Source organism: Daucus carota, chromosome 7 (assembly GCF_001625215.2).
Source record: "Daucus carota subsp. sativus chromosome 7, DH1 v3.0, whole genome shotgun sequence".
NCBI lineage: Eukaryota > Viridiplantae > Streptophyta > Magnoliopsida > Apiales > Apiaceae > Daucus > Daucus carota.
The window spans coordinates 1,796,069-1,866,739 of NC_030387.2; the positions used below are offsets into that span (position 1 = coordinate 1,796,069).

Genomic DNA, 70,671 nt, shown 5'->3' on the forward strand with positions numbered 1-70,671 from the left:
CAGCTGGTGTATGTCGGATTTCAAGATATTATTGATTTAAGAATTTATGTATTCTATAGGAAAATTATGAATGATACCATTGTGTATTTATTAAACTGAGTGGTACCATTTATAAGTCAAAAACACAAGATGGTACCATTTAGAGAAGCCACGAAATAGTTACATTTAGAGAAGCCAATTACACAATAGTACCATTCATAATTTCCCTATTCTATATGTTAAGCGATCTATGAAACAAAACAATTATTTGTTTAGCTCATTTTTAATTTCACAATCAGGTTGTAATTGACATTTCAAGGTTAGCCCTGACTGGATTTTATTGTTTAATGAATTCTTAGTTTTTCATAAAAAAAAATATTGTGTAACTATTACATATTCGACTCACCTCCAAAATTATAATAATTATATCTAATAGTATTTTGGTAAAATCACTTTCCCATCATTTTTTTTCCAGACTTTCCCATCATTTCTAATATAACTAATTATTATTATATAATATTTTAACTAACCGAATTTTCTAGTAGCATTGGGATTTGGGAGATGCTCAGATAGTATAATCGTATCGAAGTTCAAAGAATATAGACCCGACCCGGCAATAATCGTAGATATACCCAAATTCAAAAGAAACCCTAATTTCTACCCTCCCTCTCTCGCTCGCTCTCTCTCCATACATTAATTAACCTAGCTTCTGTATCTCTCTGCGCCGGAAAGACTAAAATTCACTGACCCAATTCCCCGTCACAATCAGAACCAATCACAAAGGATTGATCTTTTCAAGCTCTGGTATCCCCCTTTTCTTTGTTATTGTACTTGCTCATAATATGTACGTGTATAAAGGCTAGCTTGCTACTATAATATACTTATTTCAAGATGATTGTCTCATTTTATTATTTGTTTTTCGAATATGTTGATTATGATTGATCCTGCTTTTCGTAATTTTTTCCTAAAATTTAGGCATCACATAATCTTGTTAATGAAACTTTTGATGCGTATTCAAATAAGTGCAAGGCCATACATAAATTTGCTAATGGTATGCCTTGAGAGTTGAGATTTTATAACTTAATTACTCTTTGTGTAATCTCGTTATGGAGTGAATGTCATATGATAGCAAGTGAATTTGTAAATTTTTGGGGACTTTGTAAGATTCAAACTGCCATAATAAGTCTTAAAAAATATAGAGAGACGACAATGTAGAAATCGTGATACTCTACTACTGTACTAGTTGAATTTTAGTATTAAAAAAAAAATGTTATTTAGACAAAATTTTCAGTTGGGTTATTGAAAAAACGATTGAACTGTAAAATTTTGAGGCACGGTAATATAAAGAAGTTTATGGTGGTCAATTGGCTATGTCACTTTGCAATATCTGAGTGAATTGGATAACTAATAATTCAGGTTGAATGGAGGAATCAGAAAAGAGAAGAGAAAGACTGAAAGCAATGCGAATGGAAGCTGCTCAGAGTGGTGCAGATAATGAAGTTGGGAATTCTTCTCAGACACAAGGCCTCCCCAATCCATTGCTTCAAACAGCTGTGACTAACCAAGAATCATGTCCTCAGAGGTTTGGTTACTACACAGACCCAATGGCAGCGTTTTCAGGGAATAAGAGGAGCAAGGTCAGCCAGAATATTACACAGGAACATCTTACACCTTCAAGTAATAACATATTTTCTGGGTGATTTTTTCGTTCATGCTTTAATTTTCACGTAATTGACTTTGCACACGTATAAACTAGTCATCATTTGTCTTTTTAAATTTACGTGTCAAAATTTATAATTTCTCTATATATCCTCAAAAAATATTGGTGATGAAGTGAATGTATTGTGAGAATGCTACCTTTTTGACACTAGGAGTTCAGCTACTAAGTATATATACTATATACTATATATGTTTTTTCACTGTACGTGTGAGATGAGATTATGAGAAATTTACTTCATTGCTTTGCCAGTACAAGAGATTACTCCTCGGCCCCTTCCAAGTCAAGGTATGTATCAACAACAGGAATCTGTCTGGAGTCCAACGGGAATGGTTCGTCCTTCTAGCATGCAGCCTGGAACACCTCGTGGTGCCTGGAATGGACCTGGTCCCACATATGGGTACAACATTCCACCTAGTTCACCTATCAGGGCAAATTTTCCCAACACTATGGGTTCTGGCTCTGGACAGGGTAGCAGGCCTATTAATTATACACATCAGGGTCAAGGGCAATGGTCAGCCAACAGTCCTAGGCCCGGCCCATGGTTGGCCAACAGTCCTAGCCCGATTTCAGAGCAGGGTGTCAGGCCTGGAGTGGGGGAGTATCAAGGCGGACCTGGTTTCAATCCTATAGAGGGTAGAGGTTCAGTACGTGGAGGCAACCCTGGCTTTGGACAGGGAGGTAGAGGTAGCTATGATTCCAGCGGACAAGGCAGAGGGTACTGGTCCAATAATAGCCCAAACCCTAGTCAAGTACGTGGAAGCAATCCTGGCTTTGGTCAGGGATTTAGACCTAATTATAATCCCGCACAAGGCAGAGGGGACTGGTCCAGAAACAGTCACAATCCCGGTACAGGTTATAGGCCTAAATTAGGAAGAGGTGGTGGTCAATGGTCAGGTAACAATGCCAGCCCTGGTCCAGCACGGAGTGGGGGAAGAGGTGGCAGAGGAAGAGGCTCTCATGATAATGTCTCAGCAGAGCTCAGACCAGATTTATATTACAACAAGTCAATGGTCGAAGATCCATGGAAGTTCTTGACACCTATCATCTGGATAACAGAAAAATCTCCTTCAAAGACTTGCACATCATCGAAATCCTGGCTTCCGAAATCAATCAGCATGCAAGGAGCAAAAGCTTCAACAGCTTCTACTGAATCTAATAAGTCTCAACCAAGTCTGGCCGAGTACCTTGCTGCTTCATTTAATGATGCTGTCAAAAATGATGAATCTATGATATAACTAAGCAGCTGTTACGAGAAATTTTTCCATTTATACCTGTTGGTTTATGCTTCTGGAATTACGTTACTCTGAGAAGTTTTATACATTTTACAGGAGTATCTGAGGTTATGATTGCTGCAAGTCTGGCATTATCACATCTTCTGCGAGTATATTTAATGTTGCTCAGATAATTTCAGAGACGATGAAGATTGATATTAGGCAAGGAGAGGCATGATCAGGATTTCAGATAAATGTAGTTCGGAAATATGCACATGTATCCAAATTTATGTTGAACAGAGAAATATTTCCTAATAATTTCCTGATTTTTCACTTTCCTTGTTATCATTTTCTAGCCCTTCTAGTTGGAATTTTCAACATTCAACATACTCAAAGGGTTCTCCGAAATCATTAGAATACCATTGCAACACTTTGACATACTGAAAATTTTAAGGTGTTTCTTAGATTTAAACTATACCTTTCTTCTGTTTCTTTTGACAATTTATGCTTATATGTCTTACAAGTAAGTATTTGTTTTAACTTTTAATACTTCTTGGGATGAGCGAAAGTAGAACCCGGGGTTACCCTTTGTCCCACTCCGAACCACCCTACATAAAGTGCGAGATATACGCAAACGTTGAGGATGAAATGTCAGTAGACATTACTCAACCGGAGGATATATATGTCAAGGTGTTGAAAACTTGCTTAACCAGATATGAGCAGGAAAACATAAAGTTGTCACATGTTAGTGACAAAGGACAGGGCCCAAATATTAATAGTGGCAAGTGAATCTTATCAAAGTTGCCTACTTTACTTTTGCCCATATATATGCATTGTCAAATCTACTTGATATCATATCATTATATTCATGTTCTCCACCCCCATTATTCTTCAACTATGATTTAGGGGTGGCCTGCCTTCCAAGCATTAGGAGCAATTTAGAGGTCGTTTGATTCATGATCAATGAGTTCAGTTAACAAAGATCGGAACACTAAATCTGTTAACAAAGATCGGAACATCAAATCCTTATGTTGGCTTTTGATATAGTAATGTTGTGTCTTGGTGTTTGGTACAATAATTTTGTTGTATTAAATGAAAACCTTCACCTCACGACTAGATTACGTGCTTTTCAGGATAGTCATTCATCTTCGCCGATTCTCCCGTTTGGTGGTATTATGGAATGAGAACCTCAACCTCGCGAGTAAACTATTCATTGATCCTCGGGATACTCATTCCTATTCGCCCGTTCTCCCATTCCTTGATCCTCGGGATACTCATTCCTATTCGCTCGTTCTCCCATTCTAATTCCCGCCTGCCATCGGTTGACAAATACCACAAACACAACTTTGTTCGAAGTAAGCCAAGTTATATTGTAGCATGTGGCCTGGCTACTAGCTATTTCCATCAAAGACCGGGCCATAAGAACTAAGGAAAGACATTACAAGACAATTCGACATGTTTTTCTTACCTAAGGTGTTTAAAACCATAGTAGGTGACCTTGCATTTCATTATTATTTTGACACAAAAGCTCTGCATTATGAAACATGTTCAACTTTACTTTTGGGGTCTACATACATGCAACACTGAACTTATTATATACAGCAGATTTTCCAATTTATGTACCTGCAAGATGTCAAAATAAAAATTCTATGGAAACATATATCAAAACAATAGTTGTCAACAGACAATTTACTGCAATAGAATATATCTTGGGAAAAAAAAAATCAAGGACAAGGCTAGAAGAGTTGCGAGAATCTTTATAACCAGACTCAGCCTCGAGCAGGTGCCAATGTGTGCATTCCTCAGGTATCCAAAATAACGACACCAATTCTTTGCAGTGCTTGCCCACGAAAAGATCGCCAACCCACCAACTAACTAATGAATACATATACCACATAACAAATGTTTTAGAACTAAAGGAAAACTAATATGGAGTCCTGCCCTAAATACTCCCCATCACGATCCCAGCAGCTAGCTATAAAACACGTAGTTGGCTGCTATGGCTTACAGATTTGATGAGAATTGAAGAAAACAGACATATTAATAATGAACACTTGTCTGTATCGTTTATAAGCATCATATTATTCTTCCCCAGTTGGTGGAACCCCGATCACTGTAAAATGAGCATGAGCTATATAGTTTCTACCCTCTGTACAATTGTTTTCCAGAACAAGAACAGTCACCTGTGTGTTGAAGTTTGTGGCAGTGGATATGCCATGGGACCCATGTTCACAGGGGCACCAGGAACAAGTTGTCCTGAAGGGGCTATCATACTATAGCCCATGTGTGCTGGTTGGGATAGATTCACCGGTGTCCCTGCTACCAGAGACCCTCCTACTGGCTGCCCGATAGTTGTTCCACCATACATGACTCCAGGGGCAACTAATTGAGGAGTTTGTTTGATTGGCTTGCCAGATGAACCTCCTGCAGAAGAACCATTGGTTTGACCAGTGATAGGTGTTGGGGAAACTGGCATTTCACCATTATTGACATTAGTAATATCGTGAATGCTCGATCGTCTCCTGTCCTTGTTCATTGAGTTTAAACGAATAAAGTACTTCTGTGCATGGCTCGCGACTTGTGTAGGAGTTCTAGTTACCACAAAGTTTCGAGAAATACTTCTCCAGTCACCTTTACCATATTTCTCCAAACCAAGAAGAAATAATCTGTTTGGCATTAAGCAAAAAAAATATTAAATTTGTGAAATATTTAGCTTCCCAAGGAGCCAAATATAGATTATAGAAATCTTTATGCAGCATGAGGTCACTAAAGTCAAGAAAAACGACGTACACCCTTAATGACTACTAGCATATATCTTATACATGAAGACTGAGCCATGCTATTACGTCGAGACCCATTACGATGCAAGCAAAAGCTAAAGATAGAGAACCTTTAGTGATAAAAGCATCTGAGTATTTGACGGTTTATTTGGTGAAGTGTGAAACTGAAATATTGTATTTGTACATAGACTTTATACAAGAGAAAAAATATGGGTATGGGTGGCTATCACTCAAAACATAAATATGAAATTAACTATCGGTTGAGAATGTAGGGTAGCCTTATCAAGTTGGAAATAATAGAGCAGCTAGCTTATATTCTAATAGCAGAAACTAGCAGTTATTACACAAGTAACACGACGTATAAGTAACTCATAGAAAGCTAAATAATGGATTCAGCACTTTCGAGACATCAATGCTGCGACACATTAAGCTATGAAGCACCTGTTGATGATTATGGACCCAGTACTCCACATATTACCACAAACGCAAAGTTAAGTCCACGGAATTCAAGTTAGCCAGCATTATAACAGTTAAAGTTCTATTTTCCTTAAAGCAATAACCAAATATGAACGTTGGACCGACTTACTTGATAAATAGGGTCTTTCTTATATTACAAGCCAGTTTGGGTTTTTACATATGTATCGCTTGTCACAGTGCTGTGGAGACCTGGCATTCTCCATAAATGACAACTCATAGCTAGGTCAGAGCCAAAGAAAAGGAGCAGCTATCTTTTTAAGGCTCAATAACATATATCTATCGGGAAGCATATACTCAATGTGGAGTACAGCAAAGGGATGCTATGTGATACAATTTTGAACAAGAAAGAGCGTCAAAAGATAATCGAGTACAGAAAAGGATGAAACCAATAATCTTCAACACCAAATTCGAAGAGAAAGCAACCATGCAAGTGGTAGCTGACTAAAGAGCGATCATGGAAGCATGTGTACAGAACGTCGAAAAAAGGATCACCAGTTCACAAAAAAGTACAGCAATTTCTAAAATCACAGAAGTTTTACAGGAAACATTTAAGCACGTGTAATGGATACATTATCTACTAAAACATGAAAAGCAAATAATATCTAATCCTAAGATTCTAGACTAATTTCTCAACTGAATAATCCAGATTTTTTTTAAAAAAACACACTTCATGCAGATCGGAGTACTAGTACTATTTGATACAATTAAATCCGGAACTTTAGGTTCGTTGGTTGGTCGGTCTTTCTTTTTGGTTTTTAGTCCTTCAATTTCTATTTGACAATAAATTAATATTTTTTAATATCCAACTTACTACTGGCAGTCTAAGGCTTATATCCCGGCAACAACATACTAAAATCAAACATTTATATAATTACTAATTAGTTCTAAATAAATATCATATCATCATTAGCGTAAATATATTTTTCAAATATTAGCACATCTCTAACAAAAATTTTGTTATTAAGATAAAATTTTAAAATTAACCTGTGCATCAGACGAAATATAAGCTAGTCTTTAATATCAGTGTTAAAAAAAAGATCCTCGCCAATTAAGCAGAGAGTGCTCATAAGTTGTTTGATAAGTCCAAAAGCAAACTTTCTGCTCGAAGATTTACATAAAATTTGTGCTCAAAGAAAGATTTTGAACAAAATCAGTAGACCAATGACATCACTAGTTCCGAAGACAATAACCATAGACATAGTGACAAAATTCTTCTCTACAACTATAAGCCAACTTGTATAAAGCTCACACATTGCGACCAACCACAGGCATCAAATGCATAGTACATTTATACTCAATGTTAAGTATACCAGAATCCACAAATTTCTGAAGCAAAGAGCAGCAAGCAAGATAGAACTACATAACAGAGTTCTATACAAACCAATATAGAACCACATTAAGAATTTTAAACAATTAAGTAATGATAATTTACCTGTGCTCTTCCTCTGTCCAGGCTATCCCTTTGCGGCGCTCCTGTTCAGACTTTAAAGCTTTACCATTATGATTAGATTCACTGTTAAAATTCCCAAAACTTCCACCTTTCTTTCCAGTTCCTTCATTGCCAGCTTGGCCTATTGAGCCACTTGAGGAGGAATTGTATCGAGGCAGTGGCACACATCCAGACTCAATCCGATTAACATCATCTACTAGGAGCTCATAGTGGTCTCTCACCTCTTCTAAAGATTTCCCAGGGACATCAGCTGCAATTTTCTCCCATCGGTCCGATAAATCCTCGGAATAAGTTGCCAACGCATTCTCGAACATTATATCCTGCTCCCTGCTCCATATGGAGCTATCGCCTGATTCATTGCCACTCATCTATCTACTCAGAACTTTATTTTTTCCTCACCAGAAAGAGATAAAATAGCAATACAAATTTCACAGATTACTATTAGTATAATTTGGAAGAACCCATCTCCAGTATGGAATTCTCTAAGAATAACAATTGGATATGAGATCTGAATTCATAAAAAAGGTATAAGAGACAAGTTGAAGTAGTGTGATATATTGGGGAATAGGTGTGTCAGAACATATAGGTAAGCAAGATTTAAAACAAACAGACCCCAAAAAGAGCCAAATGGTCTGAACTGTGAGACCACCTCCAATAAATATCATCACAGAGTCATGAGAAGATTAAGGGAACAGTTCATTCCAAGCATGACAAGAATCTGAAAATCATAAAAACAATAGAGTAATCAATGTTAGATTGCGACAATTGAATATAATATACGTATAAATATGTAAAAGGGAGGTAGAGAAAATATAAAAATAATGGTGACGGTGAATTCAATACAATGATAACTAGGGTTTTAAATTATGAGATGTGAAAGAAAACAAAACACAACCAAACAAACAAAGAAGCTAAAACTCAAAACTCCAAAATCAGCATTTTGAAAAAAAAAAAAAAAAAAGGAAAAAACGAAAGAAAGAGAAACCAAAGGAAAAGGTATTCATTCTTCCACCGATCCCAACAAAACACTAATAACCAAAAGGCCTCCCTGATAACAACATTTTTCACAGTGAAGGCCCACTACAAGATACCCACCATTTTACAGCTTAAAAACTTGCCTTTCACAGATTGTAAATTGATACTGCAGCTTGCTTATAGTAAAAATACCAATCTGAATCATTCAATCATGTAACAAACAGCCAATAACGAAGTGACCTAAAATTTTGAAACTTGTGAAGAAATTCACATAAACCACAAGAGTTCAAGAGGGGAAGGTGTTCAATTTAATAACAACAATTGAGATATTATATGTACACATACACACACAAGCATCAACTCAAACATACCCTTTTGTGTAATTAAACAACTTCAGGGTTTAACCCATGATTGTAACATATGACTTAATGATTTCACAAGAACTAAACAAAAGACTGAAACACTGAAATGTTACCTAGTACTAAAATGACAACTAACAAGATTTGACAGTTTACCCACTTCTAAAAACACAATTTTTAACATTAGTGAGCTAAAACAAATGACTAATTACATACTAAGATAAGTAAAGATCAAACCTTTATTGTGCAGATAGGTTTCTTGAAGTGTTGTTTCACTTAGGTAATAAGTAAAACACATTATAAGCAGAAAATTAACTTAAAAAAGAAAAAGATGCACAAGTTTCAACATTGTTGTAGTAGTATTATAAAACCCAAGAAAACAACATTAATTTAATCATGTGATTAACTAAACCCTAGATTGTGCAGTGAGAAATGATTAGTGGTGAGAGGTTTTTTTTACCAAAATAACCTCGGAAGTGGGCCAAATTACAAGATTTGGGAAAGAAATGTAGCTGATACTGTGGACTATTTTGGAAATGAAAAGCCCACAAAGAAAGAGATGGGTCGGGTCGGGTCTTAAAACAGTGCAAGGAGGCAGTGACTAGTTGCAAATGAATGGATAAATGGGCCCACCTTCAAGTTGCTATGAAATCTGGAATCTGCTGCAGTAGGCCCTGCAGTGCTGCCTAATGCACCGAATATTTTATTAGGGAAGAGTATGAAAATGCGAAAATCTGATATCGTAATTTTGAAAATTTTGAGGTCTAATTTAAAAAAAATGACTTCTTGTTTATTGTAAAAAAATGGAATAAAAGTGAGAAGTAAATAAGTTAATAAAGTGTTTGGAAAAGAAGCAGAAGCTGTGAGAGAGAAGGTATCATTCTCAGCTTGCTTCCACTTTTTTACACCAATAGGTAAAGAGAAGCAGAAGCCAGAAGCAGCCAGAAGTTTCTCTCAACCAAACATGCCTTTTATTTTCATAACAATCTTTTTATATTCAGAGTAAATTTAACTATGTCCAATAGTTACAAGAAAATGGGTACGCTGCCACGTATCACGAACCCGATCGTTCGTACTCCATAGGGGAGCAAATGCGAACGGAGACGTATGGGGTCACGATCCAGATCGTCGAAGATAACAACCCGCAAGAACACAGTTCATTCTTGTTCTGAACTGTAGATCCATGATTTCATGTCTATGTCATATGATAAATAGTTTATTTTATTAATAAATGTGTACTTTTGTTTGTCATTCAATAACTTTTTCTTTAAAAAATTATAAATGTATAAATTATCAACTAAAATTGTATATTATAATGAAATTTATATATATCATTATAGAATTCGTTTTAAAATGACCAGTCGTACTCATACGTTCCATCGTACCGAATCCACTAAAACTAATATCCGCGTACCCGATTTCGTTCCCCGTTTCAAATCGAACCTAGGCTTACGTAACTATGTTGTCTATCCCCTCTTACACCGGAATAAATCATATTCTAATATAAATTTCTGCAAGTCGTTCCGGAAATTAAAAAGTTGATCTAAAAATAATATTATAATTTTAATAGAATCTTCATAGATGTTGGGAAATTGGTTTTTCATTTAAAATAATTCAATTGATAACCTCAAAAATTCGTATAAACCTTTATATTAGAAAAAATGAATTATAAGCTTTGCCTATATATAGTTTTAATCTTGAGCAATATGAATGTGACATATCTCGCTAATTGACGAATAAGTTGACAAAAATAAATACTTTTCTCGTCTTTCTCATTCTCTTTCATAATTTTTTACATTATTTGATAAGTGTTTTAAGATGTATATCAAATATATTTATGTAATTTATTTTAAAATTTTTATATATAAATATTTGGATATTAATTTTTTTTTAAAAATAATTTATAAAATTATATTTTATAAAAAATATAAATACTTCCGTTATCAAACATAAAAACGAAGGTCAAATTCGGCCGGTCAATCAAAATACTTTACCTTTCCCTCTCAATTATTTTGTATAAAATTTGAACAATTTTTCTTTTGAATAGAATTTAAATATTTAGATTTTTTTATAAAAAATTGAAAATAAATTATGAAATATATTTCATATGCATTTTATAATACATGTCAAATAATAAAAACACTGCTTAAAGTCTGTCGAGTGAAAAAAAATGACAGTTCTAGCTTATAAACGAGGGAACATTTGGATTTAGAAATGAAATTAAATAATTTCTTAATCTCTGAACTGCCCGGGCTTAAAGAATTTTTGGAGCCTGTTTACGTGGGTTTAAAGTCCGGGCTTTTAATCATTTTTGACTTTAAGCTGAAAATGTATATTTTATAGAAATAGGTCAGAAATTGATTTAAAACCAAAAGTTAACTTTTTTTATATAAAAAATAAGTATTAATCATAAGTTATCCATAAATCACTTTTATTTTTATATTATATTTTTAATAACTCATAAATCAATAACAAATTAAAATTATCGAAACAAATGCTTTAAAATTCCAACTCATCACATAAATCACGATAAAGTCATGAGTAATAAATAAGTTGAGCAATCTAGATTACGGTCCATATATTAAAGAAAACAATAGTTTTGTTGTATGTGAATTATATCACTCAACAGATTAGGATCCGTGAATATTAAAAACCATGATTTTGTTGCTCAATTTTTTAATTGATTCAGTGAATGAGGTGTGCAAGTTTCGAGTAGCTTCTTTTTAAAATAATTTAGACAGTGTACCTGTTCATGGTTGGGACTTGGGAGGGACAATTGGACCAATCCAATAATTGGTGTATATTCTTTGCACCATCGCAAGACATTGGACTTATCAAATTTAGCAGACACAAGTGCTACTGGAACTCCCTCCGTCCCGTTAGATTGTATACATTTGGTTTGGACACGGAAACCAAGAAAAAGTGTAAAAAGTTAGTAAAATGAGATGAAAAATGAGTGAAGTGGTGTGACCCATTTATATTTAATGATAGATCTGAGATAGTGAAGAAAAATAGTGGGTATAATAGTGTTTATATTATTAGAGCAATTCCAACAGCTGTCCTATTTAGTGTCCTAAGTCATAATATAGGGCATTTGATGAAAAAACTTGATCCAACAATGTCCTAGTGATGCCCTATATCACTAGGACAACTCATTCAAGCCCTATTTTTGAGGCACTCTCTCTCCTTGCCCTATCCCATATTTTATAATAAATTCTTACCAACACTCTCTTTCTCTCTCTATTTTATATTATGTTTTAATGATGAAAGAGAACTTTTAATAATAAAATATTAAACATATAGTGAAAATAAGGCACATTGTTGGAGTTGAAGTTAGTAGAATATGTCCTAAACTACTAGGACATAATTTTTTATATTATATTTAGGGCTCCAACTAGGACACTGTTGGACTTGCTCTTATAGAATGGAGATAGTGGAAAAAAAAAAGTGGGTGTACTAGTGTTTTATATTATTAAAAGTTACTATATTTGAAATGTATAGAAATGATGGGACGTTCCAAAAAGGAAATTGTATAGAATTGATTGTGACGGAAGGAGTATTATCTAAGATTCGGAATATATACATTTCAAATGCCAGAGAGATTTTTAAATAAATTCTTAAAAGATCATGAATAGAGCTCTAAAAGATTTTTAGTGGTTTTTACAAGATTTAAGAATTTGGTTTCTCCATTATTTTTACCGTTTTATGATTCTTAACTTATTTTAAATAATAAAAAATCAAATCACTTCAATTTATCAAATACTTTCTCAACTCATATCGATTGAGTTCAAATATGATTAAAATATAAAATAGAAGGGAATTAACTATGCTCTCAGATATGTTGTTCCGACTCAGACTATCTCAATTGTCCACTAATTCTTATCATCTAACAAATTAGGGGATATTTAGATCTTGAATGAGAATCAGCAATAAGAATGAAAGATATGAAAATGAATATCCAAGCAGAGTGTAAGAAATAATTTATTCTACTTCGAATTGCTAATTCAAACACCTGCACAACACAGTTTAATCAACACAAGTTTAAGGTTCCAATTCATATTCCGAACTTATTAATCATGAATCAAACGCCTAATCCAAACATCAATACAACACTTTGGTTTAAGATTGCAATTCCCATCCCGGACTCGCGAAACCTCTAAAAGAGTTTTTTAATATAATTTGCTCATGTTCAGTATATGAACGTGTGTGGTCCTGTCCTATATGCATATGTATGTGGTCCTGTCTGTGAGGAACTGTGGGCTAAAGGAAAAAATTATTCACTGTTTGGATCACTAGTTATTTTTCAAGTTTTAAGCAAATTGTTCTTCATTCACAGATTTCACCACAGAACAATTGCACTCTTCCTGCACCATTCTTTTCTACCTTAATATTCCTTCACGGTTTTTCACTGTATAGCATAATATTCCGGTCCTTCCAACCGAAACCCAACCGAACCATTTGGGACAAAAAAACGAAAGAAGTAATGTGCGGTATAAACATCTATTGAAATCTATGACTAGTTTTTACATGAGCAAATCCCGGTCTGAAGTCTATGCAATGATCTAAAAGAAATTAAAAAAATCTGGAAGCCTCAGTAGGCAGAGAGGAGAGACTACAGGAGTAAAGTTTGTCAGTATGTTTAATCCTCGGGAGATTTTGTTTCTTCTTCTATGCTGCAGTGTTGGCGGTCTCTTTAGCAGGAGGGGTTGCTACTATGTTCCGGGGCTGCATGCATCAAAACAAAAATGGTCATCTTTCCAAATATTGGTAACTAATAGCAGATGTCTAGTGTGGCAGCACTCCATGCGTATAACATTGGCTTCTCACTTTCAAATCGACCACCTAGTCTCTAAAATCAACTGGAATAAGGGGTTAATTTAGGTGGTGATAGGTATCATGATAAGTGCTAGTAATATGTGAACTATATAGAGTTCAAAGATCAAAGTTTCCAAGATAAATAATTAAATGCAGTTCTTTGATCTTCAAAGTTCAAATGATTCCCCAGCTGCCTCGATGAAGACTCATGGAAGTAGGGGCTTCAGTAACCCTATAAATGACTTGACCGCTTGCAGTATGAGCAGAACACTAGGATTATTGTTGCTGACATTGTGATTCCACGATGGGTTTGTTGTAAATTTTTTATAGCTTGTAAAAGATTAAGAAACTTTGTTTGTGTCCGAAGAAAAGATTCGAATATTTTCAATTAAGCTAATCATTTGTTGATCTTATTTATTATTAGACTAAAAAGCATTGTTTCAAAAGCGCGGGAATAAAAATTAAGGGTCAAAATAAATCCTTACCGCTGCCAACTCATGTTCATGCTTTGGAATAAAGGCAGTATCAATCTTTCCATCTTTGAAATCCTGAAATAGAGCAAATGTAGAAGTTAAAATACATCTTCACAAAAAACAAATCAAGAGTAATGATAAAATTCTTTTACCTCAACTTCAAGAATGAGTTTATGGTATTCAATCGTCGTTGGAACACCTGCAAAAAAATAAATTACCATTCACATTACGACTAACATGCAAACTACTAAAGAGGTTTTATTTGGAAATATAAATATTGATCAGATATGTTAACTGCTATTGTGAAGCTGAGAAAATCAATTTTCTTCACAAGTAATAGTATATCACAACTCATAAGTGATCTGTTCATTCATGCAATCAGTACAAAAGGAGAAGATCAACAACAAGCAATTAGCCAATTTTTCACAATCACAAAATTCAACTCAGAAAGAGCTATTTATACAAAAATGAAAAGCTTCAGAATACTAGAAAAATCTAAAAAGTGATGCAGGCACTAAAACAAACTAAGAGGAATAGCATGTATAACCATGGACGAGAAAATTGAGCCTAGTTTCAGATGGAATGAGATGTATCAACCAAGTTCAGCACACTTAAAACCAACAATGAAATGAGATAAATATGAGCAGTAAGTAACCAGATAGGTAAATGTATGCAAGGCATAACTTTTATGTAACAATGAAAAGTGAACAATATGGAACCAGAAAGTCAAAACATAGAGGGGTATATCTTGACGCAATTCGAATTAGGTAGGCGTTCTCTATAGATAGTTCTTAGTTTAAGAATGACATAAAAAGTCAAAACGAGCAGAAACATGTGTGCTTCCTCCAAGGAGAGGATGATTCGCCCATCAACATTAGAAATATATATAACTATATATATTACTCACTGGTATGAATCTCAAAATGCACTCACCTGTTATAACGGTATCATTAAGGGCCCTTTTCATGCGCTCAATTGCCCTCTCTCTTGTTGGAGCCCATACAATCAGCTGTAAATAGATTGTTAAATGATTAGAGAGCTACAATGCCAAGGCGTGCAGTGTAAACAGAAAGATATAGAATATAATAAAGATATTGGAAAGATGAAGATAGTTCTAAATCCATGCATACATAAAGCAATGGTCTTAAATATCAATTCTTCTAACATCCATCGAAAATCACAATTCAAATCTAGGCATTGGCAGATATATATTCTTTCCGAGATGTAGCACTTACCTCCAGGCCACAAACAATAATCATTCATTCTGTTCTACAGATGTGATGATAATTATTGGAGTAACAGAGTAAAATTTGAACTTGTCTATTTATTTTTAAAGAGCATAGCTTGGTAAAATTCGGACATAAGTGTGAAGAGTTAACAGGAGCTTTTTATAGTACAGCAAAATAAAGCAACTCCGTGGTTCTGCCTCCCCAAATAGTAAACAGTAAACAGTAAAGGCCTAAAGTCGACTGTCTGCATGCTTCTCTGAAATATACACCGTTAAACTGGTACAGCCTACAGGGCCTTCCTGTTAGCAATTAGCTTCTAACATTTTTAAGTTCCAATCGAGAAGCATCAACCACATATCCTTAACCTCACCACAACCTATGTGTCGAAAGGTTCAGTACTCCTATCAAAATAAACAATCCGTGTACCTCACATGCAACAGATAGATATATGAAGAAATGACACAATTTGTATATAACAAAATAATTGCAATAGTAGAATACCTGTATCATACAGGTAAGTGCACACGATTATAGATGCAGTACAACCAAATAATGCAGTGGCATATTTATTATACAACAGGCTTGAAAAGAAGGGATGAGTAAGAAAATGATGCAAACCTTTCCGAGGAGAGAATCGTAACTAGGTGGAACTGTGTAATCAGGGTACATATGGCTATCCATCCTTACAAATGGACCTCCAGCTGGCAAGTAGGTTGTTATTTGACCTAAACATAATTTCAAGTTATATAGTTAATTTCCAGAAACCTACATGTCACTATAAGACCTAGCTCCTTTATCTGCTATAGGTATTCCAGGGATAAGTAAAAGCACATCAAAAAGTTCATCTCTCTCTGTGTGTGGGTGGGTGTAAGTATGCACAATCAACAGCTAAATGAAAAAGAACTACAGGTTTATAATATCATGGTCATGGCTGGGCTGTAGGCAAACAGCGGAACCAGGAAAAAAATAGAAAAAAGGTAGAGGTAACAATAAAACACGGAATATATATTCAAGTAAATAATAAACACAATGTACTGACATACCTGGCCCAGGCCTGAAATTTTTAAAAGCATCTTCAGCATTTATACGACATTCAATAGAGTGACCTCTAAGCACAATATCTTCCTGTTATATAGGGAATCAATAATTATATATAACGATTATGCCTCTCCCTCCACCCACCCACCCCAGTATCCTGAGCAACTTATGTATTACCTGTTTGTGACGTAGTTTCTCTCCCCTAGCAACCCGGATTTGTTCTTCGATTAGGTCAACAGAGGAAATCATTTCTGTCACAGGATGCTCAACCTGCATATTAAATGTAAATGAACATCTAGCAGAAAAACACTGTGTACAGTATATTTGAAAAACGGCTGAATCCTGATCAGCATTTTTCCTTAAATTCACCTGTATCCTAGTGTTCATCTCCATAAAGTAAAAGGAGCCTCTTTCGTCTAATAAGAATTCAACAGTACCGACACCAACGTAGCCTATAGAGGCTGCTGCTGCAACTGCTGCATCACCCATTGCTTTACGCAACTCGGCAGTCAATGCAGGTGACGGAGCTTCTTCTAGCAACTTTTGGTTCCTTCTCTGCACAAAAAAGTTATTATTAGTATCCTAACATATAAAATCAAAATTTATATACTTATCTTTTGTCAAGTGTCAACAATAACTTGCATCCTTAAACTGGCATAACCCAACAAATTACATAAAAGCTGAAGCATCATTTGTGCCAACAGCTATGAGAGTATAGCTTAACTTCATAAGATTTGTGTATTAAACAACACCAGTATTTAAGTAATTCTGAAAGGTATTGGTATGGAAGTTGCTATCATGAATATCAAAGTGAATGACAAGGCAAGTTAGGATGCATCTGAATTACTTTTTTACGTGTGACAAAAAAAAATTTATTTTTTTACGGAGGCATAGTTATATAACTCAAAAGTTTTCCATTTAATAAAGTTTAACTGCAAGTGCTTAAAAGGATTAAAGATAACGCATTCATATTCCAATTTCTAAGGTCATGACTGTGTATATTAGTGTATACAACTCAAGACTATCCCTACAAAATTGACTGATGAGAACTGTTTGTAATCCCAATATGCCAAAAAAAGGGTTTCTAAGGGACTGCAAAAACTTTCAGTCGTTAATAACATCAGTAGGAACTATGAACATGTAGCTTTCACATGGAAATCTTAAGAGATTACAATAAATTCACAGTTTTGCCGTGATCATTTCAAGAAGACACCATACAGATTTATGTTCAATATGTTTAAATCATTTTTATACAAATTATTGAAGTTAATACAAGTCAAACAGTCAGCAAATAAATCAAATAGTCTGTCACATTGTGACATTGGAAATGAGAACCTTAAACGTGAATACAATGTTATAGTACCTGAATACTGCAATCGCGCTCTCCAAAGTGAATGACATTACCAAACTTGTCTGCGAGAACCTATATATTTCACGTAACACAGATTAATTAAAGGCTTACAGACTGAGGTTAACTGGTACAATTAATAGTAGATTGGGATTATTTAAATATGATGACCATCTAACAAGTTTCTTCATTTTACTATGTAGTACTTGGGACATGGTTAATAACGATGATGCCAATGCATTGTTACCAGTTAGCAAGGATGTCTTTTTGAATTATAGTAATTTACACTAGCTGTTAAGATTATTATTAAGACTAGCGACATTATCTTTGTGTGTGTTTTCCTTCTCTGAGCGGTACAATTCCTTACAATTTTCTTACTGTGTTTTGCATCGTGGGACCTGGTTTGCCTTGAGATGCATGCCATATTCTATTGATAACAAGAATATTCTCTTCACTAATTTTGAAGTACACAAGTCGTTTAAATTATCAAATATAACCAATATACCTGGAATTCAATGTGCCTTGGATTCTGAATATACTTTTCAAGATAAACACCATCATTACCAAAAGCAGCAGCAGCCTCAGTTTTAGCTGCCTGTCAGAACAAACAAAATTATTAGGAACACTTTAACTCTAACAAGGTTCACTGATCTCTTATCAAGAAATAACTCTCTTAGACGGCACTTAAGGCTGCTTCAGGCAATTAGATATGTACTGCCAATTGTGTGGTGACAAAAACACTCTGATTCTAATTGAGAGAGAGAAATAGGGGGGCGGGGGCGGGGGCGGGGACAGGGAGTGGGAGGGGGGGAGAGGGAGAGGGGGAGAGAGAGAGAGAGAGAGAGAGAGAGAGAGAGAGAGAGAGAGAGAGAGAGACATTAAACGACTATTTGCCTCTTCACATGCCTTTTTCTTGCTAGTAGGTTGAGCAAAATGTAGAAATTATTTTAAAGATGCTTATGTGGAAGTTCTGAACTGACTATGTGGTCATATTACAAAAGCCAAAAAGAGCATGTACAAGTTATCTAATTTAGACAACTGTGACAATAGCAGACATTTTGTCGTAAAATTTAACTTTTTTAGGAACAGATTACGAACAATAGATGTCTTGCTGGAAAGAAACATGTATGATGGATTGTATGACATGAAAGTTTAGAATATATAATCAGATGTAAATTTCTAATAAACAATGGAAAGCAAACCTGTAATAGCTTCACAAACTCCTCAGGCTCTTTAGCAAGACGCATTCCACGACCTCCACCGCCTGCTGTCGCCTTCAGAACATAAAGTAACCATTGATCAAACAAAATCTCTTAATCTTTTAGTAGGTAATCGTCTATATCATTCAAATGACAGCTTGTACATATCTTTCTGGGCATAGTTAGTGCTTCATCTCGATGAAAATTCAACATTGCCTCACTTCACTCAAACACTTCATAAAATAATCTCATTCTAAACAAACTCGCTTCCCAGTATATAATGATATTCATTTTGTTTCGAGTTTGGGTTTGAATGAATAATATTGGAGTTGTGAAGGAAAATAGAAGTGAAAAAGAATGCTTATAGAGATAAGACCTTAAGGTGACTACAGAGTGTAGGAATAAGATGAAGAAAATATTAATCATGTGACATATGAGAACATGATAGAAGTGCCTGAATGAAATGAAAGGAATCTTAGCTTAATTTCTGGGGAATGGAATGTGACTGGAAATGAATTTATGTCAACGGAATGGCGAAAACAATAATGCTTTCTGGCCAATCGACACAACAAGTGTTTTCATCTCATTTCCTATTCTTTAAAGCTCAGTTACCCCCAACGAACGAATAATAAACTAGCATGACTGATCCACACTATCAATAGGAACAAATTATGTATTAACTGAAACTTGTGGATTCAAACACTATATAATTTTGCATACCCCCACACAGACAGAATATATTTAGTATAATACAAAAAAACGTCATTTATCACATAGTGTAGGCCTCTGGAGATTTGACATACAGATACGAGAATGTTTACCTTAATCATGACAGGGTAACCGATCTCCTCAGCAAGTCTGACAGCTTCTTCAGTACTCTTTTATGACAATAATTGGCACAGGATAGACTATTCAGCAAATCATTTCAAATTAAATGAGGTCACTATTTCTAATATATAGATCAGAGTGTGTACCTGTAACAAGCCGTCGCTTCCAGGTACAGTTGGAACGCCAGCATTCTTCATTGTGTCCCTAGCAGTAGATTTGTCACCCATGACTCGAATGCTGTCAGGCTGCAGAAACCAGACATTCATATACTCTTGAGCCAAATTCAAGCTTAAACACAAAAAATTATACTTAGTTATGTTTATAGAACACTACATCTGATTTGACCATAATATAAAAAGCTTATACGGGCATAGTGCGATAAAATTATTTTGACTAAACAGGAATCTGGGGGTCACTTGCGAAGAGATTATAGTAACCATATCCTTGCAAGTAGGCGTTAGTTCTCAATTTCAAAGAAATTTGCACATAAATTTCCAAAATGTTGATTAATGAAAGAAAGACCAAATATGTTCTGACAGTACTGTACTAAGTGTACAAGACGTCATTATGGAAAACCATTTATAAAAAATCACCCAGGAATCATAGGAATGACTAGCAACTAGAAGCAAGAACTTACATTTGGCCCGATAAAGTTGATTCCATGTTCTCTGCACATTTCAACAAAAAGTGCATTCTCAGAAAGGAAGCCATATCCTGGATGAAGCATTGTGCATTTATGACTTATAGCAGCGGAGAGGACATTTGGAACAAGTAAATACCTGCAGCAAAAAATAAAGAATATAAAAAGGCACTATACAATCATCCTACTTTAGAATCTCATGCCCAGGAACGATAATTGTGGGGAAACATACGACTGGTTACTTGGTGCTTCGCCAATACAAACTGATTCATCAGCCAGCTTCACATGAAGTGCGTCTTTATCAATCGTCGAGTAAACAGCGACACAAGGTATCCCCATCTCATGAGCAGTGCGTATGACACGGACAGCAATCTCTCCTCTGTTTGCCACTAGAATTTTATCACCTCTACAACTAACACTTAGAGCTGCCCCACGTTTCCCACATTCTCGACTAACTTGAAAAGATCGCATTCTCTGCATAGGAAAACTCACTTTGCTTCCCACCATGAAACTGCATTGTGAGCTTTTGATTCCAGAAGAGCCCCCACCAAATAATCTCTGCAATAACAAATTAAAATCGTAACTCAAAGTGACCTTCTCCAAAGACAATTTGATCAGGTCATATGCCTAATTTTCTGATAGGAACTCATACATATTGTTCCAACTAAATTACCCATTTTCCAAACCATTTAAACTCAGTAAACAAATAATATCCTCACGAACACGAGCCACAACTAAATGAGCCACAACTAAATGCATCACAATTACGCTAGTTTTAGTGCCCGAATGTATACACATTAACACAAATCAGTTACCCATTTTCCACCACCTTTCAACATAAACTCCCCAAAGTAAACCTTAATCAAAAAATTAAAAGCAAATACAAACAATTCATCAAAAGGGTCACTACAAAAACTATTATAACCCCTATTCCACTCAGTAATCAAATTCAAAGATTCCAGACAATTGATAAAAATCAGTTCTTTATCATCAAAATTAGTACCCTGAACATACACATGCAGAGAGAGAGGGAGAAAGAGAGAGAGAGAGAGAGAGAGAGAGAGATGAAAAGGGTTTATAGAATTACCGGAAGTGGAGAGTGAACAGGCTTGCTGGAATAAGTTAAGGCCGCGGACTCCATTTTCCTGACTGTAATCAACAAAAAAAAAGCTACAAATGTGAAAATAAAAAGAGATAACACATGGGATTAAAAAGAGTAAAAATGGGAGTTGATAAATCGATGAATGAATGTAAAAGAATGGGTACCTTGGAGAGGAAATGCAGAGTGATTAGAAGAGCTGAAGAAAATGAAAGCACTGGAAGCATGAGTACGTGTATATATGCACAAAAGGGGGTCGATAAAAACGAGGGAGGGAGCTTGAATACGCGTGGAGCTTCTTGGTGAACTGCCTTTCTTTTCTTTTTTTTTTTTTTTTACTGACTAATATGGCTTATAGCCTTACAAAGTGAGTATCTGTTCGAAGATATTCTCGGGGTGAGCCAGAGTCGAACCCATGACCTGGGACGACAGAGGATAAACCCTTAACCACTGGGCTATCCGATCGTGCTCTTTCTTTTTTCTTTTTTACTAGTACGATTTTTTGAAGATGTCGAGATGGAGAAAAATCAAAATTAAAAAAAAATGTTATTCAGATTCAATTTTTGACTTATATACATTCCAAGGATTAATCGAATTTAGACAGGCCGGCTCAAGAAATATTGGGGCCTTAGGCGAATCTCAAAATGAGACCTAATTTAAAAAAAAAACTCAAATATAATATTAATAATATAAATATTTTTTTTCTCTAACCTCATATTACATCTCTAATAAACCGATTATTCACGGGTCAAGTATTTATTAAGTTAGCACACAAACAAGACATGACTAATATTAACAATATTAGTATTTTAATTATAATTCTTTAAAAAAATCTAATCACACATAATTTTTCAAATTTTTTTACAAGATTTAGTTATTAATTCTAGTTTTCTTATTTTTATTTTAATATCATAAAACTAATTTTATTATATCACATTGTCTCTGTACCTAATGAGTACTTACTAATATAAATTTTGGGACTTTTTGAAAATAATAATACCAATTTTTTTTATTTTCCTTTTAATATCATGAAATTAATTTATTTGTTTTTGCACATGTAAACATATATACAAATATAATTTGGGGCTTCTTCAACATAGGGGCCTTAGGCAATTGCCTAACTGGCCTATACTGAGAGCCGACCCTGAATTTAGAAGTTAGGAAGTTAAATCCGTACATTTTACTTATATTATACAACTTCCTCCTTCTCTCTCATTCTTTTACAGTTTTTTTTATCGCTCGACACGCATTTTAAAACTCTTATCTAACATTGTTCCGTAATTTATTTTTGAGATTTCTTTTTTGTGTATAACAATTTAAACATCAATTTTTTATTCAAAAGAAAAAAAATTAAAAAATAAATAACAGAAAGTATTAGAATGCGTGCCAAACTCTCGTCCCCCAAGGTAAATTACTTAGGGAGTTAGTTTTGAGTTTATATTTGATCACTAGCTTATATATATAAGACACTTCGCAATCAAATGACAATCAATCAATCAAATTAAACATCACAGACGTTTAAGACTCTTGTAATGAAACATCGCGCAAGTTGATTGTCATTCAAGTATGACTAAATAGTAAATACCATATATATGAGTTGAATTCTACGAAAACTAAGGTGTTAATCTAAATTTCAAATAATATGTTTTCTACAAACAAAATAGTATAAATTATATAGTCATTCAAAACATGTTTGGATTCTAAGGGGTCGTTTGTTAAATCTGGATGATAATTGCTCAATGAGTAAAATTCTGAACCAATGATAATAACTCTGAATGACAAATTTTGATGTTGTTTGTTAGGTTAGTTTATTATATTTTATGGATGATACAACTTATAATTTTTTATATTTTGTTAAATTAGCTTATTTATTTATATTTATCTCACATTATTTTTCATATGAATTTAATAATTATTTTAATACATATATGTAATTTATGTAAATTATTTAAATGTATTAATAAGAAATTATTTAAATAATTAAAAATATAAAATATAATGAAGGATGATACTGATGCATATAAAAAAGTGTACAGAAGTTGATTAGTATCACTTCTAATTTATAAAAATAGCAACAAATGAATACTAACGATGAAAGCAAAGCATCCGAATGGTTTGACTTAAAGATCTGTCGTCCAGTTGAATTTTGAAGTCGTCCAACTAGATAATTATCTAAACAAACAAACTGGCCGAGTAAAGATCATTCATCCAGTTCAGTCGGGTTGGTTCACCCGTGAACAAATGAGGCCTAAGACATCTGATATGATTACGTGCCTGCATATAATTTTTTCTCATATGTGTTTTAAAAAAAATCTATTATATAACCCACTGTTATACCTCTTCACCCAATCTGATATGAAATCACCCATCCACAATGAGTCTTCCTCAATACATCATAAGTCTATTAGAGAAAGTCGAAGAGTGCCCTAAAATCATATTCTAAATCAAAATTTAAGGCATTTGAAGTAAAATGGTGCTCCAAAAATGTCCTAGTGGTGCCTCAAAAAACTAGGACATCTAACAAATGCCTTATTTTTGAGGCACAATCATACATACCCTAAACCATTTCTATCAATAAAATATTAGCTTACTCACATTCCAACACACCTCCCTTTTCTTTCTTTTTCACTTCCCTCCAACAATAATTCAAATATACTATTATTTAAATATTTAATTTTTTTTACATCATTGTGCGTGTTCAGAAATAATTTCAAAATATAATACATAATTTTTGAGGAGTCACGAGGGTAAAGTAGCTGTTAGAAACTAATAAACACACTGTTACCTTTCAAACAGTTAAACTTAACGTCAGATTTGAGAGAATAGTGACTTGAGGTTACAATTTGCACGGGAATGTTAAGTTTAGGATGCATATTGCCACGTTTTAAAGTTCAGGTACTAAACTGCGTTTGGAACAAACCTAAGAGTTACAAAGTGTAATTAACTCTTTAAAAAATTTCCTTCATAGTTTCATCCTTCATTCTTTTGTGTTGTCATGTTGCTTAATCATATGATTAGTGAAGTTCATTACTGGATTTACTTAAACACCTCCTCCTCCTCTTCTTCTTCTTCAACAAGTCTGCAAAAAACACACACACACCCCTTCATCAGATCTTCACAAAATGGGTCAAGTCTCCGTAATCATCTACATTACACTAGCCATTCTCCTCCTCCTCTTGATTTCCCACTCCCCCACCACTAAACCCTCTCACCACCCTCACCGCCGCCTCAAACTCCGATCAAACTTCTCCTTCTCCGACCACTCCAAGCCCACCCACATCCCCTTCGACCCCATTGTCGCCAATATCGAGAGAAAGAGGGAGGACAGGCTGTGGGAGAAGGCCCAGTTCCAGCTCGATCAGCCTGCCCCGGGCCAAGAATCACAGCCCGAGTGGGAGGATTTTATGGACGCTGAGGACTATTTGAATGATGAGGACAAGTTTAATGTCACTAATAGGATTGTGCTGTTGTTTCCGAAAATTGATGTGAGGCCTCAAGATGGGGTTTTGAGTGAGGATGAGTTCACTGAGTGGAATGTTAAGCAGGCGCAGAGGGAGACTTTGTATAGGAGTAAGAGGGATATGGAGATTCATGATAAGAATCGGGATGGGTTGGTGTCGTATGATGAGTATGATCCGCCTAGCTGGACCAGGAAATCAGGTGATTGTTGTGTCGTTTATGAGTTGTTGGAATTTTGAATTTTGAGTTTTAGTTGGTATTGGTGTGATTGGTAAAATGTAGGTGATGTTATAAAGAAGTAATTTGCTTAGGTTGAAGATTTTGCGTATTAGGATTAGATTTTACTTGGATTTGGGAATCATATAGAACTGTGACAATAATGTAATAGCATGGCATTAGCTTCCATTTAGTTGTAAAGTTTAAGCCATTTCTACTAGTCTACTACTACCTTTGTTACTCGGACTATGCTAGAACTGATCAGCATGAATGCACGTCCAAGTGTCTCTGCAACATCGTGAAAAATGTAGTACATGTTTTTGGCCTAAAATAAGTATCCTAGTCCAAGTGTCGAATGTCCAACCCGTACTCAGTATGTGATTGCTGTTTGTTTTGTGTTCCATCATGATTTTTCGAATTATCTTCTGTGAATATGTATTTTTAATCAATGTTAGCTTCAAAAGAAATTCACATGGTAGCTCTGCTCCTTACAAGTATGCTGGAGTGAAAGGATAAACTATTGTCTGTACATACAAAGAAAGAAGCTCTATTTTAGGCTTATTAATAGTGATGGAACTATTGCCTATGGATTCCTAATAGCTTCTTGATGCCTACATTTACCATGTGAAGTTGAATACCATTGCTAATCTTGAAACCCTAGAAGTTTGCCTTTTGGCAACAGAGAACATGGCAAAAACCAAGTTTAAATGACTCTCATTTTAACAAAGCAAATTATGCACCTTATTCTGGACTAGTTAGACCTTCCTTTTTAAATATTGTTTTTCCATGGATCCTTGGATTTTAGTACTATAATAGTGCAGAATTGCCTGCAAATTCTTGCTAGGAAGTCAAAGCAGTCAGTATATTTGTGTGTATCTGTAGTTGCATAATGACACCTCTATCTATGTTAGGCTCAAAATGGGTCTGACTGAGATCTATATATGAATGAAGGGAAAAATAGACTTGGGTCAGAAAATGGAAAGAGATAATTTAGTGATTCAAAAGAGAAGTGGATAGATAGGAAGACAAGAAAAGAGATAGAAAGAGTCACCGAGTGCAATTACACTTCACATACTTGCGTTTGTATATCAACAGCTCAGATGAAATAAAACTATACAATTATACATGAGCACCTACTTAAAGGTTATAGGTTACTGACTTAATTGGAAAGTTAAGTAGAAATGTACCAAATGAAACTTATATTCTTGTATCAAGCTAAGTTACAAGCATATATGAGCTGTAGAATAGTATAACAATAGACAATTTGTCTTTAATTGCCTTAGTTTAAACTTTAAAGCACCACTTTCTCATTGTTAAAGATACACTACATGTGATGTGAACAGTCTTGGCGGTGCAGGACATCTTCTGAATATCAGACAAATTATAAAATTGTTTAATGGGATTTCCTAAATATGAACTTCAAATCCAAATTTCAGTCACTTATATTTTTCTCTCTTGCATAATATTTTGGATCTGCAATTTCCTTTTTTGGCTGCCTTAGTAATCCCGAACTGTGATATATTATAGCTACATTATGGTCACCGAAGATGTTTCCTTCATGTTTCTGTAGTAGGTAGTTATATCAATTTTCTCCTCTATTATAGTAGTAAACAACCACCACTTTCTTCTACCATGGATCCCAAGAGAGTGTAATTATATATCTTAATATCTGTGCTGCACTTGGATTCTGAGAACATCCGTTTCCTGTAGAAGAATTTGGAACAACACTTTTGGACATTTTATTTTAATTCCTTGGCTTCCGCAATGTTAATTTGATTTAAATGAACTAAGAGTCTGTGCATGGTCCTATATTCCCTCTTCCGCCTTGAAAGATAAGCATTTAATGTAATATCATGTTAGGATATTGTAATAACTTAATTGTGCTATTTCCCTTTACCAGATAATGATTCATCTGGATATAATATGGGTTGGTGGAAAGAGGAGCATTTCAATGCATCAGATGCAGATGGAGATGGAGTTTTAAACTTGACAGAATTCAACAAGTAAGTATAACAAGCAGAATGTAGAAAATATATATAACCAAGCAGAAGCTCGCTTAATTAGACAGTATATATAGGCTCTCTTTATTATGATTGCTTCTTATTTAGCTACAATTTTCTATACTGAATTATCTTTTTTAATATATTTTCAGCTTTTTGCATCCAGCTGACAGTGGTAGTCCCATGCTATTTCAATGGTTGTGCAATGAAGAAGTAAGGTATCAGTATTACAGTGTTTTGTTGTTTCTGTACTGATAGTAATGTAAAATAGTTGCTGAAACTTTAAATTAGCTCGTATCAAATTTCCAATCGAGATATTGTTTTTTATTGTGCTTTATAATGATACTGAATGGTTTGTTTTGTTCGGTCACTGCTAATTAATTTAAAGCTGAACTATTAATGCATCTGTCCAAGTTGTAAGAAAATTTATGTTGTTTGCTTTAATGAGAATATGCATCTAGAGGCTAATTGTACCATACACCGGACTGACTATATACCACACTATTCAACGTTGCTTGTGCTATAATACTACAAAAAAAAAATAAAAAATTAAGAAATATACATGATAGGTGTTTTGAACTTCGGACAAAAGAAGATGAAGATGGGAGTTGAATGAAAGAGATGCAAAAATATTCAGCTTGTTTACTTTTGGCTGCACACTTTTTGTAGGTTTAGCTGTACTAGATGCTGGATATGTATCCATACCAGTAATCACATTTACATGCAATATTCCTTCCTAAGATAAAAATGCATCCCCTGTTTTTTTTTTGTATTTAAAAACCAATCCTGTAAAGCTTAGACAGACAATTTCTTACCTATTTTTTGATCTAGCCTACAAATAAACAAAAATCAAATTTTGTACGACTTAACTCTGTAAGGTGTTACCTATGATGATAGTCATGTGCTGCGTGCAGTTTACTGTTTACTGGAATATATTTACCGTTTCTCGCGAGCAATAATGGAGACATAAGTTTAATTGGCGAAGCTCTGATCTACTTATGTCTTGATTTTATCTTCCCTCAGGGAAAGAGATACGGACAAAGATGGCAAGCTTAATTTTAAAGAATTTTTTCATGGGCTATTTGATCTTGTACGGAACTATGAAGACGTTGGTCATAATTCGTCACATGGGTTGGATGACTCTAGGGATGCTCCAGCCAAAAAGTTGTTTGCGGAGCTAGACTCAGACAATGATGGGTATCTTTTAAATTTGACAGCCTTCTAAAATCAACCGACTTTATGCTTTTGGATAAATATAATCACATATGTTAGCTAACTTCAGTTTTACAGATATTTATCAGGTACAGAACTGCTGACTATAATTGGAAAACTTCATCCATCGGAGCATTATTATGCTAAACAACAGGCAGACTTTGTCATCCAACAGGTACCAACTGAGATGACAATGCTGAAAACTGTATCTAATTTAGAGCCCATTTGGTTGAGCTTAAAATTATGACTTAACGTGACTTAATGTGATAAGGTGAGAGTTTAAAATGTCTGTTTGGGTAATTTTGACTTACTAATAACTTATAGGTTATTAAAAATATAATAATAAAAATAAAAGTTATTTATGGGTAACTTATGATTTATGGGTAATTTTTATCAAGAAAAAAAAAGTTTAAAAAAATTAAGTCACTGAAAAAACTAAAAAGTACCTTAAACTAACTTCTGGCTTCAAATCAGTTTCCGGCTTATTTCTAACTTTCATCCGACTTCTGACTTTTTACACAAACAGACAATTTTGAGCTTAAAGTCGAAAATGGCTTAAAGTCTGGGCTTTAAGTCCAGGCAAACAGGCTCTTAGGCTAGGTGTAGATAAGATTTGCCACAGAATTTGCTCATTTATGTCATGACATAGAGCAATGCACTCTGATTGTATAGGCAAAAGTTTACCAGTCAATAATAAATTGAACATTACTTCTCTCCATGGCCTATGGAGAGTTTATATGTGTGCAAGCAACCACCAAAGGTTTTTTTGCAACCTTCAAATATATTTATTTCTGCAATGTGAATTGCTACCTATTAAGGTTGCTAATATGTAGCTTCAGTTATATAACTTCTGCTATTTGCCAAGTAAAAACTTCAACTGTGGCATTGGTATATAGTGGTTGATGAAAGGAGTTTGTTTTTGTGTGTAAGCTAGCTGTGCAGTGTCAAGTTTAACAGAACTAGAGCACTCAGATACCTCAAGTATCAAGAAATCCACACTTCGCTGTTCTTTATTAGAGTGTTCAACATTTTTATGATTTCTTCGACACTGTGCATAGAGTAGGAATCCTTAGCGCACAAGCATGTGCAAAATTGTTTTGTTAGTGGAAGCTTTTGCATTTTATATATCTCAATTTTCCTTTCAATAAGATTGATAAAAAATCTGACAGAATTTAGTCTGGTACACTGTCACCTGGCTATGAGTATGTTTAGTTTCCAGATATATGTCATATAGCTCTAAAATAGCTACCCTGATTCTGCAGGCAGAGTTAGAATGACCATTATATTTCAATTTTTCTCCCGGGTTATGTTCGTGTTCTTACGGAGTTATGGTTCTAGCTCTTCGTTTTTGTTTGATATTCCATTTTAAGTTTAGCTTGTAGGTAAATAATCGACACTGCTAAGAACATAATACACCGCCTTATGCTCCCTACTGTCCAAAACCTATATTTAGTTCATATAGTCTGCTGAGTTTAAAGGAACGTAAGCCTGGGTCTGGGAATCAACACTGTTAATTAATAATTTGTTAGGAGTCAGGAATAACAAGAATTGTTGAGGATTAGCATATATAGTTTATGTCATTTCCACTTTGAGGATCTCATTTCTGATTTCTGCAGGCTGATACTGATAAAGATGGACATCTGACCTTAGCTGAGATGATTGATAACCCTTACGTATTCTATAGTGCAATATTCAGCGAAGATGAAGATGATTATGGGTACCATGACGAGTTCCGTTAATTCCAACATATTAGGCAGGTAATATACCTGCATGCGGTTGTCATTTGTTTCCAAAGCTTAGGCTTAATGATATACATATGGCAATGCATGTTCTTATAGTCAGTCTGCTTTCAATCTATATGGTTATTGAATGTGGTGATGTGGTGCTATGTTTGCAGTATCTCGGAAACATTGAAATTGTAGCATACAAAAAGGTTGTACACGTAAAGGGACATGGTGAACCTCAGAAGAACGATAGCAAGAGATATATAGGGGGTGAATTCAAGCATCTAGTTCTGGCTAGTAAGCTGATCTCGATCATCCAACTCACCTTACACCATTTCCCTGTTAGATTATATTATCATCTAGCCATATGTATTAGTCGTGTATAAGGGGACTCTTTCATATTCTTCGATTCACACACATTTGTAAATCATCTTTCTGGTATAGTAAAATTTGCTTTCCAAGTCACACACCATGTGACATGTGTAGTCGGTTTAGAAATAGAAATCTCTCCCGTTATGTTTGTTACGTTCCCTACGCTCAGATTGACAGACGACACTATAAAACCATAGACACTGAGTGATATCTAATTCGAAAGCAAGCAATCAAAAATGTAAAGAAAAACTGCAGCTGGAATTTCACTCAAAACTCCGGTAAATGGTAACATTACAGCAGAATTGATCTTACATCTCATTTCCGCGCCCCTTTCTTCTTCTTGTCTTTCTTCTTGATATCATCATCTTCGTCCTCGTCATCATCAGTCTGATCATCGCTGCTAGCATCTGTAGCATCATCATCAGAAGGCGGGGAAGGATCGAGAGCAGCAGCATCAATCGCCCAGCGGATCACCTCATCCACCTCATCTCCATCAACACCATCACTTCCCACATTTCCACTCTCCTTCGAATACGAAGGAAGCGTGGCCTTCAAAGCAGTGAATCTCGCAAACAAATCATCTCCATCTCCATCATTTTCCTTAACAACAGATTCGAATTCCTTATTCAATTTGGCATCAGGTGTTCTGACAGAGGCCTTTGGTTTGGAATTGGACGATGAGGATGATGATCGGAGGGCTTGGAATCGACGGTCGAGATCTGGGTGAATAATATGAGAAGAAGAGCCACGGGACATGTGAGAATCAACGCTGAGTTTGAGTAAAATATCATCTTCTGTAGCTCTCAGAAGCTTCTCCACTTCGTCTTGATCTTCATCTTGCTTTGTTCTGGTGGAGTGTTTTTTGTTACTTCCACCTCTGGGACCGCTCATCTCTGCTCACTCCCCGCGGCGGCGCGGCCCTTAATTTTATCTAATACCGCGGTCCGCCCCTTATTAAATTTTTGTCTTTAATTTCTTACTCAGGATTGAGGAATGCCAAAAATATTGTAATTCTTTTAATAAGTTTTCTAGGTAATTTGTTTGTTTATCTTAAAAAATTAGGTGGGATGTTATCTTTTGTCATCTAGATATTCAAGAAATTAATTTTCTTAGTTTTCTAGAGTTTCTTTTAATGAACTTTCCTAAAAAAATTGGATAAGATACTTTGAATACCTATCAAGCTAGGTGGTCATTTGTCTAAACTTATTTTTCAGAAATAAAACTTATCTCTAGAGAAAAATATATAAAATTTTATTTTTTTTCTCTGAAATAGGTTCTTAATAAATATACAGAATCTCCTTATATTAATATCTATTTTTTTTGTAAAAATATGTATTTTTTGACAAAATAAGTTCTTAAATTTTGGGGGAAAAACTTGTCCAAACAGATCTAGATATCCGATTTTCAAAAATGTGTGGCTTAATATTCGATTCTCAAAATCACATCAGTAGAAAATCTAAAAAATCCTTGTTGGATATGTAGTCTATAAAAATATACGACTTGATACTCGTTCACTAATTTTGACAAGAAAAGGGAAGATACGTCATCATCATCGGTTGACTTAAAAAATAGAATGAGTTCATTAATTAATTTTGACGAGAAAAAGGGAGAAATGTTCATCATCGGCCGACTTAGAATATAGAATGAGAGAGAAATTTGTATCTTTGATATTCATTTCTCTTTCATTCCTTTTTCATTTTTTTCTTAATTAATAATAAAATATGAATAAAGAGTAAATATAAAGAGTAGAGTTGAATTATCATATTTAATGTATCAACTCATTAGAGTCATATATTTTTCAAAAAAAATATTTAAGAGCACCGTTATACATAACGTTCTTCAAAATTACAAAATTATACACATATTGCACTTCTTGTGCTAAGCATGTATGGTTTTCGAGTTGTATTTATATTGTACATGTAATTTTCTCATTTAATTTGGTATTCTTGAAGTTTCATCGTCTTCCGATTATTTTTGTGTTAACTATAGTGTAGATCTATGCATATACACCTAGATATATGTTTGCATATGTTAATACTTCTCGAGCTGTATTTATGGTACTTCTGCATTATATGTTAGGTCGTTTTTATGAAACTATTCTTACCGGCAACATCTACACATGTTTGGATAATATGCTCCAAGTTTATATGTAAGATTAAATTTGCATAAATTTGGTATTAGATTATTGCAGCAAAGAGAATATTCATCAATTATTTTGTAATGCTCTAAAACCAATTTTATGTTTATTACATCGCCTATTGTTTGAAGGAAATGATTAGAGTAAAATCACACCCTGTATTATTTTTATAAGATGATATCTTGAAGTTCATGTTGTCTTCCTGAATTTATTTCTGTATATGTTGGGGATTGTTATATTATGCGAGAATAATAGAATTATTTTAATTGATATAAGAAAAAGAAAGAGCAAAAACAAAAACAGCAAGGCAGTTTTTGAAGACTTTATTGCTGTGCGGTCAGCAAAAGTGCTGGTAAAAAAAGTGCTGTTGTAGAAATCAGATAACTGTTTAGTAATTTGGTTGATATTTGCTTATTTTGAGTTAAAAATATAAAAAAACAATTTTTTGGTGAGGTTCCACAAAGAAATTTACAACAGCTTCCTACAAAAGCAGAGAAAACTTTTTCCAAAAGTAAGGGAGGATCTGTTTTTTCTAAAAGCAGTTTTTCAGTTAAAAACTATTGTTCAGAAAAACTCCTTTTAGATTTATCAAACAATTTTTTACCTGTTTTTCAGCAAAAAGCCGCTGTTGTTGTCTGCAACAACAACCCGAAACAGTACCATAGATATGAAAGACTAGTGTAATTGTAATGGTGCAAGGGAAATTTTGTTCTTATAAAACAACTTCTGCACGAAGTCTATAAACCTTAACTGATTATACATGTTTCTCATATATAGATATGACATCCTTAACTGATTATACGTGTTTCTCTTATACAAAATCTATATATGACATCCTTAACTGATTATACACCACGTTTCACTTATGTAAAATTTGTATCTTATATAGTGTCAATGTTTTTGCAACCTAATGGATAATTAATGCGCACTAATGGGACTGTGATAGTCACAACCGATGCTTGTTTTGTTCAACTCATGACAAATTTAAAAGAATTGGTTATCTTCTATTTTTTTTCCCTACTTCAGTTTGAAATTCAAGAAATGTATTGTATTTGTATGTAATGGTCGAGTTTGAATAGCATATATAACGATTGATCTATAAAATTTCATCTTGAATTTTGAGTGTTTATAACGGGAGGCTGACGTTTGATCTGAAAAATTTGACTTCAATTTATGAATTTATTACTAGATTTGTAATAAAATTTACTTTTTTGCTGTGATATAAAGATACAAACGATATGAAAACTCATATTATGATATAAGCAAAAATAGAAATAAGAAGAAGTACCTTAAAAAAAAAAAGAAATAAGAATTCAAAATCACATAACACACTTGGATCTCAATAACATATTTATAACCGGTTAAAATCTTATAATTTTCAATCAACGAGATTTGCTGAATGATATCTTAAATTTTAATTGATAAATGAAAAACGTCATATCATCGATTTGAAAAATTTGTTAAACATTTCAAATATTATCTCATTTTCTCAAAATGTCAATACTTCATCAAACACGATCTTAAAAAATTTGAAACAACTTATTAAAATATTTTAAATATATTAAAGTCAATAATAATTTTCTGGCCAGTTTCAAAAAAATAATAATTTTCCGGCGATATTTCTAGTTCCTTGGAAATTAAATTTAAATAAATTTAGAAACAAAACAAGGTGTGCGAGGGGCACACCGCTCACAAAACATTCCCCATTTACATCAACGGCAGAAGCACCACCACTTACAAGTCAAAACCCCCAACCTATACATACACCTATACATACACACAGACACACCATCAACAAGCTAGAGAGTCCACTACAATGTCTCGTTTTCTAATTACAGCAGTTTTAGGGTTTATCCTGATCGGAATTTGTGTAAACAGAGCTGAGAGCGGCGTGAACAATGAATCAGGACGAGCTAGTATCTGGTCCAGCGTGAAAGAGAGCTCAGATCGGTCGCGGAAGGAGAGCGTGGATGATTCGCTCTCCGTGTTCAACAACAATCAGGAGGATTTGGACGGCGGATTCTCGTCTCTCGACGGCATGTTGCAGTGGGCGATTGGTATGATTTTCATCAATCTCGTGCTGATTTGTTGAGTTTCGTCAGTTTTGATTGCTTGTTTTAGCGGCGTTTTGTGAAGTGTGTGTTTAGGTTTTCGAGAAACTGGAGTAGGCGTGGTAGGTCTTAGTTAGGAGTGGAGGTTGATTTTCGTGTTTGATTGGTACAGTAGGGAAGCTCGCGTTTAGGATGATGTGTGAGATGATGATTTTCGAGAAATGGAAGGAGATTTTGTTAGGTCTTTGGCGCAATTAGCAAATACTATATCGTCATTAAAGCAGAGGATAAAGCTCGTACGAAGAAGAAGACCTATATTATTTACAGAGAAATAAGAGAACATTGTTTTGCTGGTGTATGTGAAAAGTAAAAAATAGTGCTAGTTGTTTGTGCATTGGGACTTTATATCAGAATAAAGATGCTAACTTACCGCCAGCTGTTGTAACTAACATTCCTTTTAGATTCTTCTTTTCTGTCTGCATTTTCTTGTATGTTAAGTTGCTATATTATCATCTGTCTTGTTTAGGAGTTTTGATTAGTTTGGAGGTATGTTGAGGTATGGCGGTTGTAGGCTGTTTATTGTGTTTGTTAGGTATGGGAGTAACACTAGAGAGGCTTGAGTTTGACTTCTTTATGAACAAGTCGTTGACACTCGTTTTATGTGGAATTGGTTGGCGGAAGGTATCTGAGCAGTCTCGATTGGTGGACTTAAATTTTTAGTCATCTATTGTGTATTGATGACACGTGTATTAAACGTTAGAACCCACTTGTTCTTGCTACTGGTATACATGTGACGGAATTTGAATTTGTTAAGCTCTTTTAGGTAGATAAGTTATTCTAATTTCTATTTGCATGTACTGCGATTTGTGAACTTCTTGGACGATAAGTTTCTGGTGAAATAGTTCGTGGACATATGACTTGCTGGAAAACTCCTAAAGTTTTTTTTTGAGCCAAATTGAACTGCATTTTGAGCTGGAACCTGCTCAGGCTATGTGCAGCCCTATATTCCTGTTTGTTATTTGTAGAGGAAACTTCTGTACCTATTTAATAATTTGTGGTAAAATTTTGGTTTCGGAAATAGAACGAATTAAATGTGTGCTTTTCTGGTTTTCGGGAATTTAAACGAATTAAATGTGTCTTTATCAGGTTCCCTTATATTGTTTAATGACAGTGGTTACGGATTGTTACTAATTCCTAGTATAATTACAGTCAGCTAATGCATTTCTTTGCATAAAGGTACAAGTGCAGTAAATTTCATATCCCACCACCTCCAGGGTGGATAATACTTTTTTATTTTAAGGATAAGTTTTGAAACTTCGTCTCTGCATTTAGTTTGGTTGTTTTAAGAATTGTTTCTTGGAATTTACAGGCCATTCTGACCCCACAAAGCTGCAGGAGACAGCAAAAGACGTCCAAAGTCTATCTTCCAGTGAACTAAACAAGCGTCAGATGGAAATAAAGGTGTGATTTATACACTGATGAAATAGTGGAGTCATTTTGTTCAAAGACGTCACTACTGTCAATATTTAAGTTCTAGCTTTCAGAACCATAAATTATGTCATAAAATCTTCTAATTTTGGATAAATTGTTTGTTTTGTCTGTGTTGATACAGTCACATACAATCTGCAAGTATTTTGCATGTAGTGGATAGGGATATAGATGGGAATTAAATTAAAAGTGTAATGGAAAAAATATTCCAGGCAGAAGAAAATAGGATGGAGGAGTTGATGGTGCAGAAAATAATAAGATCGTAAATTTTCAATTATAAGATTTATCATGGATGAGTGGGAGGCATTGATTTACATGCTGTTCACGTGTGGTCAAGCTTTAGGTTAAAATTGTAGAATAGGACTGATTAAAGAATAAGAACTAAAAGCAAGGTTAAGTTTAATAGCTTTTTATACATCTTCTTGGTATATCGTCCACCTTATAATTATCTCCTACTATGCTTGTATGGTTTGTGTAGCATCAATTTGAAGTTCAGCGATTCTTTTTCTTAAAATGATATTTCCTTAATTGGAGTGTAATCAGAAGAAGAAAATAGAAAAGCACACCGACAATATTATGTGTAGACACCTGTACAGTCTATACTGATTGATTTCAGGAAGTGACATCGTGGCACATCTATATACAGGGTTTGTAATAGTAAAGGCTTAATACTTCTCATATGCTAATTTTGTTGTATGCATTAGATTCCATGACCTTAGAAATAAGCTAATAACATGACCTTTTTGTTACTCTAATTGTTTTATTAACTAAAAATGAGGCTTCCAATACATTATAAGTTGCATCCCTCGGCACATCTATACATAAATGTTCCTTGTTAGATTATCGTAGAATTCTTGTAATTTATTAAAGGCTACAGCAATCGAAGCTTTCATAACAATTTGATTTTTTTTAATGCAAAAGAATTACTGGATGTCATTTGCCACGGCGTTCAACAATTATATTTTACATTTTTGTCTTTTGATAACATTCTCCTGTGAGTTAGTTTAGTTAATGTGAACTTAAAAGATGGGCTAAAATGACTTTAATGTGTGCAGTGTCACACGGCTACCTTTCTAATTTTACACAGGTTTTGAACACCTTATAGACCTTTCATATTATATAGCATGTCGACCACTTTCCTTCTCTTCAGTTTTTTTTTATTATGTCAAGTTTTGACATTATACTAATTGCCATTTTTTAATATAAAAACTTTTCTGCACTTACTATTGCTTACTGCATCGTCTTGTTCAGGATTTGGTGGAGGAATTGAAAATGCCATCAGACGCACAGTTGATGCAAACTGCAATCAGGGATTTGAATAATTCATCACTATCTTTGGAAGATCATCATCGTGCATTGCAAGAACTTTTAATTCTTGTTGAGCCTATAGATAATGCAAATGGTGTGTTAATACTACTTTATTATTGTTAATCTGATGCTTTCATTTAATCAAGCAGTAAGTTTTTCCACACATTAGATTTCTAAAATGAATGAGGCAGTACATTAATCTAGAACTTAAAAACAAATGGCTAGAGCCTAGAGGTGTATGCTGTATAGGGATATCTCTAGGATTCACATGGAAATAGGGGCATAATTGGAAGATAATTTTCAATTTTTTTGGCTGTCAAGCTTATACAATCAAGGAAGAGACTGTAACAATTTTTTTGACATTTCATGCTAGCAATTTTTATTTTTATTTTTTGATTTATGGGTTTGTATCACAGACGTTTACAAAATTAAAAAATGCTTGTTCAGGTCTCCACCTTTTCTACTGGTACTTGCACTACTTGTTATATGTTGAATTTGGCTATAGCTCGTAGCTAATATTGCCAGTAACACTGACAATCATATCTTTTACAGGGTTGGCGTCCTACAGATAATGTACTGTTCTGTTATTTTTTGCCATATAATTACATAACTCTGTTCACGCAGAAAACTCTATGATGAAAAGACACTGATGCAGTTTGAACCATCATTTTAAAATTTTGCCCTGACATTTTGTTGAACATCCTCAACAAATCTCACTATTGAAGGCTGACTCCAATTTGTTTGTCAGATTTACATAAACTTGGCGGTCTTGCTGTAATCATAGGGGAACTTGGGCATGCTGATCCTGAGAGCAGGAAAATTTCTGCATGGATACTGGGTACAGCTAGTCAAAATAATCCTGTTGTTCAGAAGCAGGTATATATACAAGGTTCTATGTGAACATGTCATTGCATCTTTTCTTTTATCTTTTATTTTTTTATTAAATCATTGCTTATAAAATCCATAGTATCATGTATGAACTAGTCTAAATTTTTGTGTAATATGCTTGTGCATATCGAAGTAACCTATTATAGGTTCTGTAGGTTCTGGAACTTGGGGGACTACCAAAGTTGATGATGATGGTTAAATCTAGTTCTAGAGAAGAAGCTATCAAAGCATTATTTGCTGTTTCAGCCTTGATCAGAAACAATCTAGCTGGCCAAGAATTGTTCTTTAAGGGAGCTGGAGAATTAGTACTTCAGGTGACTGAGTAGGAAGCATGAATTTGTAGTGATCCTCTGATGTTTCTATTTATTCTTACACTAACAGTTCATGGCTTGTCCCGCAGGAGATTCTGAGTAATTCAAGTGCTGATATCAGACTACGCATAAAGGCTATGGTTCTTGTTGCTGATATTGCGGAATTTCAGATAGAGTCTGGAAAAGAATCAGAGTTGCATCCTTTCAACAATCATTTTCTCTTAAAATCTGTCGTTGACCTAACAGCAACGCCCGACCTCAATCTTCATGAAAAGGTTTCCTTTTTTCAATCATTCACCCATGTCTGTTTAGTTTCAAAAACTAATTGTTGTGTTTCTTCATGCGGGGGGAAGACGATATTGTTGTAGAGCATATATTTGTCTTGCAGTAGTCATATAAGTGCTACACTGTGTTCAATATTTTATTAATACTTCTCTCTCTGGATTTTTGTGGGGGGGCTACTTTTAAATCACTAGTTTATTTATTAATAATACTGGGAAATAGGTCTTCTTGCTCTGTGTTCTTGTGAGGAATGACTGTTTTAATTAATTATTTAATTAATCTGTCATGTGTAATGTTGCAGCATGTAGCCTCTTTTATTGTGGCAAAATTCCGGTGTGCCAATTGATCCTTGTCTTGTGCAGGTCCTACAAGCTATTAAGAATCTCTTACAACTTAGATCAGTGGATGTTTCAATATTCAAGGAGTTTTGCCGTTTGGATATGGCACTGGAAGGATTGCGGCAGCAGTTACAGAAGATGTTAGAACAGAATGATAGAGATTTTGTATTGGAAGTGGAAAATCTGCGTAAAGAAGTAGAGCTTATCTATCTTTCAAGACTGGACAATGTAAGGCAGCAGCAGGTAATGCAAGTTCCAACATGATTCATGGATGCTTTCCAGCAATCCAGCAGATCACCCAACAGCGAAGACGTGTGGCTTGTTATGTTGAAATTTTAAGTCGACCTGACTTGGCTTGAGAGCCTTTTAAACCGTGTTCCTCAGCTTGGCCAAATATTACCGTGAAATGTAAAACGTTTCGTTTTCAAGTTTTATAGTTGTATAAATGGTTAGCTTTTAAATCTGTGACAAGCCTTGTGGTGTTCAATATAGATAGATATACAAGTGGAAATTTGGTAGCATGTTTCTATAATTATATACACTAAATTTGAATATATAAAGCAAATAATTTTACTTAAAACCTTGATAGGACGAATTACGGTACGTGTCTAACAGTAGAGTTGAGGGGGAGAGATGTCGATACATGTCTTCTTGTCATTTGTGGTTCAGCAAAAACATTTAACAGACAAAAGTGCAAAATATGTATATAATGAATCAGCAAAAACATTTAACAGACAAAAGTGCAAAATATCTATATAATGAATCGAAGTGAAGTTGAAGAGGAAAAAAATTAACGCTGTTTGTGTTTTTTAGTAGTATGTGCTACAAAATTAATGCTGTTTGTGTTTTTTAGTAGTATGTGCTACCTGGGATTTGAAAAATTATAATGAAGTTTCATAGATAAACAATGTGTACGTGAAAATAATAACTAGAAATGAGTGAGTTCAAATTTTTTATGATAAACATTGTAAGGAAACATGTTCAATTGTAAGAAAATATGTTGAAAAATGGAATAAGTATTTTAAAGGAAATGATCGGAAAATGAAATTACATACATTTTCTTCGGTCAGCTTCAATTTATTTATTTTATTTATCAAGAAACATGTTCAAGATTGTAAGAAAACATGTTAAAAAGTAGAATGAGAGTATTTTAGAGGAAATTATCAAAGAAATAAAAATTACATACATTTTCTCGATCAGCTTCAATTTAGAATACAAATTTCATTCGATATTCCATTCCATTCTATTCAAGTGAACGAGGCCACGAAACGGACACTTGAGGCTGAAGCAATTATGAGTAGTTAAAGTTTGTATATAAGACCTGTCGTAGTTACGAGCGAGAGGAAGTAAATAGAATTTGGTTTGCATATCCAAGCTCTAAACAGAACTTGTGAAACCAAGAACGAGGTCAGGTTTAGATAGCTTCCATATACAGCTCCTCGGTTCCACCTTATAAATGTCTGTTTCCATGCTTGTAAGTTTGCAGGGACATCAAAGTGAAGTTCAATGATTCTATTTCCCCAAATGGTAATTCCTTAAATGGAATGTGATTAGTTAAAGAAAACAGAGAAGCACGTAGGACTAATATGTTCATACACCTGTCATTCATTGATTACCATTTTATCCGCAATCTGCATGAATTCAATGGTGTACACGAGCACAGGGATCAAACGAAAAATAGGTTAGCTTTTGGAGATCACAGCTTACAATAATCATATTGTTCATTGCTTATCAAACATGCAACTTCTTCCTCCAAGCTACCTGCAGAAGGTAACCACTTATCCTTTCAACCGCGGCTTGAAGGTCCTCCAACGCTTCATGTTCTTGTTTATCTCCTCAATGTTTTTCTCCTTCCATTGCCATCTTTCAGCCAAAAAGGCATGCTTAAACCTTCTTCCCCCCCTGGTTAAATGAAAATAGCAACTTTTTAGTTAATTTACTTGGCTATTGTAATTTAAAGATGCAATTCTTAACTTGCTGGACCAAATATATATGTAATTATTAAGTAGCAGTCTATATTATTAGTAAATATAATATATTGTTTTCAATCAACTTTCCACCTCTTAGCTATTTGTGAAGCAAAGATTGTTGCTTTCTGCAGACACTGATATACTTGTATGAGACGATTGCAGGGAGCAAGATCAACACATTGAAGGCTCAGTAACATTGTCACAAAGCAGAGAAAATTGTCAGTTTATTAACATCCATCTTGAATACGTGTAAGTGAAAGAATGATGATTATTTACTCCAGCACTAGGTTTTCTTCACACATTAGATTTCTTAACCGAATGAGACCATATATTAAATTAGAATTACTTAAGGTGTTCATGGAATTACTTAAGGCGATCATTGTTGTGTATTGCAAGAATTTTTTGGTGGCTAATGCAAATGCTGCGAAAAGTTTCTCCATATTGTTTCCTATTAATCAACAATATATTGATTATCTGGTGCATTCAATTAAATAAGCAGTAGGTTTTCTTCACACATTAGATTTCTTAACCAAGTGAGACCGTACATTAATTTAGACTTATTTAAGGCTTATTAAAGAACACGCGCAAGTGAAAGCATGATGATTTTTTAATTTTTACATTTGACTTCATCTGTCCACCAACTTATAATATTCTCAAAGTGCAACAGACCAGGTGGTCAGTCTTTCGTGAAGGAGTCGGTATTGAGATGATCATACCCATAATTTTGTCCAAATTCATTGGTGCTTCTACTCAAAGGGCAAATCACCATCTGTCTTACATTACATTAACATCACTTACCAATGTTATCAGGTGTTTTCATTTAATCGAGCAGTAAGTTACATGAATGAGGTTGTACATTAATTAGAGATACTACTTTCTATTTCCTACTAATTAACAAAATTGATAATATGGTGCTCTCGTTTAAAGAAGCTGTAGGTTTTCTTCACATCAGAGTTCTTAACCAACTGAGATCATACATTAATTTGGAAATCATGATGCAACTTCTGCCCCGGAGCTAGCTGCAAAACTATCAAAACTCAAAAGGCTCATCATGTTCTTGTACACTAAAAATTCTTCTGTTAAAAATGCATAACTTAAAAATCCTTGTTTTGCAGCTCCATTCCATGGATTTGCTTTCTGGTTCGATGTTGAATTTATAGGCCCTAGGACATTCTTTGCGGATACTGATTCACTATCACCACAACAGTACAGAAATCCTCCTATTGAAGGCAGTCAGAGAAGAAACCTCCAACAAACACATTGGGAGGTCTATATATATGCATCATGTTCTTGTTCATTTCCTCCATGTTTTTTTCCTCTCATTGTGAACTTTCAGCCAACAACGCATGCTTAACACTTCTTCCTCCCCTGGTAAATAAGAAGAGCAATTTTTTAATTGATTTACGTGGGCATTGTAGTCTAAAGTTGCAGTTCCTAACTGATGGACTAGATATGTAACTAAATTATATTTTTTGAACTGTAACAGATTAGGTGGTCGTTCTTTTATGAAGGAGTGGGTATTGAGATGATCATATATAATTTTGTCTGGACATTCATTAGTGCTTCTACTCAAATGGCAAATCACCCTATGTTTTACATTACATTTACATCATTTAACAATGTTATTTCTTAGTTCTGTAGGATTTCTCAGACCCTCCCATACTTGTTATAAAATCATACGCACCCTAATTAGCAAGTAGATGGAGTAATCTTGAAGAAGATGGAGCTGTACATAATATTCACGGCACTCCACAGATTATTTATGACCAAAACCTTACCAGCTAGGCTGCAACTAGCCAACTTAATACAAATTGTTTACGAAAATTTTGTGGCTGAAATGTTACAAGTGAATTGTTTCCCTTCAATACTAATCGGTCATATGTGTGAATGCTATTATTGTAACAGTTTATGAATGCAGTGTGCTGATCGCGGAGCAAAGGATACAAAGCTGCAGAAGTAGATTAATCTGTAAATAGTGTCCTTTTCTTCAATTTTTCTGTAATTTCAAGTTTTGACATCATACTGATTGTCATTTTTTTTTAAAGTAAAAACTGTTCTGCACTTTCTATAGCTTACTGCCTCATCTTGTTCAGGAGTTGGAGGAACCGAAAATGCCATCAGACGCACGGTTAATGCAAATTGCAGTCTGGAGTCTGAATAATTCATCACCATCTTGAAAGATCATCGTCGCGTATTGCCATAATTTTTGTTTGTTGAGCTTATAGATAATGCAAATGGTGTGTTAAGTTTCTATTTATTGTTGCCTATTTGATAATCTGGTGCTCTAATTTAAGCAAGCAGTAGGTTTTCTCCACACATTAGATTTCTTAACTGAATGGGAGCATACATTAACTTAGAATTACTTGAGGTTTTAATTTAATGTATGGCCTAAGGTGTATCATTATGAATATTTAGAAATGCATTTTTTAGGTCTCCACACTGAATGATATACTCCAGCAAATCACCTAACAAGAAGATGTGTGGCTTGTTATACAAGAGCCTTCTGCATTTGTTCCTCAACAAAGCCAAATTTAACTCTGAAATGTAAAACACTTTTTTTTAATGTAAGGGCTTATTTTTTTGAAAAATGTAGATTTTTATAATTTTTTTAGATATAAATTTTAACGAGGGGTTTGATATTCATTATTTAGCAAACAATATAAGGATTTATTGAAAAAAAAATAGAATTATACGTACTATTCTCCAGAAATAAGCCCTTATTTGCTTGTGAAGAACAAGTTTAGCCAAACGATCCCATTATAAAAATTACACCGGCATAATTTCTAGCATTTATGTACTCCAGAGCAAAATTTCAATGTTAAACAAATATTTGTAAGTGACCACATTTATATTTGTTTTCTAAGTTAACAATAATATTTAGACAACAATGAAACAAAAAATATTAGAAAAAAAATGATTTTTTAAATAAGTGGTTGATTTATATAACCACCACCAGATTGAATATAATGATCTTTATATATACAAAAATCTCCATCAATAAAAATTATTCACTCTACATAAACGTACATAAGAGTTTCACCTCATACGGCTCCTCGTTCAATTCTTTCGAAGTGGAAAAAAGATAAAAAATAAATATATTTGTATATAGTTGAAAGATATGTATCAGTGAAGTTGAAGTTTTTTTTATATAATTTTTATATTTTTTCATTTATAATATGTATTAATAAATTTGTAGAAAATACACTACAAATATACAAAACCCTATACAAATATACTGCTGCAAAGTGCCAAACGCAGTATTGGGAAATTCCAATTCAAAAACATCTAAACCCTCAAAACCCCCTTCTCTCACTAGCCGTCTCTCTCTCTCTAACCCTCGCCGTCGCCGGAATGGAAGAGCTCGCCCCCGCCGGAATCCCCAACGGCAACGGCCACCACTTCCACCACCAATCATCTCTCGCCACCAATCACCGCCTCCGAAAACCCGGTCGCGTCAGCCGACCTCGTGCCCGCCGCGCCGACGCTCTCGCCAGCGGAGCTAGGGTTTCGTCAGAGCAAGTACAAACACAGCAGGTGCAGCAGACGCTGACGCCGACGCAGACGCCTTGCACTGATTTCGATAAGGCTTACTTTCACTCTTATGCTCACCTCAGCATCCACGAGGAAATGATTAAGGTATTCACTAATACTCGATGAATTAATAATCTCGATATCGTTTGATATAACACGGATGCTGTATTTTATAAATCTCGATAAATTGACCTAAGCGTCGATTGTAATTAGATGTTTTGTGTGTGTGTAAGTAATGTGTGTATGCAGTCTTGTTGATGTTTAATATATGAAAAAATCAAATGCTACATGAACCCTAGCCTTAGTTCTTGGCCAATGCCAAGTAGGAAATTATCTGTTAACTTGGGTTGACAAGATCGGGTTTAGAGTATCTCCAAAGGCGTTGTCTATAATCGTTGGCTAAATGGGACCTGTAACACATTATGTAAAATTTGCTGAACCTGTAAGACAATTTGCTTCAATGGTATTGGCTATATTGGTTGGCTATAATTTAAAAATAGTATGTTATTAATATTTATATTGTTAAAATAGAATATATCAGTTTAATATGGTAATAAATGATGTGCAATCTTCCTACAGATTTTTTACACACCTGTAGAGGTTCGACAAATTTAGCCATCCATAGGAGGTTGGCTAAAATTATAGACAACAGTCGGGTATGGTTGGAGTTGAGTTTTTCAAGCTGTTGGCTAAAATTTTGTATTTTTAGTATGCCAACTCATCTTTTAGCTAAGGAGTTTTAATGGTTGGAGATGCTCTTAGTATGATTAAATTACTTGTATTATACTTATTTCTTTCCTGTACTAAACTGGTTGATGTAATGCATTTATTGTTTATAGTTGTAATACTTATTAACTTATATCATGCATATTAACTGGTTGATTAGCGCTAAACCCTAAGTATATTTGTTTGTTATACATTGTTGAGGATCCAAATTGAACATAACAGCAAAGAAGATGGTTCTGTGAATCTTGATGAAGAATAAGAAGGAGAATATTGCGATTAACTTTTCATTTCTTTGTTACTTTGACTTTAAATTATCTTAGACTTCGGCTATGAATTTGGTTGCTCTACCATTTATGACAACTGACTTTTGTTTATAAATGTCTTCTTATATAGAAGTTTATAATTCTTTGCATTATATACCATGCGTATATTTAAATTTATTTGTCTTCAATGAATCAGCACATTGTGCGTATGTTCCAGGAGACCTTTGCAGTTTGGTGTGCATATCATGTTTAATACTGTTTGCATGAAACTCTCTTAAGTATTTTTATTTTTAGATATTACACTATTGTATATTACTTGTTTAGATAAATAATGCTAATATATCCATATAATCTCTTTCTTGATCGTTTCAAGTGTTGGTTGACTTTTCACATGCAATATATTGTGTTTTTAACTTTTTTCCTTAATAAATATATCAAGTCTATGTTACTTTTTGAGATTTAGTCTCATGTTTGAAGTACTTTTAGTTTCTAGAAAAACATTTAATGGTCTTGAAAATTGAAAAGTGATATGATAGAGTAGTCTTTCATGACAAATATAGAAATTTCTATTATGTCTTACAACTAATTAGTAATTTTTTTAAATTCTATTATTATTGTTATTATATAATGCCAAAACTTTTGGGCCATGGTGCAATAGGGCTCCTCGCGCACAGCATATTGGTTTTTTTTTAGTTGTTTGGGTGGGTGGGTGGGGGTGGGGTGATACTTTGTAAAATAAGTTGAACTTTATTCATTACAAAGTTGTCATAGCCTTTCACTTGGAGCATGACTTTCTTTATATGTAAACTCATCACTCACGTATAAAACGCTTCATATATTTGAATTAACAACTATATTGGATAAGTTATTCTATTAAAAAATGTATGTTCCCAAGTTAAGCTTGAACCGCAAGGGACTCCATATAAATGTTTCTATGATTTTATATGCACATCTCACATCATTACCAAGGCGGCATTCCCCCACCCCCTCCAAATCTCACCTTTTGAGAAATATATGTATTGATGGTATTTAGTTTATATATCTATTGATTTTTTTTTTAAATTTGTAAAATATTAAGTCGAAATGAACACATGCTTTATGTTTTGTCTGTTTGAAAAATTTCCATTTCAACATGAATATGTTTTTTGGTATAATATAAATGTATCGTATATTGCAATCGTTATATATGTATGACTTGGGTTACGAAAATTCTCTCTCTCTCTCTCTCTACACACACAACACACACACACACACACACATATTACACTTTTTAATAAAAAAGACTCTAGTGTATAATCAATAATGTATATATGATTTGTTTGATTTTTGAGGTCACTCACATGCAGGTTTGTTGTAGTTTAGTAATCACTTGCTTATGTGACCCTCTTACTAGCAATTCAACAAAACAACTCAGTCTTTTTATTAAATGGGAACAGCCCGCATGTGAACATTTATGAATGGTTGAAACCAATTAAAAGTTTTTAATGAATAAATCAGTTAGGTGTAAATTTATTTAGCATTTAACAAAAAAAATTCAGCTAGTTGTAAATTTTTGTAGTGTGGTAGGCACTGGTAGCCTACCTGCAAGTTAGTTAAGATTAAATGATGTTTTAGCCATATAACCCATTTGTTTATTGTTATGTTGATTAATGTGCTAATTAATGGTTTACTCTATACAGGATCGTCTTCGCACGGAAACTTATAGGTCAGCGATCATGCAGCATCAAGATTATATCAAAGACAAAGTAATTCCCAAATTCTGATATTGTTTTTGGGTTTTACACACTGGCTGTTTGCCAATTTCTTTATACTGAGCTTCAATGTAACAGAGTTTTGTTAAAAATAAGCTTTAATTGGAAGCAACTCATGCTCCATGCTTATTCTAATATCTTTTGAGTTCACATTTAGGTGGTTGTAGATGTTGGCTGCGGCACAGGGATTTTATCCATATTCTGTGCACAAGCTGGAGCAAAACGGGTAAGGTGCTTTGGATTTTGTATTTGTTTGTATATGCTGGGATATGCGTGAAACTGTTTTACAAAATGTTAGAGACACTCTTATCTTTAATGTTAAGAGAATTGTAGCTCAATGTCAGGTCCTTTGTTATAACCTTTTTTAATTTACAGCTACTTTTAAGACACTACTAAGTCTGTTTTTGTGTTTATTATTGCATATGATAATTGGTATTTTTATCAACATTATAATTCGTTGCCTTTCGTACATAATAAAACTGAATTTTTAGATAACACCTCGAGGTCTTTTTTGTTGTTGTACTGATTTATCAAGCTTGCACTTGTGCAATGTGTACCTCCATCAATATTTAATGAGTGCCCATACTGTTATTTGATGAAGCTTCATAGTTTCATACTGTCAGAAAAGCACTGAATAGGACTGCAAAGGAGTTCTGTTTGTCTATGTATTTTCTATAATCTGCCTAGTAATATATTACTGGTTTCCTTTAACTATATATGGTGGTAAAAAGGAAGCAATCTATTTTATTTTTATCAGCTAACAGTTTAAATCCGCGTAGCGTAAAGTTGCCATATAAAAAAATATGTTAGTTGGGTCTACTGTATAAAATACTTTGGATCTCTCTGTATAAAATACATCACTATACATTGGGTATAGCTTTTCCGGATATCTACGGGTATGTTTACTTAGATTATTAGTTGTCCTGATAATTTGTTAGGTGTTGGGCCATTGGCTATAGCCTATAGTATATAGGATAAAAATTAGTGTTGGGAAATGGAATCCTGTGCATTAAGGCTGTCAAATCATTTGTATTTTATATCTTCTCGATTGCTAGTTTTAGTTATACCTCATTAGCTCAGTTCTGTCCCATATCATTATTTGAATATTGTTTTGCTATTGGTACAAGGCAGAATGCCGATTCGTAAGACATCGCAGAGGCATATATATATATATATATATATATATATATATATGTGTGTGTGTGTGTGTATATATATATATATATATTTAGTTTGCTAACCTACAGGATCTTATGGATTCAGATAAAGTCGAGCGATTAAAATCCTTTGTTGATTAGCTTGGAGATTTAGAGCATCTCCAATGGGGCTCCTAAATCATTCTTTAGAAAATAATATGATATATGGCTACTAACAAGTTAATACACTAAATATCGTGACAACTCCAATCCAACTCTTTATACTTGCTCTCTACTTGCATTATATTATTATTTGAAAGAAAGGTTGGAGAGAGAAGTCAACAAAATAGGAGGGAAGTGAATATTATGTTCAATAATAATAAGTTAAGAGCACCTAGATACTTTTTAAAAGGCTCTTAAATTTTTATTGAGCCACTAGGAGTCCTTGGAGCACTATTTTTCCACATGCTCTTTAAATTAAAAGGTAAGAGCTTGTTTGGAGAGTGCATTGGAGATGCTCTTATACTGATTTAAGTCGAATTACATGAATGAACATTGTTAAGTAGGTCTACAACATATATTACATGGAGGTAGACATAATTATAACCCGTTTCATCTGAAAAATAGTCGTCGTGTGTTTAACTGTGAAAAAAGTTGCAACATCCTTACTTTTCATGGCTGCCTCATTTATGTGAATCAAATGGACTATTAGCACGTGAGTCAGGCTGCGCTGGTTCAACATTGATTTGACATATTTTCCTTTATATACAAATGTTTGTTATCAGGTTTATGCAGTGGATGCCAGTGACATTGCGGCTCAGGTAATTTCTTCATATTTTGTCAAATGATGATTCAAATTGGTAAATTGTGGTCAGCAGACTATATTCTTCTTCATTTATCCATTTTATTATTTTAATGATCTTGAACTGTTTTTGTCACACAATATCTCTAATACACGCGGATTAAAGAAGGATGCATATGATTATTTATGAGAAACGTGCTAATTATCTTTTTCTTATTAGTTATGAGATGACAATAAACAAGTAATTTTTTAAAAACCTGATAAATCATCATCTTATTATCAGATTTAGGAATTCTTTATCCTGAAAGATATTGTGTTAATGACAGGTAGATATTGCCTATTAAGGACTAAGGCATACCTTGTTTTTGGTTAATTGCAAAGTGGAAGCTCTAATTGCTCACGAGGACCTCTAACTCAACTTTTTATTTATTTTTTCTGTAATTCTTCAAACTTTAACAACATGCTTAAATTATTTTATTTGGTGAATTCAACCCCTCTTACACTGATTTTTATGCTTATGAAACTCCGCATCTTGTTTAGTTGTCTATCTCTCATTCCCCATCCATATCTCTCTCTCTCATAAATCTCTTATATATATATATATATATATATATTAAAAAGAACCATCTTGTCTTATATAGAGATTCATAGAGAACTATTTCATTCTACTTTAAAATCTTATTAATAATTTTAAATTTGATGATACTTATGCATATAATTTGATTCTAATGCAGAATACTAATCATTATATAACATGCATAAACAATTTAACACTGACAAGTTGAGCAAATTTTTTGATTTTTGAATTTGGTTCTACGGCAGAACCATTTTGGAGAAAAATGCTTCTGCTGTAGAACAGTATTGGATATTATGATTAAGTTTCAACGATTTTTTGGGGAAAATGATGAAACTTTATTTTTTGATTTACTAATTAAATATTTGATGAATAATGAGATTCATACATGTTATATATATATATATATATATATATATATATATATATGTATGTATGTATGTATGTATATATATGAGTGTTCTCTATTAGACTCTATACGGGGTGGTTCTTCATAAAACATGTTCTACTCATAGAATAGAAATGATTATTATGATACTCGATGAAATAGTGATCTTTATATAATTTGTTATAGTGAAAGAATGCTTTGTTCAATATTTTAATCGAAAAACTTACATGGCCTCCACGGTCTCCGATGAAACAGCGGTCTCCATATAACTTTTGTCTATTGTTTCTTCATTGCTGACAATAAAAATGTTTCTCATTATCTGGAAATGTTCTATTAGGCAAGTGAAGTTGTGAAGGCAAATAATCTGTCTGAAACAGTCATTGTATTACATGGACGAGTGGAGGTAATCTTGTTTAAGCAAGAGGGACATAATTTTAACTCTTTTGGAGTTTACAATTTAGAAATTTTTATAACCTTGGTAGGATGGTATTGTAGGATGTTGAAATAAATGAAGAGGTTGATGTTATTATTTCAGAGTGGATGGGTTATATGCTTATGTACGAGGTAATATACTTTATGCATATTGCAACTTTATATGCTTTTTTTTCAAGTTAGACAATATTTTTGTATTTTCAATATGGAAATTTCGGACCTACCTTGCAGAGTATGTTGGGAAGCGTTATTACCGCAAGAGACCGCTGGCTGAAACCTGGAGGTCTAATTCTCCCTTCCATTGCGACGGTGTGTTCTTTTTCTGTCAAATTAACATGTGGGGATAATGATTTAGAAATTTTTTGTAGTTGGTTTGAGTCAATTGCTTGAGCACAAGTGTTCTATTTATGTTAATTCACTGCCTGCTGAATTCCTTGGTCCAGAATTACCTGAAGTCAATATCTTGTAGCTGTATGCCTGTATTTATTGCCTTTTTTATCAACCACATATTATATGTGACCAAACATCATCAGTCAAATTCTTATATCTTGTTCTCCCTTCAGTTGTACATGGCACCCGTCACGCACCCTGACAGATACGGAGAAAGCATTGATTTTTGGCGCAATGTCTATGGAATTGATAGTGAGTGGATAATGAACTTCTTTAACATTATTCCGAAACACACTTATGCATATAGTAATATTATGGTATAGAGACTATTATGCGACGAGTCTTAGAATGCTATGTTGTGATTTTCATGATTGAGTACTTCAGGTGCCCAGTCAATTCAACTTTTTTCTAATGTGCTTGAACACATGTTTCATCACTACCTTCTGCGTGTGTGTGTGTATGTATATATAAATATGTATGTATATATATATGTATGCATATATATGTATGTATGTATATATATATGTATAGTTGAAACATGTCTATTAATTTTGTTGGTTATATCCATAGCTATTAAATACTTGATATGTCAAGCTTGAGACTTTTGCTTTGAATGAGAAACTTAGCAATGAAACGTCTGTAAAATTGTAATTTCAGTTCTTTTTAACATTAACAGTAACTAAATAGCTAAATTTCTCCTTTTTGATAAAACTGCATGCTCCGGATTTCACTGGAAACATTAGTTTTTCAACTAGCTCTGTTTAAATATAACGAGACAGTCGGTATTCCTCATCCCTGACTTCTACATAGAACTGCATGGCATGGCAAGGAACATGAAAAATTTGATGATCTGCATTTTGATGTCTATAAGAGTAGATCTACTTTGACTGTAAGACTAATTGCACAAGTTCTTTTATGTTGCGAATTCTTAAATGTAGTCCCTCATACACTCACCACAAAATGGTAGCCTGTTCAAACTAATTTTATGTTTTTTGAGCAATTTCATATAATCAATCTATAAGTACTATTGTTAATTAGCAAAAAAATAGAAAATCCACAAGTAATACTTATACTGAAAAGATTACCCTAGTTCAGTACAAAACAATTATTAGGATTAGCAAAAGCAAACACAACCAAGTTTACTGTGACCTCGGGTTTTGGTTCTTAATTTTGTTAGTGATATTATATCATTTAGTTGACTCGTAGTACACTCGATCTAATGCCTTTTAACCTTCTCCTATTATATATGAATTAATACTCGCACTTCTACGTTGATGCTCTAATTATTTAATATAAAATTTAAGGTCCTGTTTTCATTATGTACCCTCTGTTGCTTTAGAATTTATCAAATCATTAGGTGCCATTCCTTGATTTTTTCTGTCTATTTCAGTGTCTCCATTGGTACCCTTGGCAAAACAGTGTGCATTTGAAGAACCATCGGTGGAGACAATTAGTGGGGAAAACGTTTTAACATGGCCGCATGTGGTTAGTTCTTTCTCCATTTCTTCTTCAATTTACACTTGCTTATGGGGTTTGAATTTTTCTAAAAAATTTCTCAAGTGCTTATGTGATTAAATGCTTTAACCAAGTAAGAAGTTTTGGCTTGATGACAGGTAAAGCTTGTTGACTGCTATACAGTCACTAATCAAGAACTAGAATCTATTACAACCAAATTCAATTTTCAGTCTATGCTGCGAGGTAATCCTCTCCCTTGTAGTGTGTGTATGAACATTTGAAGTTTCAGTATTAGGAAAATTAGTGAAGTGCTTGTACCCAACTTTATGATTGACTGTGCTCGTCACACAACACATTTCATAAACCTGAGCAACTAAGTCCATGTTTGGCCGTGCCTTTTGATATTAATAATTCGACGCTTAAGATGGCAATAGTTGCTCTTTTGAGTTGTGCTATACAGATATACTATATTAGTAGTGAGATTGCAACAGGTGTTCTCATTATTTTGAAAACAATATTTTTTAACAAATTTGTCAATCAAATTTTATCCGCAATGTGCATTGATTCAATGTTGTACACGACCACCATGATTAAATAAAAAAACTAGCATTTGGATATGACCCTGTGAGAATCATTTTTTTTCATTCTGGTTATCAAAATTAAAGATAGGGAATACATCATGCTTATCAAAGATGCAACTTCCTCCTCAAAGCTACCTGCAAAACAATCAAAACTAAAAGGCCTATCATGTTCTTGAACGCTAGACATTCTTCAGTCAAATATATGTAACTTTGACAATCCTTGTTTCCAGCTCCATTCCATGGGTTTGCTTTCTGGTTCGATGTTGAATTTATTGGCCCAGGGACATTCTCTGCTTATAGCGACTCACCACCACAACAATACAGCAATCCTACTATTGAAGGTAGTCAGAGAACAAAACGTGCCAATCCCAACAAAGCACTTATCCTTTCAACTGCGCCTGAAGATCCTCCAACACATTGGGAGCAGGTATATATACTTCATGTTCTTGTTTGTTTCCTCAATGTTCTTTTCCTTTCAGAACGCATGCTTAACCCTTCTTCCTCCCCTGGTTGTATAAGAATAGCAACTTCTTATTTGATTTACTTGGGTATTGTAATCTGAAGGCGCAATTCCTAACTTGTGGGACAAAATATGTAATTTATAAATTAGCTATACATGTACATGGTTATTGTTAAAAATAATATATTGTAATATAGTATCACATCAGGCAAATTTTTTTTGTAAGAGAAGTGTTGTAGTGTCTCTTAGGACACAATACTGAAATGTGTATTATCTCCCTCTTATGGGCCGGAACTAATTACACAGAATAGCAGTCAAAAAGAGTTTTCCACTCTTTCTATAGTAATAGCGTGTAAGCTGTTGTCAAAGTTCAAAAGGACTATCGGTATTTGAGGGATTGGGTCCATGACGAGACTTTCTATGCATCGCCAAAGATTCTCATGGGTGGTGTTTGGTTTTATAATGTCAGGTATGTTGTCAATTGATGTTCACTGTTGGTTATCTATAGATCAAATTTAGATGGTATATGCTCCATAAAAGAGGGAAGGGTGAAGAAGAATGATGGTGCAAATTTGTTTAATGTGGTCTGGGAAGGAAATGAGTAGGCAGGAATGAACGTTCATCCCTGGATTGGAGAGATTGAGCTCTAGTATTTGTTTGGTTGACATGAATTGAGTAGGCAAAGTCTCTGGAAGTAGTAATTAGTAGAGCTTCTAGGTTGAAACTTGCATGGGAATCGAACTCCTTGTTCTGTTTCCTAGGAATTTCATGATGGTAAGTACAACCCTAAAAAGGGCACTTTTTATCAACCAAACGAGATATCTGTATAAATGGAATGAAATAAGAAATGTAGATAGATATTTATCATGAAAGAGTACAGTTTTCATTCTGTTCTTCCCAAATTTCATGCATTGTTTTTCTTTCTATCTCGTACCATTCGTTCGTACAACTATGAGCACTAATTTACAATTAATTTTCCACCTTGGTATATGTGAAACAAAGATTGCTGCTTGTAATTCTCGTGCTTTGTCTTTTGCAGACATTGATATACTTCTATGAACCAATCGAAGTGGAGCAAGATCAACACATTGAAGGCTCAGTAACATTGTCGCAAAGCAGAGAAAATTGTCGGTTTATTAACATCCATCTCGAGTACACGTAAGTGAAAGCATGATGATTATTTTATTTTTGCATATAGTTTCATCTGTCCCGCTAATTTATAATATTCTCAAATTGTAACAGATCAGGTGGTCGATCTTTCGTGAAGGAGTCTGTATTGAGATGATCATTCTCCATAGTTCTGTCCAAGTTCATTGGTGCCACTACTCAAATGGCAAAGCACCGTATGTTTATATTACATTAATATCATTCAACAATGTTATTTCTCATTTATCTAGGATATTCAAACTTTGGAGGTTTTTTTTATACCCTCTATCATTGTTACGAAAACTAATTAGCCACTAGGTGGAGTAATACTTGACGAAGATGGAGTTGTACATAATATTCACGGTGCTCTACAGATCATTTATGATCAAAACATTGCCAATGACGCTGCAAGTAGCCAACTTAATATGAATTCTTTACAAAGAACTTGCAGCTGAAAGATTCAATGAAAGTGAGTTGTTTCCCTCTAATATTAATTGTTCTTATGTGTGGATGCTATTTTTCAGGAACAATTTATGACTGCTTTGTGCTGATCCTGAAGCCAAAAAGTACTCAGCCACACAGTTAGGAGTATTAATTTGTAGGTTTTTTGGTTATTTAGTTTGACAATGGAGATAGGAACTACTCATATTACTTGCCATATTACTGCCTCTGGTCCATAGGTAAATACAGATCAATCTCTGCGGCTTCTTCATTCATCACCAGCCCAACACCTGCTTCAAATTGTATATCTGCTGCTAATCATCTATCAGCCATTCCATATGATACGAAAGCACCATGTTTATTTTCATTCAAGTCGTAAACATGAGCCAGGCCTATACTAGGATTTTATTTTTATTTTTGTAAGGAGGCCTATACTAGGATTGATCACCCATATATTTAGCCCAAGGAAGAGAGTTGTATTTTGTAATTTGAAACCTTATTAAGACTTGACAGTTTGAAATAGTTTAGATTGATTTACTGAATACCTGGATATGCAAGGAGATTTCACCACTAAATTGTAAACGTAAATGGAAATTTCTATTACCTTTTTTCCTTCTACGTTATATATTTTTCTTTTGGTATTATATTAAAAAATACCCCTTTTTGTACTTAGGTCAAAAAGAATCTTTTGATCTAGATTATTTGTACTTAGCTCAGAAAAGAATCTTGTATTTAGCTCAAAAAGAATCTTTTGATCTTGATTAAATACAACAATATATGCCTTAAAAGGATTGATTATAATTTTTTATTTCTTTTGTTCTCTTTCTTTTATCGAATAAGATTTACTATTGTTTTTTTTTTTTTAATCTTAGTTGTTACTGGACGACCAAGTCAATTTCTAGAATTGATGAAAAAAGGAGTCTAGCAAAAAAGTGTTTGTACAACTGCGAATAGGTTCTACCTTAAATTTTATTTGTATAATCATCCCTTGATTTTTCACTTTCCACACTTTTTAGTTAAATATTATAGTCAACTTTACTAAAAATTTAGGGTAAATTAAGAAAATATATTCTATTTATATAATAAAGCAATAATCATCTTTCTTTAGACGTGATATTTTCTATATTTAGCTTTTCTCTTTAGTACAACTATATTTCTGACTTCATTTATGATACCGTCGTAGTAATATTTCACTCTCACCTATACACTTTTGTTAATAAAACGTTAACAAAATGTTAAGTTTAAGCATGGTTACAAATATAAAACTGAATATTTAATGAATATTTACATTCATATATAATTCCTCACTTCGATGTTTGCATTTGTGTCTTGCGGCTGTGATTGTGTGGTGGCTGTTTTGATGGATGCGTAGTGGTGATTGGTGGCGAAGCTACGTTGACTGGTCGAGACTGGAGCCACGAGAGAAGAGGCAGTGAAAGCTTAGGGTGCGACGTGTGTATGTGTGTCGAGGCGAAGAAAGGTTGGGTTCGATTGGTGGTGGCGCGGGCTTGGCGGTGACGGGGTTATTGGCTGGTGGTTGGGTGTATGTAGTGCCACAGTGATTGAGTCGGGAAGGTGAAACAAGGTGGTAAGGGCCAGAGTGGTAGGCGTTGGGGTTGGTGTGCGAATGTAGGTTGTTATGAAAGTCGGTGGTGAGAGGAGGGCTCGTCGGAGAAGGGAAGGAGGTGTCAATCAAGTAATACATTCTTTCTACGAAATTTGATTATGTTTTGGAATATTTTTATTAAAATAAACCAAACCAAACCTAGTCAGTAGGGTCTGAGGAGGGTAAAATGTACGCAGCCTTGCCCATGCCCTTCTTCACATGGGACTTACCTAAATTGTTCCCGTTTGTCGATGATGGGTAACAATGATCTGAAACGGTGACATTAATGATCTGAAACGGAGATATCAAACTGGATAAGAACTGCCACTATTTGCACACTTTTTTGAATTAACTTGAATTCTTCTTGTGGAACGTTGTCTTATGGATCAACGGGGGTTCAAGGAGTCAGGCCTAGAAAAAGGGGAAGGCACCTTGAAGTTGTGAGAAGACAAAGGAGAAGAAGGAGTCTAGTTAATAGCAAGGCTGTGAATGCCACAGAAAAGGTGTTCGGCAGTATAAGCTTGGCTGGAGGTCTTACATCTCTGGAGGTCTTCATACATGACAAAGGAGAAGAAGGAGTCTAGTTAATAGCAAGGCTGTGAATGCCACAGCTTGGCTGGAGGTCTTACATCTCTGGAGGTCTTCATACATGACAAAGGAGAAGAAGGAGTCTAGTTAATAGCAAGGCTGTGAATGCCACAGAAAAGGTGTTTGGCAGTATAAGCTTGGCTGGAGGTCTTACATCTCTGGAGGTCTTCATACATGACAAAGGAGAAGAAGGAGTCTGGTTAATAGCAAGACTGTGAATGCCATAGAAAAGGTGTTCATACATATTCGTTGTGAACGAATGTCTCAGTTACAGGGGTAATTGGGGACGGGACCAAAGCACTGAAATTGTAGACTTAGGCTTTGGGGAGAGATGTGGAGCATCTGGGAGTCTTCATAAGTCGAACAAGATTGGGTATGATCAGAGCAACAGGGGGTCCAGGAAACAGACACTGCATCTATGCTTTGTTGAACATGGTCTATCTCAACATACTGGGTTTCTTGACTGCCACTATTTGCACACTTTTTTGAATTAACTTGAATTCTTCTTGTGTAATCCATCTATGTCGGTTTTGCTTCATCAAATCCTTCGACGAAACAACATCTGTAATGATCCATTAGTACGCACTAAACCTTACCAAATCCTTCGACGAACCACCATCCGTGATGATCCATTAATACGCCCCGGTTAATGTAGATACAATGTTTGTGTCTATATCAGACGAATCATAGAGAAGTAATCCTTGCGATGAAATCCGACTACAGGAGTTGCTTGAAGAAGAAAGATAAAGGAAAATTCAAAAGTATGATCATACCAAATAGTACACAAATCAAACCGTTGCACGAACCAATAACAGTGGAGCGGAAACTTCTGTCGATACTTGGAATAGGGGGATTAAGTGGTAAAAATTAATTTACAAATGATAAATTAAAATTTTCAATTAAATAAAATTTGAAATTATGATTTGTTTGTAAGTTAGAACTGTTGTAAAAATATATAATTTTTATATGATGTTCGTATAATTTAAATTTTTATCTTAAGTTTTAGTTGAATCTAATCCAAAATATTAGTTTTCCATGATTTAACAATTATGAGTAACTTAATCTAACATATTTGTCTTTAATAATAAAAATATTTAATAGCATGGTGTAATGCATATTTGTATATAATTTTTCGTCTTTTTTTTAATATATATACTTGAATATAAATATTTATTTTAAAAATATTTTTATGTTAAATTATTAATTTTTATACAAAATATATTCGTTAATAATTTAAATAACATGCATGCAAGTAGAAGGTTTAATTTGTCTTGGATTAGAAAAATGTGTTAAAAATATGGGTTTTAATTTTCACACTTGTTTCTGTCAAAAAAATAAAAAAGACTTGTCACACATGTTGAATCATCCGATAATGGCGATGCAGTATGAAATACACCATCAAAGCAATTAACGACTTCAAAAGTAACCAAGACATTCCTTTTCTCGTATGTATCATGCCATAATATTAAATTCTTTCTATCAAATTTTAATATACTTTGAGTAGAATATGTTATGCCAACTTCTATTAGATTATATTTATGAATGTATTTTATATTAGAATTATTATAATGTGATTTAAATATTATACTAAAAATTTATATTGTTCCAGATTAAAATTGATAAACATAATTTGTTTTGAATTAAGAAAAGGAATCATAAACATGCAATAATCAGGTAGAATTTGTTTTGGATTAAGAAAAAGTTTTGTATTCGTTCCTCACATAAATCATAAACATGTGAAAAACAGAATTTGTTTTGGGTTCAGAAAAGGAATTATAAAAATGCAAGTAGATATTAGTTGCCTGATAGATAGAAAGTTAATTTTGTTCAAATCTGACGATGCTTATTTGTTCAATGTACCATGTAACACCCATGAAATTCACAAGTATGAAAGAAATGCAACTATTTAATTTAATTATTATTGTGCGAAAAGACTATTTATTAGTCTTAACAAAAAATTGATGAGGCATGAGGTATTAATTAAAAATATTATAATTTCGAGAATACTAGTAAACATGTGGGTTATATTGTGTGGGCCAGTCGTTAATTTAAATATGTACGTTAACCCGAGAGCTGTGTTTATTTGAAAAATATAGTAGACGTGATTATTTATTTACCGATTTGTGAATAAATGTTAATTTTTGACTGAGACGATAATTTATCTTTATTATTTTATAAATTTAGGAATTGGCCAGAAAATGTTAAATAATCAATAATCTACTTATATAATTATGTTGGATAATATTTAAGTATTTATTAATACTGATACGAGAAAAATAGCAGCCGGACGTTTTTAATAATTTTGGCAAAACGTTACTTAGACCGCAAGCAATATTACTTAGTGCCCAAGTAATGCTACTTGGGGGCCAAGTAATCCCTTCATTAGGATATAAATATGAGGGTTATTAAGTGCTAATTGTAATTAGCAAAATAGTATAAAAGCCAACGCAATAAAACACTTTCACAGAAACTAGCAAAGGAGACTTAAGGAGAAGAAAATCTACAGGAGATTTGAGAGTTGAGAATCAAAGGAAAAAGGAAGTGGAGCTAGCGACTAAGGTAAGTTCATAGACATAAATGCTTGTTTTCCTTAATTTAATTAACAAAACAATTGTGTAGAGAGAATTATGAATTTATGAGATAGTCTTGAGCTAGAAAGGACCCACTGGTGTCTATTTTAATTAGGTAAATTTTGTCCCCTCAAGTTGGTGTGTACTGCTTTGGAATAAACAGAACATGTATATTATAAACACATAAACACACATGAATTGGGATTTCGTTTAAACTACTTTAAATTAGGGTTTATGCTTAATTTGGGGATTATATTGAATGATGAAATATTGATGGTGTGAATTGTTGGTTGAAGCTTGTTGAAGGAGTTGGTCGGAGGGGATTGGCCGGAGCTCACGTCGGCGTCGCCGACGGAGTCTCCCGGCGGAGTAAAAAGGGGAAGGGGCGGTAAGCAAGGGAGAGAGATGGCGGCGGTGAGTCGCCAGAGCTACGCTCCGGTCGGCTATGGTGGCTGCTGGGCAGAAGGAGGAAGGTGATGTGGGGAGAGATGGAGGAGAGAGCAGTTAGTAAATTAATTAAAAATTAGTTCTGATAAATAATTCGCTGGGCATCAATTTGATGTTGGATTGTAAAATAAAAATCATATTTAGATTCCTTGTGAAAAAACAGATGAAATGGACTTTTGAATCATGTGATTTGGATGAGAGATGAGAAAGTTATGGTTGGTCAAAGTTTGGCCATGGATGTTGACTTCGGGGAGAGAGAAAATAAGATGGATGTGTTGGAGAAGATGATGATGTGGCAGCTTTTGATTGGCTAGAATATTGTAGACTTGTATTTAATTAATTTGAGTGATTAAATGGTGGAATTGGTAAAAGTGTAAAACATGAAAGTTTAAGTAAATAATTTTTCGGATTTAATGGTGAAGCCTAATTTTGGGTTCGAGAGATATTAAATAAATTTATAATTAGTGTGATTTAATAGATAATTAGTTTAATTGGTGGATTTAGTCAATAATTGAATAAAAAAGGGTTATTTAGAAGAATGAGATTTTTAGGATAATAACATGAGTCAGTAAGGAATATTTTACTTAAATCAATAATAAGAGAAGAATAAATGAGAAACGATCTAAATGAGGAATTTTAAGTAGATTTTACGAGATCGTCATTTTAAGATAAGATTCTAAGTTTATTATTTTGTGACATAGAAGATTGACTATCCGGAAGGCGAGGTTGATTAATCAACTTGAACTGGAAGTTGTGCACTGTAAGTATATACTGTACCCTTCACTGTGATATTTTATGATGTTTTGGTGAACATTTTATTGATGACTTCTGTTGAGAATGAGTATTCTTACATTTGTTCTGTGTGTGATGCTTCCTCTGTGAAGTAAAGTATGATACTTCCTTCGGGAAGGAAAGCTAAACCAATTGTTTAGCTGGCCGGGATCCCCAATAGTAGAACCTGTGAACTTTTGAACGTGTCTGAATACTCATACTCATCTTGATGTGTGAAACTGTTTTGATGACTCTGATGAAATATTGATTTGGTTCACCAGGTTTTGTGAATAAAACTCAGTTGAATCGTACGTATATGCTTACTGAGCTTTATGAGCTCATCCCTTTTTATGTACTAACTTTACAGGGAAGAATTCTGGAGAAGGATATTCAGGCAAGGGTAAAAGTGTGATGAACCGAAGTACTAGACTTGGTTGGATTTGCAAATAGAAGGATTATGTAATTGAAAGAAGGGTTTAGATGTATATTTTGTATTAGACTCGTGTTCCGAACTTATAAAGGTATGATGTAAGACTTCTGATGTAAGGTAAAATATGCCTTTAAATTATATTAAGTTTGAGATTATGAAGATATATTTCGGTTTATTTAGTAGAATGGCACCCCGGGTCGGGTTGCTGAGGTCATCCCGGGCCGGGGGCGCCACAGGTGGTATCAGAGCTAGAGGTTCGAGAATCGGAGAAAGTAGGATTAAGACCTTAAACTAGTGTGATTTTAAGTTAGAAAAGAGGTCTAAGGGATATATGGAACTTAGTTGTGAAGGTGTGGAATAAACTATGTGGTTAGTACTTACTATGGTTGGAACCCTCAGAGAAAAAGGGATTGTAGATACTGTTGAGGCCAAGATATGGCTAAGAGAAATAAAGAAGACTTTTGAAATTGTTGGTGCAGAAGAGGATAAGAAAACTATCTTTGATGCTTATATGCTTAATGGAGAGGCTAATTATTGATGGAAGCTAAGCAAGTTATAGAAGAGTCTATTGTGATATAGAAATAGCTGATCAGGAAGTAATTATAGTGGATCAAGTTTGTCCAAGTTGAGAGATAACTGTTTAAAAGAAAATCTTTGAGAAAAATCTTATTTCCTTGATATTTCTTTCATCTGATTGGGATGAACAACCCTAATTATAGGGGACACAAGGTATACCTGTCTGTGTGATAGGAGTTGGATGGGACGCCATCACTTGTGTGTGTTGTGATTACAAGAAGGTTAACAACCTTTAGTAGTGTCTTAATTTAGACACGCAACACTTAGTTCACTTGATCATAATTGATCTCCCAGTCGTCCTTATTTCAAATGAAAGCTATTTTGAAAACTCATTGATCGGTGATTACCATTGTGAAAGACCTCTATATCCAAGAAAGATTTTAAAATTCTTATTTCCTTTGAGTTCTCTTCAAAATGCTCAAATTTCAAATCCTTTGATTCTGGTTTGTTTTGAAAAAGAGTTTTAAGAAAGTGTTGTATGGTGACGTCAGATCCAGACCCACAGATTTGAAGAATGCCACATAGATTATTGAGAATTAAATAAGATGACCTTTGACCTAGGGTTGATGATTTATTTGACCAATTGAAGGGAACATCTTACTTTTCTAAGTTAGACTTGAGATCTGAATACCATCAATTAAGGATCAGACCTGAATATATACCTAAGACAACCTTTAGGACTCGACATGAACATTGTAAGTTCTTTGAGATGTCTTTCAGAATGATTAATACACCTATAGCATTTATGGATCTTATGAATAGGGTATTTAAGATATATTTGGATAAGTTTGTTATTATATTTATCCATAATATTTTTATCCTTTGGCCAAGTTGATTAGGAAAGAAGAGAAGTTTGAATGGACTAAGTGCGAGTAGAGCTTTCAGGAATCAAAAAAGCGACTACAATGGCCACCGTGTTAATCTTACCTGACGAGACATGAACTTTTGTGATTTATAGTAATCATCTCACAAGGGACTAGGATGTGTTCTTATACAGTATGGAAAAGTGATAATATATGATTTAAGACAATTTAAGGATTTCAAGTTGAGATATCCTACCCATGATCTAGAATTAACTACTATAATATCTGCTTTAAAAATTTGGCGACCTTATTTGTATGGTGAGAAGTGTGAGATATTTACATATCATAAGAATTTAAAATACTTGTTTACTCCAAAAAGAGTTAAACATGAGACAAATGAGATAGTTAGAATTGATAAAGGACTATGACTGTATGATTAACTATCACACATGGAAACAAATGTAGTTGAGGCATTAAGTAAGAAAGAAAGAGTTAATGTTATGTCGTTACCAAAGGAATTGATTAAGGAAATGAAAAAGCTTGGATTAGGAAGTCAGAGCATAAGGAGGGAAGAATTTATGAGAAGTTAGTGCAACTAGAGTTAATAAAAAGAAGTCACGTGGGAATTAGATGATGTAATGAGAAAAAGCTACCCAGAGTTGTTTAGCACCAATCGGGATTCCGAGGACGGAATCCTATAAGGAGGGAAGAATGTAACACCCATGAAATTCACAAGTATGAAAGAAATGCAACTATTTAATTTAATTATTATTGTGCGAAAAGACTATTTATTAGTCTTAACAAAAAATTGATGAGGCATGAGGTATTAATTAAAAATATTATAATTTCGAGAATACTAGTAAACATGTGGGTTATATTGTGTGGGCCAGTCGTTAATTTAAATATGTACGTTAACCCGAGAGCTGTGTTTATTTGAAAAATATAGTAGACGTGATTATTTATTTACCGATTTGTGAATAAATGTTAATTTTTGACTGAGACGATAATTTATCTTTATTATTTTATAAATTTAGGAATTGGCCAGAAAATGTTAAATAATCAATAATCTACTTATATAATTATGTTGGATAATATTTAAGTATTTATTAATACTGATACGAGAAAAATAGCAGCCGGACGTTTTTAATAATTTTGGCAAAACGTTACTTAGACCGCAAGCAATATTACTTAGTGCCCAAGTAATGCTACTTGGGGGCCAAGTAATCCCTTCATTAGGATATAAATATGAGGGTTATTAAGTGCTAATTGTAATTAGCAAAATAGTATAAAAGCCAACGCAATAAAACACTTTCACAGAAACTAGCAAAGGAGACTTAAGGAGAAGAAAATCTACAGGAGATTTGAGAGTTGAGAATCAAAGGAAAAAGGAAGTGGAGCTAGCGACTAAGGTAAGTTCATAGACATAAATGCTTGTTTTCCTTAATTTAATTAACAAAACAATTGTGTAGAGAGAATTATGAATTTATGAGATAGTCTTGAGCTAGAAAGGACCCACTGGTGTCTATTTTAATTAGGTAAATTTTGTCCCCTCAAGTTGGTGTGTACTGCTTTGGAATAAACAGAACATGTATATTATAAACACATAAACACACATGAATTGGGATTTCGTTTAAACTACTTTAAATTAGGGTTTATGCTTAATTTGGGGATTATATTGAATGATGAAATATTGATGGTGTGAATTGTTGGTTGAAGCTTGTTGAAGGAGTTGGTCGGAGGGGATTGGCCGGAGCTCACGTCGGCGTCGCCGACGGAGTCTCCCGGCGGAGTAAAAAGGGGAAGGGGCGGTAAGCAAGGGAGAGAGATGGCGGCGGTGAGTCGCCAGAGCTACGCTCCGGTCGGCTATGGTGGCTGCTGGGCAGAAGGAGGAAGGTGATGTGGGGAGAGATGGAGGAGAGAGCAGTTAGTAAATTAATTAAAAATTAGTTCTGATAAATAATTCGCTGGGCATCAATTTGATGTTGGATTGTAAAATAAAAATCATATTTAGATTCCTTGTGAAAAAACAGATGAAATGGACTTTTGAATCATGTGATTTGGATGAGAGATGAGAAAGTTATGGTTGGTCAAAGTTTGGCCATGGATGTTGACTTCGGGGAGAGAGAAAATAAGATGGATGTGTTGGAGAAGATGATGATGTGGCAGCTTTTGATTGGCTAGAATATTGTAGACTTGTATTTAATTAATTTGAGTGATTAAATGGTGGAATTGGTAAAAGTGTAAAACATGAAAGTTTAAGTAAATAATTTTTCGGATTTAATGGTGAAGCCTAATTTTGGGTTCGAGAGATATTAAATAAATTTATAATTAGTGTGATTTAATAGATAATTAGTTTAATTGGTGGATTTAGTCAATAATTGAATAAAAAAGGGTTATTTAGAAGAATGAGATTTTTAGGATAATAACATGAGTCAGTAAGGAATATTTTACTTAAATCAATAATAAGAGAAGAATAAATGAGAAACGATCTAAATGAGGAATTTTAAGTAGATTTTACGAGATCGTCATTTTAAGATAAGATTCTAAGTTTATTATTTTGTGACATAGAAGATTGACTATCCGGAAGGCGAGGTTGATTAATCAACTTGAACTGGAAGTTGTGCACTGTAAGTATATACTGTACCCTTCACTGTGATATTTTATGATGTTTTGGTGAACATTTTATTGATGACTTCTGTTGAGAATGAGTATTCTTACATTTGTTCTGTGTGTGATGCTTCCTCTGTGAAGTAAAGTATGATACTTCCTTCGGGAAGGAAAGCTAAACCAATTGTTTAGCTGGCCGGGATCCCCAATAGTAGAACCTGTGAACTTTTGAACGTGTCTGAATACTCATACTCATCTTGATGTGTGAAACTGTTTTGATGACTCTGATGAAATATTGATTTGGTTCACCAGGTTTTGTGAATAAAACTCAGTTGAATCGTACGTATATGCTTACTGAGCTTTATGAGCTCATCCCTTTTTATGTACTAACTTTACAGGGAAGAATTCTGGAGAAGGATATTCAGGCAAGGGTAAAAGTGTGATGAACCGAAGTACTAGACTTGGTTGGATTTGCAAATAGAAGGATTATGTAATTGAAAGAAGGGTTTAGATGTATATTTTGTATTAGACTCGTGTTCCGAACTTATAAAGGTATGATGTAAGACTTCTGATGTAAGGTAAAATATGCCTTTAAATTATATTAAGTTTGAGATTATGAAGATATATTTCGGTTTATTTAGTAGAATGGCACCCCGGGTCGGGTTGCTGAGGTCATCCCGGGCCGGGGGCGCCACATACCATCCAACGGATGATAAGTTTTTGGACCATACTACCATACGACCAAATTATCTACATTACGCTTATTATATAAAAGTATATAATAATATATAATATAATGTGATTTACAAGTCAAAATTTGATCAAATTAAATCAAGACCGAGGATATAAACCCTTGTTGCCCATGTTTTGAGCCTAGCATTGTATTAACAGTTAACAGACACGCATGGATACTCTTCCCAAAGATATTTTTCTTGAAATTCTTTTCCTACTACCCGTCAAACCTCTCCTCCGTTGCAAATTAGTATGCAAATCATGGAGATCTCGCATCTCAGACCCTGATTTCGTAAAACAACACGTCGCGAGAACAACAAACAACCCTAATAATGACTTATTCATCGCTTACGATGAATTTAATCTCTCTCTTTCTGTCATCGACGTAACCATCGACCGGTCTACAAGATTGAACCGCCCTATCGACAATTTCAGTCGTATTGCAATTGTTGGATCATGTAACGGCTTGCTTTGCCTTGCTGACAAAGCCAGGAACTATATCTTTGGAACCCCGTTACGAGACAAGTGAAAAACATGCACGGATACAAGTACATCGTTGGAGAGAACTCTGCTGATTATAGCGTGGCTTTCGGGTTTGGTTTTGATCATGTGAGCAGTGATTACAAGGCGGTGAGGATTGTACAGAAAATCAATGTGATCAACGTGATCAATCGAGTTGAGGTGTATTCACTCAAGGAGAATTGTTGGAAGGAAATCAATGCGGAGTTAGATTTCGGACTTATCGATAAGCCCCGTGGTAAAGTAACTAGTGTGAATGGATCGATTTATTGGTTAGCACGAAAGAGAATGGATGACTTTGGGCTTGTGGTGCTTTCCTTTGATGTGCAAAGCCTGAAATTCGGCACGATTCAGTTTCCTGATGATCTCTCTGTGTTGCCTTTCTATTGGCGGAGAAATTACGATGAGTTTAGCGTTTTGCAGTTTAAGGAATATGTTGCCCTTTGTTATAGTTTGGATCTAGGAGGATGCGTGGTGATTTATACGCTGCTTGATGGCAATTGTTGGTGTAAGAATATGATTGTTAGACGTTTAGATTATTTAGTAGGATGTTTGAAGACGGGTGAACTCATTGGATTGAAATATCGTTATGATGGTCGGAGAAACGGGTATCACGAGGATGTAGTCTTATATGACTCGGTGAATGATGTGGCGAAATCCATTCAATCAATACTGAAGGGAAGGAGAACGCTGTACCATTATACCGAGAGTCTGTTCGATCTGAATTAACCCGTGACTACACATGATTTTATATTATGCTTAATGACCTTTTAGCCCTCGAAGTATGGGTGGAAGTTCCGATGCGGCCTCGAAGTTTAAAAACGTACCTTTCAACCCTCAAAGTATCTTTGTCGTACCTTTTAGCTCTGTTTTAGCTCTGTTTAAAAATACCGGTATAAATCGGGGGATAAACTTGACAATTCATATTCGGGGTAAAGTTTGGGCGTACCTTTTAACCCTTAAAATATACATCTCGTTCCTTTTAACCCCTAAAGAATACATCAAAATACATTAATGTTGCTTTTAACCCTTAATGTTTAATGCCCTTTAACCCTCACGTGTGAAATGTCAACTTTGTCCACCCTGTTGTATACCGGTATACGCCATAAGGGCTAAAAGGTAAGACAAAGATACTTTGAGGGTCGAAAGGTACGTTTTTAAATTTCGAGACCGCATCGAAACTTCCACCCAAACTTCAAGGGCCAGAAGGTCTTTAAGCCTTTAGATTATTTAACATTCCATTATTTACCGAGAGCCTGTTAGATGTGAATTAACCCGTGACTACACATGATCTTATATTATTCAACATTCCTTCACAATCGTACGACTGAACAAACAGGACAGTAATTTACAAACACTTCTGCTTTTCTCTCGAGCAGAAGCTCCTGAACTACAGGCTACAGCCTTATTGCTTATCTTAAAAGATTGATTTTATATTGCTTTCTGTGAGAAACATAAACTGGTAGTACTGCATGTCTGTTCTGTATTTCTTGTCTCTTTGAATAATGGTGTACTATCGTCGCGTTTTGAATAGGATATGAATTAGTATGAACGACTTAACCAAATTCTACTTTAATTCTACATTGTTTTAAGGAACTGATATTAGCAACTTGGAAATTATCTAATTGCGTTTTGGTAGAACTCTGTACCTTTGATTCTATGAACACCAAGGTTGCGATGAACACCAGAGCATTCAATGCACATCAATATACCAAGATCTAAAGACTCCCAATCAGGTTCAGGAGCACCACATTCTGCACATATGTCATTACCCGGAATTTCTCTAAGGAAGCCAGACACATTATCTGCTCGATTAATATAGAACAAAAGATAGATGGAATTATAATTGACACCAAACCAAAAGGTGAAAATAGTGGGGTCATTGATATAAAGTTAGGTTCAAAAATTAAATTTGTAACTAAAAGAGTGGGGGCACTTGGAGAATAAGTTAAATTTGGAACAAGATACAGCTCCAACCAATGGAGACCTGGGGTTGGTTTAGCGTCGGAATTACTTTTTGATGCTAAATTATAGCAATAGCTCCATCTATATTAGCACAATCATTGGACGACTTGCTTTAAGAGAGCAAGACACATTGTTCTGAGATCACAATTCGATAATCAATTCACTTAATCATCTTCCCAATCTGAAGATATAGGGAATGCGATTGTAATCAGGACTGAGGACTCAAGCCAACAGGTTTCCCTGCAGAATATCGTGGAGCATCTCAAGTTATAGTACTAATCAAAAAGACTATTATATAGTATGTCTCTTTGGATGTAAAAATGCTTGCAGACAAGGAAAATGGATAAAGTAAGAATGATAAAAGTTAAAAGTCATCGCAATATATCTTGTGCTGTTGAGTAGTCCGTCAAAATGCATTACCCATCTGAACGGGGGACATATATATAACTTAGGCAATTCAAGGTTGTATTGCTAAGGACTTTCTCTAAGATGAATATTGTCTGCAACAGCATGAAGGACATGGGAGGGAGCTCTGCCGGTCCTAAATGTTACTGTTTACACTGACAAGCATTAACCTTGTCTACAAGTTTTCATCTACGAGTGATTAGTCTGTTCAGCTAGGTGCTTCTCCTTCATAGCGGCATAGGCCTTCCTTGAGACTTCATTCACACAGTATAATGTCTGCTACCAATCCACAGATTTATGTTTGTTTGTAGTAACTTTCATTATATTATGAAAGTTGTATTTTAAGGGAATTCAAAAGCCAAACAAAATTTATTTGAAACAACTTGAATAGAAGATATTGATGAACTTTTCAACTTTTCTCTAGGAACAAGTTCATTTTTTCATTAACAGACTTCCCGCCTGGGATTTTCTTCTGCTCGCTGTCTCTCTAAGGAACCTGGTTTCCCACAGCCTCCAATCTTTCGACAACTGTACAACCATCTTTATCAAAATATGATTCTTTTACGTTTTCTAAGGAAGACATAACCTTAACCTGGTCATCAAAAGGCGTAGGCTGAGAAACCTTCAAGTCTTTTACTCCTACGTTTTTTAATTGGCATATGCTACTCCACAATAAGCTTTCATGTTTTAGACACCTTCAAAGTCTCAAGTGAAGTGCTTAAGGACATTAATGCTAATTTAAGAGCAGCAACTTACCAGTTCCTTCAATGCAAACATGTCACTCAGTAATTATTTTCTATGGCATTTTGACATTCAGAACAAATAATATTTGGAAATCATTCACGATTTACAAATGCTCAGAAGTGCTTGAAAAGAAAAAGATTTTGGCACTCCTCAAACAAAGGCTTATCAACTTTACTATAAACTTCGAACGTAGAAATTAGATCTCCAAAATTAGAGCGTTCAAGATACATCAAGACGAACAGACCATAAGAAGCTAAACACAAACATTTCCATAACAAAACACATATGTAGGCTGTAGCAGACCTTAACTAGAAAACCTGATTAAATGCATACAAATTATGACCAGGAGAAGCCAGCGCCACCCATTTGTTCAATCCAAGCATCAATAACATCGTCATTTTCCAGTTCAAGCTCGTTGGGAGTTTGGTGGCCACGAATCCTGTCACCGTTCAGATG

General features: G+C 34.3%; 9 protein-coding genes across 14 annotated transcripts in view; 5 read left to right on the top strand and 4 right to left on the bottom strand.

Annotated features, from left to right (window-relative positions):
• The first annotated feature begins 566 nt into the window (after positions 1-566).
• LOC108193465 (protein SICKLE) lies at positions 567-3,243 on the top strand. The gene is made up of 3 exons (XM_017360130.2): positions 567-783; positions 1,396-1,656; positions 1,949-3,243. Exons 2-3 carry the CDS (start codon positions 1,401-1,403, stop codon positions 2,932-2,934), a joined length of 1,242 nt encoding a protein of 413 aa, XP_017215619.1. The 5' UTR covers positions 567-783; positions 1,396-1,400; the 3' UTR covers positions 2,935-3,243.
• Positions 3,244-4,543: 1,300 nt separating this feature from the next.
• LOC108196929 (transcription factor SRM1) lies at positions 4,544-9,344 on the bottom strand. 2 transcript variants are annotated; one of them, XM_017364427.2, is made up of 3 exons: positions 9,189-9,344; positions 7,600-8,335; positions 4,544-5,576 (listed from the first exon to the last, which is right to left on the bottom strand). In XM_017364427.2, the coding sequence occupies exons 2-3, from the start codon at positions 7,983-7,985 to the stop codon at positions 5,090-5,092; spliced, it is 873 nt and encodes a 290-aa protein (XP_017219916.1). In that variant the 5' UTR covers positions 7,986-8,335; positions 9,189-9,344; the 3' UTR covers positions 4,544-5,089. The 2 variants fall into 2 exon arrangements, with proteins under 2 accessions (XP_017219916.1, XP_017219915.1); XM_017364426.2 differs by lacking the exon at positions 9,189-9,344 and having other exon boundaries at positions 7,600-8,918.
• A 4,072-nt stretch (positions 9,345-13,416) lies between these two features.
• Positions 13,417-21,922, bottom strand: LOC108194026 (biotin carboxylase 1, chloroplastic). The gene is made up of 17 exons (XM_017360916.2): positions 21,788-21,922; positions 21,609-21,670; positions 20,754-21,079; positions 20,519-20,660; positions 20,028-20,126; positions 19,875-19,931; positions 19,057-19,128; positions 18,360-18,449; positions 17,870-17,929; positions 16,876-17,061; positions 16,684-16,776; positions 16,512-16,593; positions 16,087-16,193; positions 15,173-15,248; positions 14,392-14,438; positions 14,252-14,314; positions 13,417-13,676 (listed from the first exon to the last, which is right to left on the bottom strand). Exons 2-17 carry the CDS (start codon positions 21,660-21,662, stop codon positions 13,620-13,622), a joined length of 1,611 nt encoding a protein of 536 aa, XP_017216405.1. The 5' UTR covers positions 21,663-21,670; positions 21,788-21,922; the 3' UTR covers positions 13,417-13,619.
• A 2,684-nt stretch (positions 21,923-24,606) lies between these two features.
• On the top strand, positions 24,607-30,696 carry LOC108193436 (uncharacterized). Of its 2 annotated transcripts, none has more exons than XM_064081677.1 (7): positions 24,607-25,280; positions 27,196-27,298; positions 27,448-27,513; positions 28,319-28,492; positions 28,586-28,682; positions 30,124-30,260; positions 30,405-30,696. In XM_064081677.1, the coding sequence occupies exons 1-6, from the start codon at positions 24,743-24,745 to the stop codon at positions 30,244-30,246; spliced, it is 1,101 nt and encodes a 366-aa protein (XP_063937747.1). In that variant the 5' UTR covers positions 24,607-24,742; the 3' UTR covers positions 30,247-30,260; positions 30,405-30,696. The 2 variants fall into 2 exon arrangements, with proteins under 2 accessions (XP_063937747.1, XP_063937746.1); XM_064081676.1 differs by having other exon boundaries at positions 24,608-25,280; positions 30,124-30,264.
• A 144-nt stretch (positions 30,697-30,840) lies between these two features.
• On the bottom strand, positions 30,841-31,603 carry LOC108193435 (uncharacterized). Its single transcript, XM_017360085.2, has one exon. The coding sequence runs from the start codon at positions 31,492-31,494 to the stop codon at positions 30,919-30,921; it is 576 nt and encodes a 191-aa protein (XP_017215574.1). The 5' UTR covers positions 31,495-31,603; the 3' UTR covers positions 30,841-30,918.
• Positions 31,604-34,389: 2,786 nt separating this feature from the next.
• LOC108196822 (uncharacterized) lies at positions 34,390-39,869 on the top strand. The gene is made up of 7 exons (XM_017364267.2): positions 34,390-34,797; positions 36,161-36,252; positions 37,531-37,681; positions 38,336-38,463; positions 38,631-38,789; positions 38,876-39,061; positions 39,431-39,869. The coding sequence occupies exons 1-7, from the start codon at positions 34,557-34,559 to the stop codon at positions 39,668-39,670; spliced, it is 1,197 nt and encodes a 398-aa protein (XP_017219756.1). The 5' UTR covers positions 34,390-34,556; the 3' UTR covers positions 39,671-39,869.
• A 4,745-nt stretch (positions 39,870-44,614) lies between these two features.
• LOC108193168 (probable protein arginine N-methyltransferase 6) lies at positions 44,615-56,070 on the top strand. 4 transcript variants are annotated; one of them, XM_064081623.1, is made up of 15 exons: positions 44,615-45,012; positions 47,576-47,641; positions 47,805-47,873; positions 49,569-49,604; positions 50,885-50,950; positions 51,043-51,111; positions 51,211-51,288; positions 51,543-51,621; positions 52,760-52,854; positions 52,983-53,067; positions 53,636-53,832; positions 54,905-55,023; positions 55,113-55,208; positions 55,536-55,577; positions 55,692-55,725. In XM_064081623.1, exons 1-14 carry the CDS (start codon positions 44,728-44,730, stop codon positions 55,546-55,548), a joined length of 1,353 nt encoding a protein of 450 aa, XP_063937693.1. In that variant the 5' UTR covers positions 44,615-44,727; the 3' UTR covers positions 55,549-55,577; positions 55,692-55,725. The 4 variants fall into 4 exon arrangements, with proteins under 4 accessions (XP_063937693.1, XP_063937694.1, XP_017215192.1 ...); XM_064081624.1 differs by having other exon boundaries at positions 44,616-45,012; positions 55,108-55,208; XM_017359703.2 differs by having other exon boundaries at positions 44,616-45,012; positions 55,536-55,725.
• Positions 56,071-67,116: 11,046 nt separating this feature from the next.
• On the top strand, positions 67,117-67,830 carry LOC108194397 (uncharacterized). Its single transcript, XM_017361344.2, has one exon. It carries the CDS (start codon positions 67,117-67,119, stop codon positions 67,828-67,830), a length of 714 nt encoding a protein of 237 aa, XP_017216833.2.
• A 2,128-nt stretch (positions 67,831-69,958) lies between these two features.
• LOC108195331 (uncharacterized) overlaps positions 69,959-70,671 on the bottom strand; it is an 818-nt gene continuing 105 nt past the window's right edge. Inside the window, exons 1-2 of the mRNA XM_017362291.2 lie at positions 70,559-70,671; positions 69,959-70,166 (exon numbers count right to left, since the gene is read on the bottom strand). The exon at positions 70,559-70,671 is cut by the window's right edge and continues 105 nt beyond it. Coding sequence (XP_017217780.2) covers positions 69,959-70,166; positions 70,559-70,671 — 321 coding nt within the window. The remainder of the gene's footprint in view (positions 70,167-70,558) is intronic.

Excerpts from the sequence above, each read along its gene's own strand:
- LOC108193435 (XM_017360085.2), bottom strand. The coding sequence starts at position 31,494 with ATGAGCGGTCCCAGAGGTGGAAGTAACAAAAAACACTCCACCAGAACA.
- LOC108193465 (XM_017360130.2), top strand. The coding sequence starts at position 1,401 with ATGGAGGAATCAGAAAAGAGAAGAGAAAGACTGAAAGCAATGCGAATG. Across the intron at positions 1,657-1,948 it reads GGAACATCTTACACCTTCAA|TACAAGAGATTACTCCTCGG; the intron begins GTAATAACATAT and ends TTGCTTTGCCAG.
- LOC108194026 (XM_017360916.2), bottom strand. The coding sequence starts at position 21,662 with ATGGAGTCCGCGGCCTTAACTTATTCCAGCAAGCCTGTTCACTCTCCA. Across the intron at positions 20,661-20,753 it reads GAAGCACCAAGTAACCAGTC|GTATTTACTTGTTCCAAATG; the intron begins GTATGTTTCCCC and ends TTTTTGCTGCAG. Across the intron at positions 20,127-20,518 it reads TCAACTTTATCGGGCCAAAT|CCTGACAGCATTCGAGTCAT; the intron begins GTAAGTTCTTGC and ends TGGTTTCTGCAG.
- LOC108193168 (XM_064081623.1), top strand. The coding sequence starts at position 44,728 with ATGGAAGAGCTCGCCCCCGCCGGAATCCCCAACGGCAACGGCCACCAC. Across the intron at positions 47,642-47,804 it reads AAGATTATATCAAAGACAAA|GTGGTTGTAGATGTTGGCTG; the intron begins GTAATTCCCAAA and ends GTTCACATTTAG. Across the intron at positions 49,605-50,884 it reads CCAGTGACATTGCGGCTCAG|GCAAGTGAAGTTGTGAAGGC; the intron begins GTAATTTCTTCA and ends ATGTTCTATTAG.
- LOC108196929 (XM_017364427.2), bottom strand. The coding sequence starts at position 7,985 with ATGAGTGGCAATGAATCAGGCGATAGCTCCATATGGAGCAGGGAGCAG. Across the intron at positions 5,577-7,599 it reads TGGACAGAGGAAGAGCACAG|ATTATTTCTTCTTGGTTTGG; the intron begins GTAAATTATCAT and ends AATGCCAAACAG.
- LOC108194397 (XM_017361344.2), top strand. The coding sequence starts at position 67,117 with ATGCACGGATACAAGTACATCGTTGGAGAGAACTCTGCTGATTATAGC.
- LOC108193436 (XM_064081677.1), top strand. The coding sequence starts at position 24,743 with ATGGGTCAAGTCTCCGTAATCATCTACATTACACTAGCCATTCTCCTC. Across the intron at positions 27,299-27,447 it reads AACTTGACAGAATTCAACAA|CTTTTTGCATCCAGCTGACA; the intron begins GTAAGTATAACA and ends ATATATTTTCAG. Across the intron at positions 28,683-30,123 it reads CAGACTTTGTCATCCAACAG|GCTGATACTGATAAAGATGG; the intron begins GTACCAACTGAG and ends TGATTTCTGCAG.
- LOC108196822 (XM_017364267.2), top strand. The coding sequence starts at position 34,557 with ATGTCTCGTTTTCTAATTACAGCAGTTTTAGGGTTTATCCTGATCGGA. Across the intron at positions 37,682-38,335 it reads GCCTATAGATAATGCAAATG|ATTTACATAAACTTGGCGGT; the intron begins GTGTGTTAATAC and ends TTTGTTTGTCAG. Across the intron at positions 38,790-38,875 it reads CTGGAGAATTAGTACTTCAG|GAGATTCTGAGTAATTCAAG; the intron begins GTGACTGAGTAG and ends CTTGTCCCGCAG.